Source organism: Centruroides sculpturatus, unplaced genomic scaffold (genome assembly GCF_000671375.1).
Source record: "Centruroides sculpturatus isolate CEXI.00-Female unplaced genomic scaffold, Cexi_2.0 scaffold1374, whole genome shotgun sequence".
NCBI lineage: Eukaryota > Metazoa > Arthropoda > Arachnida > Scorpiones > Buthidae > Centruroides > Centruroides sculpturatus.
Window position 1 is genome coordinate 100435 of NW_019385511.1, and position 72089 is coordinate 172523.

A 72089-nucleotide genomic window follows, 5' to 3' on the forward strand; every position below is an offset into this window, starting at 1 on the left:
ACAGACACTTTCAATTTTTACTTAGAAATAAATTTATTTATTATAAAGGAGACAAACAAAAATATATTGAAAAACAAAATATTTTATTTGGGTCTCTAAATAATGAAAAGTGACAAAACACCATTTTAAAGTGCATTTTTATTCGACTAATATATTTATAAATAATTTGTAGCCCGAAAAGTAGCCAATGCGCCAAATGATATTTTTTACTCCAAATGAAAAAAGGGCAGACAACTTTGGCGCAAAGTAGCCAAATCATACAACGCTGGAAGGAATACTAAAGAAAGCTGGAGTTGGGACTCGGAGGATAATAGACCCAAATTCGGGGGAAAGGAGAGAAACGACAAAAGATAAAAAAGTAAGGAAGGTTGGAAAATTATTGATCCATATTTGCATAACAGAAAGTCACCTTTTCCACTATTTTTTATCTATTGGCCTTCCTCTCCTTTTCCCGAATTTGGGTCTATAATTCTTTGAGTCTCAACTTTAGCTTTATTTAGTATTCTTTCCTCATTTACACATTTCCGAGTATTTGAAAATATTTTCTTTCCACTCAAAAATAAAATATATATAAAGGTTTACGGCTTTGTGAAACTTCTTTTTTTAGTTTATGCCGTTGAAATAAATAAATAAAATTAATTAAAAAGTTTGTCAGTTTTTTTACATTTATTGGGCTGCATGCAGCACGCGGGCCGTGGGTTGGACACTCCTGGTCTACGTGTTCTCTATCTTTGTCGAACATCTTGTACCACTCAAACCCATTTTTGATAATTGTAGTAACCAAAGGCTTTTTGCAACATTTCCAACGTTTTTGTAGCAGTAGTTCCGTTGCGAAAACAAAATTTAATGAACGTTCTTTGCCCACACTGGACATTTAAAAAAAATTTTCACATAAAATAAGCATTTATTTGCAAACAAAAACAGTCAATTACATACAGATTGCTGATGATGTTGAAAATCGTACCAAACGACGAAAGAAAAACGATGACAGCGTCCTCTTGCACGCGAGCAGTTAAAATGAACTATTTCCGATACTTTTTGATCACAGTAGTATTGTTATGAAGTGGAAATAAGGTAGAATTAATTAAAGGTCAACAAAATAGTTTTTATCTATGTATCAATGGCCTGCTACAGAAAAAGAAATACTTAATAAGAGAAAACGTGTGAAAAGTACTGTGTACAGTACCTGAAAAACTTAGTTTATGACTTAGTTTATCATAGGAAATAAAGTTCTTTGATAATAGGAAGTATCAAAAAGAGAAAATTAAAAATAAAAGCGGAGGAGGAAACGTACTTAGTAGTAGATGATATCTACTACTACTCAGTACGTTTCCTCCTTACCTTCATTTTTATATGAAAGTATGAAGGGAAACAGATGAGATGATTTATTGATGTCAAAACTTGAGGAGAATTTCAGGAATAGTTATAGAGAAACCCTGTATGGAAAAAATTCCAAGAGGAAAGAAGAAAAAAGAGGAAATGGAAGTGATTTATGGCAAAAAAAACAAGTGATATCTTCTGATCAACTTTATGAAACCTGTCTATGACATTAAGTTATTTTATGAAAATATTGTAATTTACAAATTATTTACTAAAAGGATAGATAAAGTTATCTGTTTAAAAATGATGATTCTTTTGTTATAAAATTTATAAAAATATTTTCAATATCTTAAATTTATTTTATACAAAAACAAATTTTTTTACAAATAAATTATTTTTCTATATCCAAATTATTTGGTTCAACTATTCTCATACAATGTTCCACAAATTCCACAAAAATAGGAATCTTCATAGCTTCCTCCAAATCTTTACCGGGATGAGAGGATGCTGCCAAATTCCGTATCATATCTCGTAAATGAGGATTGTACAATACATTTTTCAATGTCGAATCTTCAGCTATTTGGAAAAACAAATTTAAATATTATTATTTCACAAATTATTAATTTTAAACAATACATATAGTATCTAATAATAATTTCACATTTAACATAAACTTTGAAATAATAATTAAATTTAAACAAAATGTAAAAAATTATTATAATTCAATTAATCTGTTTTTAGATTAATAGACATACATTACTATATACACCCTCTAAACAGGATCAGTTTTAAACTGGAGATGACCAGTAGATGCCTCTTCCAGTTTAGGACTGATCCTGAAAAATTCAGTTTGGTAAATGCTAGTTTATAAAATTATGTAATTTGTAATAAAATCAGAAAAACAAATGTTTAATTGTTTGGTTCAACCTGTTCAATGTAATATGGATATTCTGAGTTTATTTGTTTGATTTGTTTGAAATAGAGACATGTCTTAGAACTGATAGTGTCTTACATTCCAAGCCTAAAACAATTGACAGTCAAAGAGTAGATTATACTAAATAGGCATACACAAATAATACCAGTCGACCCCCCTATAAGATATAGATATGTTCCAATTTATTAGGAATCCGATTTCTTACAAGTCGTTCCAATCACAGCCGACATGTGTCAAGTTTACGGACTACGGCTGATTGAAAGGTTTTCTTCCATAAAATTAATCGATTCTACACTAACCGACTCAACATTTCCAAAATACGTATATTTTTTCGTAGTTTTATAGGAATCGTAATTATAGGGACTGTAATTATAGGGGAGTCGACTGTAGATGTTTCAACTATATTGCTCAATACTCACATAAATTCAAATGCTTTTTGCTGCATATAAAATAATATTAAGATTCAAAACACTTAAAAAATAACAAAAGTAAAAAAATATGACTCCCAAAATCAGCAAAATCACAATTTTTATCATGAAGATTAAAAAAGTAGATTTTTATATTATATATAAGGGTTGATTGATAAATAAGATTTCCTACTATAAAATTCCACAAAGTGTAAAATACAAACATGTGATCACCACTATTTAGCAGCCACTAGTGTCTAGTTTCTACTGTCTCAGTTTATTATGTTGCATCTTTGTATAGCAGTCAAATTTAAACACAAACTTGTTTTCTTCATTCTAAACAAGGCAGCAGTGATTGGATTTTCAACAATGAAAGATTATATGTGTATGAATATTCACAAACATTCACAAGTCATTTATAGCAATAGGTTTAGGGTTGAAGAATATTTGAAAGTGTGTTAATGTGCAAAAAGCTGCAATAGATATGAGATGTGTGTTTTCAATGAACAAAGATCAAGGTGACTAGCTAACTGACTAATTCCAATAGTGAAGAAGTGGATCTATCTTAAGTTTATACATTAAAAAAATTGTTGAATTAAAAAGAAATTGTTCTCAAACTATAAATCATCCAAAAAGAGTGCTGCATATTATGCAATCTTTAAATTAAAGAAAAACTGCACAAGATGTATATTAAGAGAATTGACAGATATCATAAAACAACAAGTCAAAGTATGCCAAGAACTCCTCAATCATTACTGTTGCAAAGTTGATTTGCATATGAAAATCATCATTGGAGATGGATCCACTGGATCAGCACTGGAGATTGTTATTATGACCCAGAGAATGACAGTCAGTGCAGTATTATCATCCTTGTTCTCTACCTGTTATGAAGTTCTAAACTATTCCTTCTGCTCAGAGGATTATGCTAATAAATTTTTGGGATATAAATTTATCATAGTATCTGGTAAAGAGAGAAACAAGCAATTATGAACTCATAAACACTTGAGATATTTACAAAGTAAAGGCAGAAATAATTATCTTTTTCTTACATCATAATAATGCAAGACTGTACTACAATAAGGAAACAGTAAAGGTGCTTAAGAACTTAAGTTACAGGTTATTCTGCATCCTCATTACAANCACGATTAATCTCATTTTAATTAAATATTATTATTTCACAAATTATTAATTTTAAACAATACATATAGTATCTAATAATAATTTCACATTTAACATAAACTTTGAAATAATAATTAAATTTAAACAAAATGTAAAAAATTATTATAATTCAATTAATCTGTTTTTAGATTAATAGACATACATTACTATATACACCCTCTAAACAGGATCAGTTTTAAACTGGAGATGACCAGTAGATGCCTCTTCCAGTTTAGGACTGATCCTGAAAAATTCAGTTTGGTAAATGCTAGTTTATAAAATTATGTAATTTGTAATAAAATCAGAAAAACAAATGTTTAATTGTTTGGTTCAACCTGTTCAATGTAATATGGATATTCTGAGTTTATTTGTTTGATTTGTTTGAAATAGAGACATGTCTTAGAACTGATAGTGTCTTACATTCCAAGCCTAAAACAATTGACAGTCAAAGAGTAGATTATACTAAATAGGCATACACAAATAATACCAGTCGACCCCCCTATAAGATATAGATACGTTCCAATTTATTAGGAATCCGATTTCTTACAAGTCATTCCAATCACAGCCGACATGTGTCAAGTTTACGGACTACGGCTGATTGAAAGGTTTTCTTCCATAAAATTAATCGATTCTACACTAACCGACTCAACATTTCCAAAATACGTATATTTTTTCGTAGTTTTATAGGAATCGTAATTATAGGGACTGTAATTATAGGGGAGTCGACTGTAGATGTTTCAACTATATTGCTCAATACTCACATAAATTCAAATGCTTTTTGCTGCATATAAAATAATATTAAGATTCAAAACACTTAAAAAATAACAAAAGTAAAAAATATGACTCCCAAAATCAGCAAAATCACAATTTTTATCATGAAGATTAAAAAAGTAGATTTTTATATTATATATAAGGGTTGATTGATAAATAAGATTTCCTACTATAAAATTCCACAAAGTGTAAAATACAAACATGTGATCACCACTATTTAGCAGCCACTAGTGTCTAGTTTCTACTGTCTCAGTTTATTATGTTGCATCTTTGTATAGCAGTCAAATTTAAACACAAACTTGTTTTCTTCATTCTAAACAAGGCAGCAGTGATTGGATTTTCAACAATGAAAGATTATATGTGTATGAATATTCACAAACATTCACAAGTCATTTATAGCAATAGGTTTAGGGTTGAAGAATATTTGAAAGTGTGTTAATGTGCAAAAAGCTGCAATAGATATGAGATGTGTGTTTTCAATGAACAAAGATCAAGGTGACTAGCTAACTGACTAATTCCAATAGTGAAGAAGTGGATCTATCTTAAGTTTATACATTAAAAAAATTGTTGAATTAAAAAGAAATTGTTCTCAAACTATAAATCATCCAAAAAGAGTGCTGCATATTATGCAATCTTTAAATTAAAGAAAAACTGCACAAGATGTATATTAAGAGAATTGACAGATATCATAAAACAACAAGTCAAAGTATGCCAAGAACTCCTCAATCATTACTGTTGCAAAGTTGATTTGCATATGAAAATCATCATTGGAGATGGATCCACTGGATCAGCACTGGAGATTGTTATTATGACCCAGAGAATGACAGTCAGTGCAGTATTATCATCCTTGTTCTCTACCTGTTATGAAGTTCTAAACTATTCCTTCTGCTCAGAGGATTATGCTAATAAATTTTTGGGATATAAATTTATCATAGTATCTGGTAAAGAGAGAAACAAGCAATTATGAACTCATAAACACTTGAGATATTTACAAAGTAAAGGCAGAAATAATTATCTTTTTCTTACATCATAATAATGCAAGACTGTACTACAATAAGGAAACAGTAAAGGTGCTTAAGAACTTAAGTTACAGGTTATTCTGCATCCTCATTACAACCTAGACCTGGCACCATCATATAATTGGTTGTTTCCAAAATTAAAGTGTGATGAATATAAAATTAAATGTTTTTTATCCATGAATAAAAAAAAAAAATAGAATAAATATTTTGAAAAAATATGTTTCTCATTTTTCAGCATAATCCCTATTTAATGTATGTGTAATTAAAATGTAAAATTTTTACTACTTTTCAAACATTGTCTTCTGTCTCTTTCCAAATTAAATTCATAAAACAAAACCTTATTTATCAATCAATGAATCAATGAATTCTCATATATATATATAAGAACAACTGTCACCTCTACCAGTCTTGCAATTTGCATGTGGCTTATGCACATTCCTTTGTGGTGTTGTAATTTCACACTTTGTATATGATAGTCTGATTAGTTTTGTTATCTTAGACTGATTTGTTACTTTTGTCATATATTTCTGCCAACAAGTTTAGTTTGGAACTGAATATATGTAATGCAATATGAAATTTTATATTTTTTAAATTTTTTATTTTCTAGTGCAAGATTTCAAAAAAAAAAAAAAAAAATTCATAATTGTCATTGTATGAATTAGTAATAGAAATGCTCTGAATCATATACATGTAATCTGAAATAAAATTATTTAAAAATTTTATAGATTTTTATATATTAATATATATTTTAATGTATAATATAAAAATTGATAAAACTTTTTAAAATTCAATGAACTGAATTTTATTTCAGACTAGCTTACCCGTCGCGCATTGCTGCGATCTCAGAAGAAACGAAATTCAAGCAAACTCGTTATGATAAAATTAAATTTTCATTTTATCTTTTTTATTGAAACTTATTATTATTATTCATTTTCATTGGGAAAACATTTCAAAGTGTCGTTTCAATTCTATTTATTTATTGAAGTGCTTGTGGATACATGATATTTTTTGTTTTTCCGTCTGGTGCGTACACGAATAAATCAGAAGGTTTTCCGACGCGTGAGCTGGCCACATACAGTTGTCCATGCGAGAAGCACGGATTCTCCAAATTTAGCCCACACACTCGCAGCGATTGTCAGAAGTGCGATATTCCCCATTTTTATATATTTTTTTAAATCCTTTATAATTTTAATTATTTAATTGCTCCTTCCTCTCTTCCTTGGCATGTTGTGAAATTTCTGATAGTTGGATAATAAACCGTTTTATTGTAATTTGTCTTTTTAAATTATTTTGAGTCGATATTAAAATTTGGAAAAGGGGGGATACATAGATCGGTAAAATAGGTGAATTTCCTTCTACAACTTCGGTTGTTGTTCGGGATACAGTTAAGGTTTTAACAAAGTTCGAGCGAATACATAATTAGCAAAAAAAAGTTGAAATAAAGTGATTAAACAAAAATTATTACAAATATCGTAAATAACAGTTCACAAATGCATATATAGAGATATTTTTTGAAGGGGGGAAATGGTCTTCACAATTTGAAATCGATCGAACACACTGTGCGCGAATGCTCGTGTAAACGCGCGCCATCTATCGTAGGATAAATGTACTTCGCGGGAGTGTATTAAAAAATTAAAAAACTTTTCAAAGCTTCATGGCAATCGTACTATGCCACAAACCTTCGCTGGAGTATATTAAACAACTTCCCAAAGTTTCACGGCAATCGGATAAACGGTGTGGTAATGCATGAAGGACACACACACACAGACACACACATACATTCATTTTTATATATATAGATTATATGTGTGATTCAGAACATTTCTATTACTAATGTATATAATAATAATCTTGGAATTTTTTTTGAAATCTCACTAAAAAATAGAAAATTTCAAAACTATAAAATTTTATCATATTATATATATTCAGTTCAAAACTAAACTAGTTGGCAGACATATGATACAAATTTAAATGTAAATGTAACAAATTTTGAGGAAAAAAAAATTTCACTTTTTCCTTCAAAAGCAAAATTGTAACACTATGAAGGAATAAGTGTAGCTACATGCAAATTGCAGGACCAGTAGAGGTGACAGATATATATATACAAATGATTAATTAAGTTATGCATTGGGACATTTGGTACCCACTTTCAGTTTCAGATTATAAAGACCAGCAGCTGGCTCAGGTTATAAATGCTGTCAGAAACTGTTTGTGCAGCTAAACTTTTGATGAGGTGTAGAAAATGCCTGAGACAACAGCAAGTTGAATAACTCACCACCAGGTAACAGCTGGGGATCAAGACCATATCCTCAATTTGTTGATGTGCACAGTTTCCACATGTGTTGGGCATGACATGAGTGTCATCCAGCATTGCGTAACATGATGGACACAGGAACATCCGGTCCTGTGTCCATCATGGTGTGATCCATGCCAAAGATGGAGTGGATCACACCAGTGCACAACAGAGTTGCAGATTTGCTGAACAGCCTATGGGACCCATTTCTCATGGTATATGGAATCCCAAGCTGCCTGTCACCGTAATGGGTGCATCTGTATCCACCTAATCATTTGCAACAGGTTGCATGAAGTTGGCTGCATGCCTGGTGTGGTGTTGTAATTGCAATTGGACCCCTGAATGGCATTGAGTATTGTTTATGGATGAATCCCGATTCTGTTTATGGTGGAATGATAACCATGGACAGGCTTGGCGATGGAACATGAAGTGCCAGTCCTTTTCACACCAGTCCACACCAGACATCATGGTTTGGGGTGTCATCATTTTCAATGAGTGGATGCTTGGTGCATATTTCTGGCACTCTGATAACATAACAGTATGTCATATGAATTGTGAGGACCATGGTTTGGCCACTGGTGCAGGCTGCATCCTGCACCCAACATGGTGTTTTAGCAAAATAATTCCCAACCACATGTTGCATAGTGAACTCTCACCAGTCTGAACAGAATACACATTCTTCTCTGGCTGGCAGCATCATTGAATCTCTCCCCCATTGAGCATTCGTGGGATCTCATCCAATGTGAGGTGCAGCAGGGACCACTGCCACATACTGTATGCATGTGCACCACAGTGGATGAAGCTTGGCAAGATACCTCAGGCAACAATTAATCGTCTCACTATATAGTGGTCTATATAGCTGCCTATGGGAACCCATATTCATTGGGCACAATGTTTATTGAATAAACAAATGGTGTTACAATTTTATTTTTGAGGAGTGTATAATAATTAAATGCTTTGATTTATCATTATGACAAAATTCATAATTTTCAAAAAACCTTTCAGTTGTCAGGGATATAAATATATTTAAGTAAACAATGAAACTTTTATATAAATCATTTGAAAAATTCATTTCATGGATGTTCATATTTTAATCTGAAGCAGACCTTAAGTGAGGTCGAAAACATTTGTTTCACAAATTTTAAACATTACTGAACATAAAGGTTCATCAAGTGTGTTCAAAAATTGTAAAATCCAGAATGCAAACAAATATTAAATATTATATTTGAATTATAAAATATGTATGATTTTATTAATATATTAGATTTAAGTTAAAACTCATACTGATTATGTTAAGCTAACAATGTTTTAGTCAACTGTATTTTTATATATCAGTGTAATATTGTGTAGATGACAGCAGAAATAATTTATATAAAAATAAAAAAAGAACAATTAAATAATTTGAAAAATTGAAAAGTAGAAGTAAGATTAATGTTTAGTGTATTTATTATGCCAATATAATTTTTGTAACTGTTCTTAGCTAATGCTGCAAATCTGTTGCTTATAGAATACATTTATCATAATTTATACTTTATACTTATTCCACCAACAAATACATTTCCACTATTAATATATAATTATTAAATTATTAGACAATTTAAATAACTTACTAGAATTATAAAATATTTTTTCTAACTAATTCTGTCATTTGAAAATTGTAAAGCATAAATGTTATCAACTATTAATTAATTAGCATATTTCTGTTCTTTATTATAATTTGATGAAATCAAAATTTAAGCACACATCTGAAAATCGTATTTGTATAAAGAAAACATTTCTTCCTCTTGCTACATTAATATTGTTTTTAATATATTTTATATAATAATAAAATAAATTTTCTTTTTAACTTACATAATAATTTTAATTTTTCCTTTAGAACTGTATCTTCAGTTATAAATTGATATTCTGCATCATCATCACCTGCTAGTCATAAAATATAAGATTTAATTATTATATTATTCATGAATCTATATTTCAAACTGAGACAGAATAGCATCATATAATTAAAGACTTATCAATTTAAATAAATTTATAATATAATACAAAACAATTTATAACTATAAAAAATATATTGTTCTTTTTTTTATCATAAATATAATTCTCTCTATTAAAATTCTCTCTATTAAATAGTTTTTTATCATAAATATAATTCTCTCTATTAATTCTCTCTATTAAATAGTTTATTAAAATTTTCAAAAATTGATTAAAAACAAAAATATTTAATAACCTTACAAAAATTCCTTAAAAACAAAAGCTGTTTTAAATATATTCTGTTAACAGTTATAACTCATGACTCCATTTGCAGTATACCCTACAATCCATTTATTTAATTTTTCCTTTGTATAGTATTTTTTATTTCCACTGTATTAATCATTTTACATTTTCAATTTTTCCATACCATATAAAAATGCTATCACATTACATCTAAATAAATTTTATTTAATGAAAATGCTGCTTTTGTTCATGATCTCCAAGGCCATCTCACAGCACTCTACAAAGCTTTGCATTAAACCATAAACTCAACTGATTTATAATATTTACAGTGAAAAAATTATCTTAGCATATCAATTTTATTTTTTTATATATTTAATATTGCATTTGAAAAAGGAATAAAATAATTTTAAGTAAAATATATTTTCAAAAAATTAAAAATTAAATAAGTAAGTTGTTTAAATAGTTACAAATAGTTAAAAGTTAGTGTTTGCAAAATACTAAGATAATTTCAAACTTAAAATATTTATAAAGTATTCTTATTTTTATATAAGAACATATTTATTTACTTCATAAAATTTTTCTAACAAGTCTTTCAGTTCAATTAATATTGTAATGTCATTGATAAAGTTTAATGGAAAAGAAACCTTTTACCATAAACTGAATAAAATCAAAATTACCATTTTTATCTAAACACTGGACTTCATCTTGACTACGCAATTTCTGTTCTGTATTCTGTTTTGAACAACCAGTTTCTTTATGTTTTTTATAACAAGTCACCGAGCAACTATAAAAGGTATGAAAATATAAAAAATTATTTACAAAAAGTAATTTATAATGTATTTTATATGTTAATATATAAAATTTTAATAAATTTATTGTTTTCTCTGATATTCAAATACAGTATAATTAATTTTAAAAAATGAGACAATTTATTATTTCTTAAAATAAAACTTCTATATATAAGATTTGGTTATGACTAAACATCTCATATTGATAGGATTTTCATTATATAACTCATTATTATTTCTTTAACAAGTTAAACTGAATCTATAATTTTTGGCATTTAGATCAGAAATGAGCTTAAATACTCTCATTTTCTAAATAAGCTCAGAATCATTGAAACAAAATTTTTCTTTTCATATACACATTTAATCATATTAATTTTAATAACAATACAATGTGAGATAGAGTTAAAACTTCAACTAAAGTAATCTCTCCAGTTAATAAAAGTAAACAATAAGTCCTAATTTTGATAAAGAAAAATATGCTTTTAACAAAATATGAAAAATAGTAAATTTATAATAATAATAATAATAAAAACTTTACAAAATTAAATGTTCTAGCTCTTTCAGCTCTAAAATATATCTAGAAACTCAAGTGAAAAAACTTTTATATCATGAAAGCAAGATAGATCATCATACTGTTACATCATTTTAACATTGAAGTAATACGTAAAAACAATTATTTATTGTGACACTGTCACAATGCTGAGCTGCAATTTTTAATCATATTTTTAATAAAATATATGCTCTCCATCTCAAATTAGTAATGGCTTCTCCCTGTACACCATACTTTTCCTTTAACAATAAAGTTGTGCTGGTCATCTATCTAACACTTTTCATAGAAAAATTTTTGAATTAAAATAATGTGACTTCTGGTTTGCATCAGAAGTTCATATATAGTTAATTGAACCTCCTATCCCTAACATTTCTATAAGTGTTCTCTTCTTTCATCTATCTAACACCATTCTTGAGATTAAGGAAAGATGAACAGACGAATGACAGTGGGAATTTATAGGTCTACAATTTTTTTCAAATTGCAGTCCAACAAGAATGACAAAATACAGTGGAACCCCATTTATCCAAATTATAATCTTTTAATTCTTGTCTAGGAAGTATAAAAGTTAGTCATATGGAATACCTATAAAAATAAAACATAAAAAAAACTAAATAATACTAATAAAAGTTTCTTCAATGGATTTGGTTGTTCATTATAGGCCTATATAATTTTTAAAATTTTTACAAGAAAAATCATTTGAGCTTAACTACTCAATCTACACCAACTTCTGAGAATTAAAATATTATGATGTTAAAATTCTCTGCAAAAAATTTTTATTTGGATTAAAACTTTAAAATACAATTTCCAAATGCATTTTGTCTTAAACACAGGCTCTTCAGTGGAAAATACCACAACTATCTTTGTGGAAAATACCACAACTATCTTCACAGGAAAATACCATACTATCTTATCACAGCATGCATCCTGCATTATTTCTTTATTTGAATTAATGTTATTTACATATTTTATTATATTATAATGTTCTTTGTTTATTTATAATATCACATTAATAATAAATAATATTGTGATATTATATAAAGAAAATAATTTAATTAAACAAAGAATTAAAGAATATTATAATACAGTAGAGTCCCGAAAACTCGGCACTCAATAACCCGGCCAAACCCTGGCAGAGCAAAAAAACATCTAATTTTCATTATAGACAGATTTATGTTTTATTAAATATTTTTCTGAGGTCTGTCTTATCAGGTAAATTACTGTACACTCTGTATTCATTAATTTTCATTTTTGTGTAGTAATGGCTCTATGCCTTCATAAAGTACATACTTTTCCTTTGTTTAAGGATATTTGGGCAGTTTATTCTCTGTTATATTCTCAAGCAAACAATACATACAAGTACAGTACAGTATTTTCTGAGGACTCCACACTCTTACTTATTCTTTTTTAGCCTGATTCCTGATAACCCAGCATTTTCACAAACTCGGCCACCCTTTGGTCCACATTAGGCCAAGTTTTCAGGACTGCTGTATAATAAAATATATTACAACTCATAGCAGTAACACTTGGGCCTTACTTTCTTTGTAAATTGTTCAGTACTTGCAATACCAATATAGTGTTGTTTGTGAGATACCTGTATCTTAACAGAACCATGGTAAATTCCACAATGTTCACATATCAATACAATAGATGGTTTTGTTGATTTTTTAAAGTCATTTAACTACTATGGAAGTAAGTTTTGGGATAATTTATATAAGGTCATTCCCAGATTTACATTTTATTTTGGTATTTTTACTTATGTAGGGATTGCTTATAATTGTGAAAAGGTACTGATTGCATTTGGCAAAAATAAAATATATTTTTATGCTTGTTATAATTTATATAATGTAGATGATGCCAAGTGTATGGATATTGATAAAACAATCTCCAGACAAAACTTTCCCTGGACACACATGCCTCCAATATTCTAACAGTATCATCAATTGAAGAATAACTCAAACTCGTGGAAATAATAGAATTTTTTAAGCATTTATAAAATTTTAACTAATCTATTTATATTTTTATAAATATAATTATTCTTAATACCTAGCTTGTAGCAAAAGTAAAAATTTGTTAATGTAATGCTACTAGGACAGTTCATTTTCTGTCCAAACACAAACTAAGAATCAAGTTGAAGTGGTAGTAAATCATCAAATATTGTTTTGAGGGCATCTATGATGACCACTTGTTACTACTACTGAAGTGACATCACAGCTGGCATAAAAGAAAAATTAAAAAATTGCACAAACTCATGCTAGCAACCTTGTATCTTTAAAGTGAAATCATACAACTCCCTAATTTTTATTAACTTCTTAATTTTCTCATTTCATATTATATAAAAAGACAAAGTTTAATCAAAATTGACCAATCAAATTTTGAGAATCACTCAATTCTATAAGCCACATAGAAGAGGCTTTGCTGATGCTACACCTCAATTAAACAAAACACAAACTCCTTTGCTGGAGTTCACTTTACTTATGAAGTATTTTTTATAAAGGAGTAAACTCCTGCAAATCAGATAGTTTTTGTTACTTTTAAAGCACTTGGAACTGTTTTCACATTAATTGTAATGCTATTGTTACATAGTATTTTATTTTTATAAAAGTGTAAATAAATAATTTTATGTTAATATCTATTATATAATTAATTAATAATGTTTTTATTCAAACTAATGTAATGGCTCTGAGGAGAAGATGACAACCAATGTGAAGATGGTTTGTCTTGATGTGGCAATGAGTGACATGGGAGTTAAATATGAAATTTTGGTGCGCGTCATTTATGAATGGCTCGTAAATATGATTCTTCATAAGATATAGAGGCCAAAATAATCATTTTTTAAAACAAAGAGCGAATTTTCACAACAAAGTAAAAAAGCATCAATTTTCCATTTTAACATTAATTTCAAATTCTTATGAAGACTTAATAATAATGTCCGACTGCGATATTCTGGGTAAACTTATAACTTACTATTTAATTAAGCAACAAGGCACTTTGTACTTCCACGTGACACTTCCACACACTTCACAGACATCCGCCATTTTCTTCAACTTTAAAATTGCCATCTATCGGTGGAAACGCTAACTAAATATTTTTCTTTTAATCTTATTTTGAAGTTCTATATATATTATAATAAAATAATAATTATTATATTTTATTATATAATGTTAGCATTAAATATTTAATTTTGTAATATATTTTCGATTGTTATTTGATTTGCGAATTTATTTAAAAAAATCATTTTTATTTTGTTAAATTACGATTGGACATATTATGATAAAAGGCATCCCCAAAGCAGTGAGGTGCAAGACTCTTTGTAGGAAAGTGCGAAGATATGATCAATATCATTGTTTATTTTCGGGTAGGCTACAACAGCCACACATACTTAATGTTTTATTCATTAGTTTTCGAACAATGTAACACTAAAAACATTCGCAATTTACGTGTTTATGTCATTAACATTATTACATTTTAAAGTTATCTTATCATTTTAGTTACGACTACAATGTAATATCATAAAAATTCTATTTCATTTAGCGATAGATATCTTTGTGTGCTATTTTAATTTTGTGTTGAAATATAATCGGTAGGTATACCTTCAAAGAAAAAAAAAAATGTAAAAAATATATCCTAAGAATACGCCAATATGCTTTTACGTGTACGGAGTGCAGAATTTTTCAGAAAGTAGAAAGTGCATCCCTCGAAAATGTTTGAAAATTATTTTTCTATAGCCGTCTGGAATCCAGGTTCAAATGTATCTTAACTCTCGAGATTTTCCATGGATAGTTCCATGGATAGGCTTTTATTATTTATGTTAACCCGGATGGCCAACACATTTAAGGACACAGCCCACTAGAAGATCCGGGATAAAACCCTCTAAAAATTTCTCAAGGACGGATGCTATTAAATTTTGGTGGTTAAAGGTGAAGAGGATCACTTATCATATCTGGAATGGGACGAACTTAATGAAGATTTTACTTGTTATTAGCATTCGCAATTTTTTATAAAACTCATAAAACTTCTATAAAAATAAGGCTTTTTATCATTTTATAATAATTAATAATATAAAAAGTTTTTAAAATAAAATCTCATAACAGACCACACACAATTTTAAAGTTTGGCCGGGAAAGTTATGCAACTCGTTGCTGAACAGATTTTTAAAATACGTATTATTATGCCTCATAACTACTTTTTCATAGAATATTGGCTGTCCTTTAGTTCGAGTTAATAAATAATTTAGGCAAAACATTTTTTTCGATTTAGGAGCATTAATAGATCTTCATCGGAAAACGATGATGGCTGGATATCGACAATATTTTGGGACGTACTGTACTGTACTAATTTTGATAACGTTAAACGCTTGATAATAATATTTGTGATTACAATAAGCGGAATCTAATAACAAAATTACTTGATAAATTTTATTATAAATACTTTAGCCTATTTATTTCGCATTTATAAAATATTCTGACTTAACAGAACGAAATCTTTTCTTTTTATCTTTTTACTTTTTTAGTAACTTTTACATTTTGTAATTTAATAAATTTTATATTAATCTCCGATAATTATTATAGTCCTATATATATATATACTAAGAGGGCTTTTCAGACTCATAGGCTAGGCCAGGCCCACATTAAGGCGGCCAAGTGTTGAGGGCGAGGGTTGGACATATCCAGAACAAACCGCTATGAAAATTCCTAAGATTGCTCGTCCTCATTCGATCCTGGATTCCCCATAGATTAGTCAAACGCCTTACACTTAATTTTTTAAATATTGCATGTTTATAGTAATTTAAAATTTATACTATTGCTAAATAGTATTCAAGTGATTCGCACAATTAAGAAAAATAATGAATATTTATGTGAAAATAAGTTTGATGTTGGTAAAAGAAATGGGTTTAAGCACCTTTTCTGTTTAACATTTCAATAGCGCGCATCGACTTTATGTCTGCTCCATTCTTTTAATTTGAATACCATCGCGTTTATCGAACGATATATTATGCTTTATAACAGATCTAGTTTTCTTTCATTGGTTAAAATCAAATTGCGTGATCTAAAGGGTGACAGAACTAATCACGGATACTTTCACATGATAATATAATTTACTAGAATAGCAGAACTATGTGTCATATAAAGATTTTGATCTTTTAATTAAAATTTATTATTACTGCATAAAAGAGAAAAAAATTAAAGTATAGAATATAAAAAATCGCTTGTTATTTAATATTTTCGCTTCTAAAAAGCTAATTTTAATAATAATAATAATAATAGAAAATTCTGCTTAATATTTAAATTAATAAGGAAAAAAATTTTTTTAATTTATAAAATAAATCTATTTTTTGCTGCTGCCATCTGTCGAGAATCAATTTAACTAAGAATGTGTGTGTAACTAATATATAGACAATATTTCGTAAAAATAACTTTTGACAAAGTTATCGTAATGAGAAAAGTTTCTTTTCTTAAGCTATTTCCATACGATTTATTTGCATATAAATCAACAAAAATTAAAAGTGTTAGATAATTAAAAGCTTTATCAAAATTTCTCATCGTAAAAGATAAATAGAGGATGGAGGCCATCTATTTTTTAAAAAAAAGTAGAAAGAAAAAAAAACTGGCTGAGTTAAATTCTTTTGTACAGATGACACATCTTAATTCTACAATCACGTGTTTATTACCGCTCTCGTCATAAATAAGTCCATTCGACTGTGCCATCTGCTGTCCGTTAAAAGAATTAAATTAAGCTTACACTTTCTCTTCGGCCGTTTCTCAAGTTAAATATGTCTGACTGCCGTTTTCAAATTCTAAAATGAGAGAAAAAGTCTTGAAAAAATCAACAATTCGTATAACTTTTCAAAGTTTAATTTTGATGAAAATTCTCTAAACAATAGTTCTTAAAAGGAATTATCTGTAGCCTTAGAAATAAATTATTTATGTTATAATAACAATAAAAATTCGTTGTAGAACTAAATTAAAGAGATAAAACATAAAACTAAANTCATATTATATATATTCAGTTCAAAACTAAACTAGTTGGCAGACATATGATACAAATTTAAATGTAAATGTAACAAATTTTGAGGAAAAAAAAATTTCACTTTTTCCTTCAAAAGCAAAATTGTAACACTATGAAGGAATAAGTGTAGCTACATGCAAATTGCAGGACCAGTAGAGGTGACAGATATATATATACAAATGATTAATTAAGTTATGCATTGGGACATTTGGTACCCACTTTCAGTTTCAGATTATAAAGACCAGCAGCTGGCTCAGGTTATAAATGCTGTCAGAAACTGTTTGTGCAGCTAAACTTTTGATGAGGTGTAGAAAATGCCTGAGACAACAGCAAGTTGAATAACTCACCACCAGGTAACAGCTGGGGATCAAGACCATATCCTCAATTTGTTGATGTGCACAGTTTCCACATGTGTTGGGCATGACATGAGTGTCATCCAGCATTGCGTAACATGATGGACACAGGAACATCCGGTCCTGTGTCCATCATGGTGTGATCCATGCCAAAGATGGAGTGGATCACACCAGTGCACAACAGAGTTGCAGATTTGCTGAACAGCCTATGGGACCCATTTCTCATGGTATATGGAATCCCAAGCTGCCTGTCACCGTAATGGGTGCATCTGTATCCACCTAATCATTTGCAACAGGTTGCATGAAGTTGGCTGCATGCCTGGTGTGGTGTTGTAATTGCAATTGGACCCCTGAATGGCATTGAGTATTGTTTATGGATGAATCCCGATTCTGTTTATGGTGGAATGATAACCATGGACAGGCTTGGCGATGGAACATGAAGTGCCAGTCCTTTTCACACCAGTCCACACCAGACATCATGGTTTGGGGTGTCATCATTTTCAATGAGTGGATGCTTGGTGCATATTTCTGGCACTCTGATAACATAACAGTATGTCATATGAATTGTGAGGACCATGGTTTGGCCACTGGTGCAGGCTGCATCCTGCACCCAACATGGTGTTTTAGCAAAATAATTCCCAACCACATGTTGCATAGTGAACTCTCACCAGTCTGAACAGAATACACATTCTTCTCTGGCTGGCAGCATCATTGAATCTCTCCCCCATTGAGCATTCGTGGGATCTCATCCAATGTGAGGTGCAGCAGGGACCACTGCCACATACTATATGCATGTGCACCACAGTGGATGAAGCTTGGCAAGATACCTCAGGCAACAATTAATCGTCTCACTATATAGTGGTCTATATAGCTGCCTATGGGAACCCATATTCATTGGGCACAATGTTTATTGAATAAACAAATGGTGTTACAATTTTATTTTTGAGGAGTGTATAATAATTAAATGCTTTGATTTATCATTATGACAAAATTCATAATTTTCAAAAAACCTTTCAGTTGTCAGGGATATAAATATATTTAAGTAAACAATGAAACTTTTATATAAATCATTTGAAAAATTCATTTCATGGATGTTCATATTTTAATCTGAAGCAGACCTTAAGTGAGGTCGAAAACATTTGTTTCACAAATTTTAAACATTACTGAACATAAAGGTTCATCAAGTGTGTTCAAAAATTGTAAAATCCAGAATGCAAACAAATATTAAATATTATATTTGAATTATAAAATATGTATGATTTTATTAATATATTAGATTTAAGTTAAAACTCATACTGATTATGTTAAGCTAACAATGTTTTAGTCAACTGTATTTTTATATATCAGTGTAATATTGTGTAGATGACAGCAGAAATAATTTATATAAAAATAAAAAAAGAACAATTAAATAATTTGAAAAATTGAAAAGTAGAAGTAAGATTAATGTTTAGTGTATTTATTATGCCAATATAATTTTTGTAACTGTTCTTAGCTAATGCTGCAAATCTGTTGCTTATAGAATACATTTATCATAATTTATACTTTATACTTATTCCACCAACAAATACATTTCCACTATTAATATATAATTATTAAATTATTAGACAATTTAAATAACTTACTAGAATTATAAAATATTTTTTCTAACTAATTCTGTCATTTGAAAATTGTAAAGCATAAATGTTATCAACTATTAATTAATTAGCATATTTCTGTTCTTTATTATAATTTGATGAAATCAAAATTTAAGCACACATCTGAAAATCGTATTTGTATAAAGAAAACATTTCTTCCTCTTGCTACATTAATATTGTTTTTAATATATTTTATATAATAATAAAATAAATTTTCTTTTTAACTTACATAATAATTTTAATTTTTCCTTTAGAACTGTATCTTCAGTTATAAATTGATATTCTGCATCATCATCACCTGCTAGTCATAAAATATAAGATTTAATTATTATATTATTCATGAATCTATATTTCAAACTGAGACAGAATAGCATCATATAATTAAAGACTTATCAATTTAAATAAATTTATAATATAATACAAAACAATTTATAACTATAAAAAATATATTGTTCTTTTTTTTATCATAAATATAATTCTCTCTATTAAAATTCTCTCTATTAAATAGTTTTTTATCATAAATATAATTCTCTCTATTAATTCTCTCTATTAAATAGTTTATTAAAATTTTCAAAAATTGATTAAAAACAAAAATATTTAATAACCTTACAAAAATTCCTTAAAAACAAAAGCTGTTTTAAATATATTCTGTTAACAGTTATAACTCATGACTCCATTTGCAGTATACCCTACAATCCATTTATTTAATTTTTCCTTTGTATAGTATTTTTTATTTCCACTGTATTAATCATTTTACATTTTCAATTTTTCCATACCATATAAAAATGCTATCACATTACATCTAAATAAATTTTATTTAATGAAAATGCTGCTTTTGTTCATGATCTCCAAGGCCATCTCACAGCACTCTACAAAGCTTTGCATTAAACCATAAACTCAACTGATTTATAATATTTACAGTGAAAAAATTATCTTAGCATATCAATTTTATTTTTTTATATATTTAATATTGCATTTGAAAAAGGAATAAAATAATTTTAAGTAAAATATATTTTCAAAAAATTAAAAATTAAATAAGTAAGTTGTTTAAATAGTTACAAATAGTTAAAAGTTAGTGTTTGCAAAATACTAAGATAATTTCAAACTTAAAATATTTATAAAGTATTCTTATTTTTATATAAGAACATATTTATTTACTTCATAAAATTTTTCTAACAAGTCTTTCAGTTCAATTAATATTGTAATGTCATTGATAAAGTTTAATGGAAAAGAAACCTTTTACCATAAACTGAATAAAATCAAAATTACCATTTTTATCTAAACACTGGACTTCATCTTGACTACGCAATTTCTGTTCTGTATTCTGTTTTGAACAACCAGTTTCTTTATGTTTTTTATAACAAGTCACCGAGCAACTATAAAAGGTATGAAAATATAAAAAATTATTTACAAAAAGTAATTTATAATGTATTTTATATGTTAATATATAAAATTTTAATAAATTTATTGTTTTCTCTGATATTCAAATACAGTATAATTAATTTTAAAAAATGAGACAATTTATTATTTCTTAAAATAAAACTTCTATATATAAGATTTGGTTATGACTAAACATCTCATATTGATAGGATTTTCATTATATAACTCATTATTATTTCTTTAACAAGTTAAACTGAATCTATAATTTTTGGCATTTAGATCAGAAATGAGCTTAAATACTCTCATTTTCTAAATAAGCTCAGAATCATTGAAACAAAATTTTTCTTTTCATATACACATTTAATCATATTAATTTTAATAACAATACAATGTGAGATAGAGTTAAAACTTCAACTAAAGTAATCTCTCCAGTTAATAAAAGTAAACAATAAGTCCTAATTTTGATAAAGAAAAATATGCTTTTAACAAAATATGAAAAATAGTAAATTTATAATAATAATAATAATAAAAACTTTACAAAATTAAATGTTCTAGCTCTTTCAGCTCTAAAATATATCTAGAAACTCAAGTGAAAAAACTTTTATATCATGAAAGCAAGATAGATCATCATACTGTTACATCATTTTAACATTGAAGTAATACGTAAAAACAATTATTTATTGTGACACTGTCACAATGCTGAGCTGCAATTTTTAATCATATTTTTAATTTTTTTAATAAAATATATGCTCTCCATCTCAAATTAGTAATGGCTTCTCCCTGTACACCATACTTTTCCTTTAACAATAAAGTTGTGCTGGTCATCTATCTAACACTTTTCATAGAAAAATTTTTGAATTAAAATAATGTGACTTCTGGTTTGCATCAGAAGTTCATATATAGTTAATTGAACCTCCTATCCCTAACATTTCTATAAGTGTTCTCTTCTTTCATCTATCTAACACCATTCTTGAGATTAAGGAAAGATGAACAGACGAATGACAGTGGGAATTTATAGGTCTACAATTTTTTTCAAATTGCAGTCCAACAAGAATGACAAAATACAGTGGAACCCCATTTATCCAAATTATAATCTTTTAATTCTTGTCTAGGAAGTATAAAAGTTAGTCATATGGAATACCTATAAAAATAAAACATAAAAAAAACTAAATAATACTAATAAAAGTTTCTTCAATGGATTTGGTTGTTCATTATAGGCCTATATAATTTTTAAAATTTTTACAAGAAAAATCATTTGAGCTTAACTACTCAATCTACACCAACTTCTGAGAATTAAAATATTATGATGTTAAAATTCTCTGCAAAAAATTTTTATTTGGATTAAAACTTTAAAATACAATTTCCAAATGCATTTTGTCTTAAACACAGGCTCTTCAGTGGAAAATACCACAACTATCTTTGTGGAAAATACCACAACTATCTTCACAGGAAAATACCATACTATCTTATCACAGCATGCATCCTGCATTATTTCTTTATTTGAATTAATGTTATTTACATATTTTATTATATTATAATGTTCTTTGTTTATTTATAATATCACATTAATAATAAATAATATTGTGATATTATATAAAGAAAATAATTTAATTAAACAAAGAATTAAAGAATATTATAATACAGTAGAGTCCCGAAAACTCGGCACTCAATAACCCGGCCAAACCCTGGCAGAGCAAAAAAACATCTAATTTTCATTATAGACAGATTTATGTTTTATTAAATATTTTTCTGAGGTCTGTCTTATCAGGTAAATTACTGTACACTCTGTATTCATTAATTTTCATTTTTGTGTAGTAATGGCTCTATGCCTTCATAAAGTACATACTTTTCCTTTGTTTAAGGATATTTGGGCAGTTTATTCTCTGTTATATTCTCAAGCAAACAATACATACAAGTACAGTACAGTATTTTCTGAGAACTCCACACTCTTACTTATTCTTTTTTAGCCTGATTCCTGATAACCCAGCATTTTCACAAACTCGGCCACCCTTTGGTCCACATTAGGCCAAGTTTTCAGGACTGCTGTATAATAAAATATATTACAACTCATAGCAGTAACACTTGGGCCTTACTTTCTTTGTAAATTGTTCAGTACTTGCAATACCAATATAGTGTTGTTTGTGAGATACCTGTATCTTAACAGAACCATGGTAAATTCCACAATGTTCACATATCAATACAATAGATGGTTTTGTTGATTTTTTAAAGTCATTTAACTACTATGGAAGTAAGTTTTGGGATAATTTATATAAGGTCATTCCCAGATTTACATTTTATTTTGGTATTTTTACTTATGTAGGGATTGCTTATAATTGTGAAAAGGTACTGATTGCATTTGGCAAAAATAAAATATATTTTTATGCTTGTTATAATTTATATAATGTAGATGATGCCAAGTGTATGGATATTGATAAAACAATCTCCAGACAAAACTTTCCCTGGACACACATGCCTCCAATATTCTAACAGTATCATCAATTGAAGAATAACTCAAACTCGTGGAAATAATAGAATTTTTTAAGCATTTATAAAATTTTAACTAATCTATTTATATTTTTATAAATATAATTATTCTTAATACCTAGCTTGTAGCAAAAGTAAAAATTTGTTAATGTAATGCTACTAGGACAGTTCATTTTCTGTCCAAACACAAACTAAGAATCAAGTTGAAGTGCTAGTAAATCATCAAATATTGTTTTGAGGGCATCTATGATGACCACTTGTTACTACTACTGAAGTGACATCACAGCTGGCATAAAAGAAAAATTAAAAAATTGCACAAACTCATGCTAGCAACCTTGTATCTTTAAAGTGAAATCATACAACTCCCTAATTTTTATTAACTTCTTAATTTTCTCATTTCATATTATATAAAAAGACAAAGTTTAATCAAAATTGACCAATCAAATTTTGAGAATCACTCAATTCTATAAGCCACATAGAAGAGGCTTTGCTGATGCTACACCTCAATTAAACAAAACACAAACTCCTTTGCTGGAGTTCACTTTACTTATGAAGTATTTTTTATAAAGGAGTAAACTCCTGCAAATCAGATAGTTTTTGTTACTTTTAAAGCACTTGGAACTGTTTTCACATTAATTGTAATGCTATTGTTACATAGTATTTTATTTTTATAAAAGTGTAAATAAATAATTTTATGTTAATATCTATTATATAATTAATTAATAATGTTTTTATTCAAACTAATGTAATGGCTCTGAGGAGAAGATGACAACCAATGTGAAGATGGTTTGTCTTGATGTGGCAATGAGTGACATGGGAGTTAAATATGAAATTTTGGTGCGCGTCATTTATGAATGGCTCGTAAATATGATTCTTCATAAGATATAGAGGCCAAAATAATCATTTTTTAAAACAAAGAGCGAATTTTCACAACAAAGTAAAAAAGCATCAATTTTCCATTTTAACATTAATTTCAAATTCTTATGAAGACTTAATAATAATGTCCGACTGCGATATTCTGGGTAAACTTATAACTTACTATTTAATTAAGCAACAAGGCACTTTGTACTTCCACGTGACACTTCCACACACTTCACAGACATCCGCCATTTTCTTCAACTTTAAAATTGCCATCTATCGGTGGAAACGCTAACTAAATATTTTTCTTTTAATCTTATTTTGAAGTTCTATATATATTATAATAAAATAATAATTATTATATTTTATTATATAATGTTAGCATTAAATATTTAATTTTGTAATATATTTTCGATTGTTATTTGATTTGCGAATTTATTTAAAAAAATCATTTTTATTTTGTTAAATTACGATTGGACATATTATGATAAAAGGCATCCCCAAAGCAGTGAGGTGCAAGACTCTTTGTAGGAAAGTGCGAAGATATGATCAATATCATTGTTTATTTTCGGGTAGGCTACAACAGCCACACATACTTAATGTTTTATTCATTAGTTTTCGAACAATGTAACACTAAAAACATTCGCAATTTACGTGTTTATGTCATTAACATTATTACATTTTAAAGTTATCTTATCATTTTAGTTACGACTACAATGTAATATCATAAAAATTCTATTTCATTTAGCGATAGATATCTTTGTGTGCTATTTTAATTTTGTGTTGAAATATAATCGGTAGGTATACCTTCAAAGAAAAAAAAAAATGTAAAAAATATATCCTAAGAATACGCCAATATGCTTTTACGTGTACGGAGTGCAGAATTTTTCAGAAAGTAGAAAGTGCATCCCTCGAAAATGTTTGAAAATTATTTTTCTATAGCCGTCTGGAATCCAGGTTCAAATGTATCTTAACTCTCGAGATTTTCCATGGATAGTTCCATGGATAGGCTTTTATTATTTATGTTAACCCGGATGGCCAACACATTTAAGGACACAGCCCACTAGAAGATCCGGGATAAAACCCTCTAAAAATTTCTCAAGGACGGATGCTATTAAATTTTGGTGGTTAAAGGTGAAGAGGATCACTTATCATATCTGGAATGGGACGAACTTAATGAAGATTTTACTTGTTATTAGCATTCGCAATTTTTTATAAAACTCATAAAACTTCTATAAAAATAAGGCTTTTTATCATTTTATAATAATTAATAATATAAAAAGTTTTTAAAATAAAATCTCATAACAGACCACACACAATTTTAAAGTTTGGCCGGGAAAGTTATGCAACTCGTTGCTGAACAGATTTTTAAAATACGTATTATTATGCCTCATAACTACTTTTTCATAGAATATTGGCTGTCCTTTAGTTCGAGTTAATAAATAATTTAGGCAAAACATTTTTTTCGATTTAGGAGCATTGATAGATCTTCATCGGAAAACGATGATGGCTGGATATCGACAATATTTTGGGACGTACTGTACTGTACTAATTTTGATAACGTTAAACGCTTGATAATAATATTTGTGATTACAATAAGCGGAATCTAATAACAAAATTACTTGATAAATTTTATTATAAATACTTTAGCCTATTTATTTCGCATTTATAAAATATTCTGACTTAACAGAACGAAATCTTTTCTTTTCATCTTTTTACTTTTTTAGTAACTTTTACATTTTGTAATTTAATAAATTTTATATTAATCTCCGATAATTATTATAGTCCTATATATATATATATATACTAAGAGGGCTTTTCAGACTCATAGGCTAGGCCAGGCCCACATTAAGGCGGCCAAGTGTTGAGGGCGAGGGTTGGACATATCCAGAACAAACCGCTATGAAAATTCCTAAGATTGCTCGTCCTCATTCGATCCTGGATTCCCCATAGATTAGTCAAACGCCTTACACTTAATTTTTTAAATATTGCATGTTTATAGTAATTTAAAATTTATACTATTGCTAAATAGTATTCAAGTGATTCGCACAATTAAGAAAAATAATGAATATTTATGTGAAAATAAGTTTGATGTTGGTAAAAGAAATGGGTTTAAGCACCTTTTCTGTTTAACATTTCAATAGCGCGCATCGACTTTATGTCTGCTCCATTCTTTTAATTTGAATACCATCGCGTTTATCGAACGATATATTATGCTTTATAACAGATCTAGTTTTCTTTCATTGGTTAAAATCAAATTGCGTGATCTAAAGGGTGACAGAACTAATCACGGATACTTTCACATGATAATATAATTTACTAGAATAGCAGAACTATGTGTCATATAAAGATTTTGATCTTTTAATTAAAATTTATTATTACTGCATAAAAGAGAAAAAAATTAAAGTATAGAATATAAAAAATCGCTTGTTATTTAATATTTTCGCTTCTAAAAAGCTAATTTTAATAATAATAATAATAATAGAAAATTCTGCTTAATATTTAAATTAATAAGGAAAAAAATTTTTTTAATTTATAAAATAAATCTATTTTTTGCTGCTGCCATCTGTCGAGAATCAATTTAACTAAGAATGTGTGTGTAACTAATATATAGACAATATTTCGTAAAAATAACTTTTGACAAAGTTATCGTAATGAGAAAAGTTTCTTTTCTTAAGCTATTTCCATACGATTTATTTGCATATAAATCAACAAAAATTAAAAGTGTTAGATAATTAAAAGCTTTATCAAAATTTCTCATCGTAAAAGATAAATAGAGGATGGAGGCCATCTATTTTTTAAAAAAAAGTAGAAAGAAAAAAAAACTGGCTGAGTTAAATTCTTTTGTACAGATGACACATCTTAATTCTACAATCACGTGTTTATTACCGCTCTCGTCATAAATAAGTCCATTCGACTGTGCCATCTGCTGTCCGTTAAAAGAATTAAATTAAGCTTACACTTTCTCTTCGGCCGTTTCTCAAGTTAAATATGTCTGACTGCCGTTTTCAAATTCTAAAATGAGAGAAAAAGTCTTGAAAAAATCAACAATTCGTATAACTTTTCAAAGTTTAATTTTGATGAAAATTCTCTAAACAATAGTTCTTAAAAGGAATTATCTGTAGCCTTAGAAATAAATTATTTATGTTATAATAACAATAAAAATTCGTTGTAGAACTAAATTAAAGAGATAAAACATAAAACTAAAAAAAATTAAAATATATTATTGCTTCGGTAAATTATATATTAAATTGTAAGAGTATTTCGGAATAATTTCCATAATAGAATGCAAAAATTGAGGAAAATTGTAGCAGTTTAATAAAATTTGCAATATTTAAATTTATTAAAATATATTTTAAAAAATAATATCTCGTTTTACTTCAAATAATTTTTTTTAGGTAGCTTTAGAATAGAATTAAACCATAATCGAACTTAAAATACATGCAGGATAGCCGGTATGAGGTAATGGTTCTTTAATTTACACAATACTTGTGCCAGAAAAGACCCAGAAGGCCCATAAAAATAATAAATTATCACAATCTTTACAAATTTCACCAGATTTTCGTGATTTCGACCAGTTTAAAAATAATAATAAACCTGGTTTTTGTTATTTAAATGTCAGAAAACTATACCAATAGCGTGTAATAGAGAAACGAGCCCGACAAAATAGTGAGCCGTGGCCTGATCTGAATATATAAATACAGTAAAATTTATGTGTATCAGAATCTCACTGTACCGAATTTTGTTCGTTTTAAACTGGTTTTGCTGTAGATAGGTTTACTGTACTTAGTTTATATTGTAATTACATATTTTAATCTAAATTTTAAGTCAAAGAAGATTAATACTTTATCTTTATAGAAACATTCAGTTATTAAATAATTACATTAATCTATCCACTTAAAATAACAGTCAAACTGACAGATGTTTGCTATATAAATATAAAATAAATATTTCATAAGAAGTTGAATATCTTCTAATAATCTATAAAACATTTTTTTTTCGCTACATATTATTTCATTTTATCTACTAGTAAAGTTCGATACCGGACAATCATATTTTTTTCAGACAAATTGTAGATATAATTCAACCGTGAAGCAAAAAGTAACTGAGCAAAATCCAAAAATAAGAAAGACAGAGAACAAAATATTGAACTATATCAAACAAAATAAAGAAACTGGAGAAGCAAACAAAAAATATTAATCTTCATTAATTTCAACACTCGTAATAACTCTTCATGTCTCGAAATCTAGAATATAATTTAATCTTTATATTCAAAAATCAATTATTCGCTGTCTTTAAATTTTATCACTGTTAAATTAGTTTTTTCCCAATTTTCTATGAAGCATTTTTCATAAATTTTTTTTTTTTTTTGTGATTTATAGATATATATTTGTATGAAAAAATACTTCATTTTAGTTCTTCTTCGAGATAGAAACATAAAACTTTTGAAAATACAGCTCTACCGAAGAAACTTCCTTGAAAATCCAAAATAATTTGTGGAAATATGACAAAATATATTTTATTAAATCAAATATTTAAGTAATGTATCTCAGTTTGAAAATTGAAAAGGTGCTATATTTCATTCACATAATTCACTTATGTGAAATNATTTAATTAAGCAACAAGGCACTTTGTACTTCCACGTGACCCATAAACTGAATAAAATCAAAATTACCATTTTTATCTAAACACTGGACTTCATCTTGACTACGCAATTTCTGTTCTGTATTCTGTTTTGAACAACCAGTTTCTTTATGTTTTTTATAACAAGTCACCGAGCAACTATAAAAGGTATGAAAATATAAAAAATTATTTACAAAAAGTAATTTATAATGTATTTTATATGTTAATATATAAAATTTTAATAAATTTATTGTTTTCTCTGATATTCAAATACAGTATAATTAATTTTAAAAAATGAGACAATTTATTATTTCTTAAAATAAAACTTCTATATATAAGATTTGGTTATGACTAAACATCTCATATTGATAGGATTTTCATTATATAACTCATTATTATTTCTTTAACAAGTTAAACTGAATCTATAATTTTTGGCATTTAGATCAGAAATGAGCTTAAATACTCTCATTTTCTAAATAAGCTCAGAATCATTGAAACAAAATTTTTCTTTTCATATACACATTTAATCATATTAATTTTAATAACAATACAATGTGAGATAGAGTTAAAACTTCAACTAAAGTAATCTCTCCAGTTAATAAAAGTAAACAATAAGTCCTAATTTTGATAAAGAAAAATATGCTTTTAACAAAATATGAAAAATAGTAAATTTATAATAATAATAATAATAAAAACTTTACAAAATTAAATGTTCTAGCTCTTTCAGCTCTAAAATATATCTAGAAACTCAAGTGAAAAAACTTTTATATCATGAAAGCAAGATAGATCATCATACTGTTACATCATTTTAACATTGAAGTAATACGTAAAAACAATTATTTATTGTGACACTGTCACAATGCTGAGCTGCAATTTTTAATCATATTTTTAATTTTTTTAATAAAATATATGCTCTCCATCTCAAATTAGTAATGGCTTCTCCCTGTACACCATACTTTTCCTTTAACAATAAAGTTGTGCTGGTCATCTATCTAACACTTTTCATAGAAAAATTTTTGAATTAAAATAATGTGACTTCTGGTTTGCATCAGAAGTTCATATATAGTTAATTGAACCTCCTATCCCTAACATTTCTATAAGTGTTCTCTTCTTTCATCTATCTAACACCATTCTTGAGATTAAGGAAAGATGAACAGACGAATGACAGTGGGAATTTATAGGTCTACAATTTTTTTCAAATTGCAGTCCAACAAGAATGACAAAATACAGTGGAACCCCATTTATCCAAATTATAATCTTTTAATTCTTGTCTAGGAAGTATAAAAGTTAGTCATATGGAATACCTATAAAAATAAAACATAAAAAAAACTAAATAATACTAATAAAAGTTTCTTCAATGGATTTGGTTGTTCATTATAGGCCTATATAATTTTTAAAATTTTTACAAGAAAAATCATTTGAGCTTAACTACTCAATCTACACCAACTTCTGAGAATTAAAATATTATGATGTTAAAATTCTCTGCAAAAAATTTTTATTTGGATTAAAACTTTAAAATACAATTTCCAAATGCATTTTGTCTTAAACACAGGCTCTTCAGTGGAAAATACCACAACTATCTTTGTGGAAAATACCACAACTATCTTCACAGGAAAATACCATACTATCTTATCACAGCATGCATCCTGCATTATTTCTTTATTTGAATTAATGTTATTTACATATTTTATTATATTATAATGTTCTTTGTTTATTTATAATATCACATTAATAATAAATAATATTGTGATATTATATAAAGAAAATAATTTAATTAAACAAAGAATTAAAGAATATTATAATACAGTAGAGTCCCGAAAACTCGGCACTCAATAACCCGGCCAAACCCTGGCAGAGCAAAAAAACATCTAATTTTCATTATAGACAGATTTATGTTTTATTAAATATTTTTCTGAGGTCTGTCTTATCAGGTAAATTACTGTACACTCTGTATTCATTAATTTTCATTTTTGTGTAGTAATGGCTCTATGCCTTCATAAAGTACATACTTTTCCTTTGTTTAAGGATATTTGGGCAGTTTATTCTCTGTTATATTCTCAAGCAAACAATACATACAAGTACAGTACAGTATTTTCTGAGAACTCCACACTCTTACTTATTCTTTTTTAGCCTGATTCCTGATAACCCAGCATTTTCACAAACTCGGCCACCCTTTGGTCCACATTAGGCCAAGTTTTCAGGACTGCTGTATAATAAAATATATTACAACTCATAGCAGTAACACTTGGGCCTTACTTTCTTTGTAAATTGTTCAGTACTTGCAATACCAATATAGTGTTGTTTGTGAGATACCTGTATCTTAACAGAACCATGGTAAATTCCACAATGTTCACATATCAATACAATAGATGGTTTTGTTGATTTTTTAAAGTCATTTAACTACTATGGAAGTAAGTTTTGGGATAATTTATATAAGGTCATTCCCAGATTTACATTTTATTTTGGTATTTTTACTTATGTAGGGATTGCTTATAATTGTGAAAAGGTACTGATTGCATTTGGCAAAAATAAAATATATTTTTATGCTTGTTATAATTTATATAATGTAGATGATGCCAAGTGTATGGATATTGATAAAACAATCTCCAGACAAAACTTTCCCTGGACACACATGCCTCCAATATTCTAACAGTATCATCAATTGAAGAATAACTCAAACTCGTGGAAATAATAGAATTTTTTAAGCATTTATAAAATTTTAACTAATCTATTTATATTTTTATAAATATAATTATTCTTAATACCTAGCTTGTAGCAAAAGTAAAAATTTGTTAATGTAATGCTACTAGGACAGTTCATTTTCTGTCCAAACACAAACTAAGAATCAAGTTGAAGTGCTAGTAAATCATCAAATATTGTTTTGAGGGCATCTATGATGACCACTTGTTACTACTACTGAAGTGACATCACAGCTGGCATAAAAGAAAAATTAAAAAATTGCACAAACTCATGCTAGCAACCTTGTATCTTTAAAGTGAAATCATACAACTCCCTAATTTTTATTAACTTCTTAATTTTCTCATTTCATATTATATAAAAAGACAAAGTTTAATCAAAATTGACCAATCAAATTTTGAGAATCACTCAATTCTATAAGCCACATAGAAGAGGCTTTGCTGATGCTACACCTCAATTAAACAAAACACAAACTCCTTTGCTGGAGTTCACTTTACTTATGAAGTATTTTTTATAAAGGAGTAAACTCCTGCAAATCAGATAGTTTTTGTTACTTTTAAAGCACTTGGAACTGTTTTCACATTAATTGTAATGCTATTGTTACATAGTATTTTATTTTTATAAAAGTGTAAATAAATAATTTTATGTTAATATCTATTATATAATTAATTAATAATGTTTTTATTCAAACTAATGTAATGGCTCTGAGGAGAAGATGACAACCAATGTGAAGATGGTTTGTCTTGATGTGGCAATGAGTGACATGGGAGTTAAATATGAAATTTTGGTGCGCGTCATTTATGAATGGCTCGTAAATATGATTCTTCATAAGATATAGAGGCCAAAATAATCATTTTTTAAAACAAAGAGCGAATTTTCACAACAAAGTAAAAAAGCATCAATTTTCCATTTTAACATTAATTTCAAATTCTTATGAAGACTTAATAATAATGTCCGACTGCGATATTCTGGGTAAACTTATAACTTACTATTTAATTAAGCAACAAGGCACTTTGTACTTCCACGTGACACTTCCACACACTTCACAGACATCCGCCATTTTCTTCAACTTTAAAATTGCCATCTATCGGTGGAAACGCTAACTAAATATTTTTCTTTTAATCTTATTTTGAAGTTCTATATATATTATAATAAAATAATAATTATTATATTTTATTATATAATGTTAGCATTAAATATTTAATTTTGTAATATATTTTCGATTGTTATTTGATTTGCGAATTTATTTAAAAAAATCATTTTTATTTTGTTAAATTACGATTGGACATATTATGATAAAAGGCATCCCCAAAGCAGTGAGGTGCAAGACTCTTTGTAGGAAAGTGCGAAGATATGATCAATATCATTGTTTATTTTCGGGTAGGCTACAACAGCCACACATACTTAATGTTTTATTCATTAGTTTTCGAACAATGTAACACTAAAAACATTCGCAATTTACGTGTTTATGTCATTAACATTATTACATTTTAAAGTTATCTTATCATTTTAGTTACGACTACAATGTAATATCATAAAAATTCTATTTCATTTAGCGATAGATATCTTTGTGTGCTATTTTAATTTTGTGTTGAAATATAATCGGTAGGTATACCTTCAAAGAAAAAAAAAAATGTAAAAAATATATCCTAAGAATACGCCAATATGCTTTTACGTGTACGGAGTGCAGAATTTTTCAGAAAGTAGAAAGTGCATCCCTCGAAAATGTTTGAAAATTATTTTTCTATAGCCGTCTGGAATCCAGGTTCAAATGTATCTTAACTCTCGAGATTTTCCATGGATAGTTCCATGGATAGGCTTTTATTATTTATGTTAACCCGGATGGCCAACACATTTAAGGACACAGCCCACTAGAAGATCCGGGATAAAACCCTCTAAAAATTTCTCAAGGACGGATGCTATTAAATTTTGGTGGTTAAAGGTGAAGAGGATCACTTATCATATCTGGAATGGGACGAACTTAATGAAGATTTTACTTGTTATTAGCATTCGCAATTTTTTATAAAACTCATAAAACTTCTATAAAAATAAGGCTTTTTATCATTTTATAATAATTAATAATATAAAAAGTTTTTAAAATAAAATCTCATAACAGACCACACACAATTTTAAAGTTTGGCCGGGAAAGTTATGCAACTCGTTGCTGAACAGATTTTTAAAATACGTATTATTATGCCTCATAACTACTTTTTCATAGAATATTGGCTGTCCTTTAGTTCGAGTTAATAAATAATTTAGGCAAAACATTTTTTTCGATTTAGGAGCATTGATAGATCTTCATCGGAAAACGATGATGGCTGGATATCGACAATATTTTGGGACGTACTGTACTGTACTAATTTTGATAACGTTAAACGCTTGATAATAATATTTGTGATTACAATAAGCGGAATCTAATAACAAAATTACTTGATAAATTTTATTATAAATACTTTAGCCTATTTATTTCGCATTTATAAAATATTCTGACTTAACAGAACGAAATCTTTTCTTTTCATCTTTTTACTTTTTTAGTAACTTTTACATTTTGTAATTTAATAAATTTTATATTAATCTCCGATAATTATTATAGTCCTATATATATATATATATACTAAGAGGGCTTTTCAGACTCATAGGCTAGGCCAGGCCCACATTAAGGCGGCCAAGTGTTGAGGGCGAGGGTTGGACATATCCAGAACAAACCGCTATGAAAATTCCTAAGATTGCTCGTCCTCATTCGATCCTGGATTCCCCATAGATTAGTCAAACGCCTTACACTTAATTTTTTAAATATTGCATGTTTATAGTAATTTAAAATTTATACTATTGCTAAATAGTATTCAAGTGATTCGCACAATTAAGAAAAATAATGAATATTTATGTGAAAATAAGTTTGATGTTGGTAAAAGAAATGGGTTTAAGCACCTTTTCTGTTTAACATTTCAATAGCGCGCATCGACTTTATGTCTGCTCCATTCTTTTAATTTGAATACCATCGCGTTTATCGAACGATATATTATGCTTTATAACAGATCTAGTTTTCTTTCATTGGTTAAAATCAAATTGCGTGATCTAAAGGGTGACAGAACTAATCACGGATACTTTCACATGATAATATAATTTACTAGAATAGCAGAACTATGTGTCATATAAAGATTTTGATCTTTTAATTAAAATTTATTATTACTGCATAAAAGAGAAAAAAATTAAAGTATAGAATATAAAAAATCGCTTGTTATTTAATATTTTCGCTTCTAAAAAGCTAATTTTAATAATAATAATAATAATAGAAAATTCTGCTTAATATTTAAATTAATAAGGAAAAAAATTTTTTTAATTTATAAAATAAATCTATTTTTTGCTGCTGCCATCTGTCGAGAATCAATTTAACTAAGAATGTGTGTGTAACTAATATATAGACAATATTTCGTAAAAATAACTTTTGACAAAGTTATCGTAATGAGAAAAGTTTCTTTTCTTAAGCTATTTCCATACGATTTATTTGCATATAAATCAACAAAAATTAAAAGTGTTAGATAATTAAAAGCTTTATCAAAATTTCTCATCGTAAAAGATAAATAGAGGATGGAGGCCATCTATTTTTTAAAAAAAAGTAGAAAGAAAAAAAAACTGGCTGAGTTAAATTCTTTTGTACAGATGACACATCTTAATTCTACAATCACGTGTTTATTACCGCTCTCGTCATAAATAAGTCCATTCGACTGTGCCATCTGCTGTCCGTTAAAAGAATTAAATTAAGCTTACACTTTCTCTTCGGCCGTTTCTCAAGTTAAATATGTCTGACTGCCGTTTTCAAATTCTAAAATGAGAGAAAAAGTCTTGAAAAAATCAACAATTCGTATAACTTTTCAAAGTTTAATTTTGATGAAAATTCTCTAAACAATAGTTCTTAAAAGGAATTATCTGTAGCCTTAGAAATAAATTATTTATGTTATAATAACAATAAAAATTCGTTGTAGAACTAAATTAAAGAGATAAAACATAAAACTAAAAAAAATTAAAATATATTATTGCTTCGGTAAATTATATATTAAATTGTAAGAGTATTTCGGAATAATTTCCATAATAGAATGCAAAAATTGAGGAAAATTGTAGCAGTTTAATAAAATTTGCAATATTTAAATTTATTAAAATATATTTTAAAAAATAATATCTCGTTTTACTTCAAATAATTTTTTTTAGGTAGCTTTAGAATAGAATTAAACCATAATCGAACTTAAAATACATGCAGGATAGCCGGTAGGAGGTAATGGTTCTTTAATTTACACAATACTTGTGCCAGAAAAGACCCAGAAGGCCCATAAAAATAATAAATTATCACAATCTTTACAAATTTCACCAGATTTTCGTGATTTCGACCAGTTTAAAAATAATAATAAACCTGGTTTTTGTTATTTAAATGTCAGAAAACTATACCAATAGCGTGTAATAGAGAAACGAGCCCGACAAAATAGTGAGCCGTGGCCTGATCTGAATATATAAATACAGTAAAATTTATGTGTATCAGAATCTCACTATACCGAATTTTGTTCGTTTTAAACTGGTTTTGCTGTAGATAGGTTTACTGTACTTAGTTTATATTGTAATTACATATTTTAATCTAAATTTTAAGTCAAAGAAGATTAATACTTTATCTTTATAGAAACATTCAGTTATTAAATAATTACATTAATCTATCCACTTAAAATAACAGTCAAACTGACAGATGTTTGCTATATAAATATAAAATAAATATTTCATAAGAAGTTGAATATCTTCTAATAATCTATAAAACATTTTTTTTTCGCTACATATTATTTCATTTTGTCTACTAGTAAAGTTCGATACCGGACAATCATATTTTTTTCAGACAAATTGTAGATATAATTCAACCGTGAAGCAAGAAGTAACTGAGCAAAATCCAAAAATAAGAAAGACAGAGAACAAAATATTGAACTATATCAAACAAAATAAAGAAACTGGAGAAGCAAACAAAAAATATTAATCTTCATTAATTTCAACACTCGTAATAACTCTTCATGTCTCGAAATCTAGAATATAATTTAATCTTTATATTCAAAAATCAATTATTCGCTGTCTTTAAATTTTATCACTGTTAAATTAGTTTTTTCCCAATTTTCTATGAAGCATTTTTCATAAATTTTTTTTTTTTTGTGATTTATAGATATATATTTGTATGAAAAAATACTTCATTTTAGTTCTTCTTCGAGATAGAAACATAAAACTTTTGAAAATACAGCTCTACCGAAGAAACTTCCTTGAAAATCCAAAATAATTTGTGGAAATATGACAAAATATATTTTATTAAATCAAATATTTAAGTAATGTATCTCAGTTTGAAAATTGAAAAGGTGCTATATTTCATTCACATAATTCACTTATGTGAAATATGACTGATGGAACATGAAATTCTCTAGAAATAGGATGCGTTACGATTTGTCATGTGAAATGCTACTTATAAAAAGTTATGCAAAAAAAAACATATCTATGAAAAGATTTTTTTTTTTTGCATATCTAGACTTGCATATAAACCTACTAATTATTTTATAATTTAACTTAGCTTAATTTTTAATCTTTTAGTATTATTTATTTAAAATAAAATATGGCTATTAGGATAAATAATCTACTGTCACGTAGTAGATTATTTTCCCAATAGTTACAAACTCTTTAATGAATTTTAAAAGTGGTTAAATATTATACAGTATAATAGAATAAATCTATATACAGTAATACCCCGAACTTACGCGATAGGTGGGACCGAGCGATAACCGCGTAAGTCGAATTCGCGTAACTCGGGGTATAATTTCGAAATTTGTGTAAAATCCAAGTCGGTTGTATATAAGCTAATAAATGTTCTCATTAATCTTATCTCGTCTTTTGATTCATTCACGGTTATAAGAAGTCTCTCAAGTCTCGATATACACATACATAGAGTACACATAGAGTCTCTCAAGTCTCCGTAGATACAGTATAACAAACACAGAAATAAATGACACAAAATAAATTGTAGCTATGTGTCGATTCCGCGCGTCTGAACATCTAAGCTGAACAATAGAGTGGGGGGAGCGAGTAATCGAGAGTTGCGTCGCGCTGAAGCAAAAGACGAAACGACAGATTTGAAAATCGCGTAACTCCGGGTTCGCGTAAGTCGGGGTAGCGTAAATCGAGGTATTACTGTACTGTGTATACAATTGAATTTACGTCTTTCTGACCGTCTGCCTGTCTGTTCTAGTATTACGCGACAACGGCTGAATCTTTCTCAGACTATAGAATGTATCAATATTTAGAGTAGATTTTGTTGTAAAATTATTTTTGGTCGGATCAATTATATTATAAGTTTATTATAATTACATATTTTTTCCCGTATATACATTTTTATATGTGTGTATTTTTATATCAGTATATTACTTGACATATCATTTTCCCGATCGAAGCTGGATACCTCAGCTAGTGATTAAATAAATTTATAAATATAATATTTATATACATATATACTTATTTGTATAATGGTTATAATCTTAATTATTTTTACTTCTATGTTCTTATTGTTTTTCATTTCTGTATATATAACAAGCTTCAAGCATAAGTTTAACTCATAAAATTAATTTCTTTTTCTAAGTTATTTAGAATATTCAAAATATAGAATAATATTTCAAATATAATTATATATATATATATATATTCGAGTGCTATATTTGCAATGTAGCATAAGAAAATTTTAGCTAAACACATCACAATAATACATTTGATTAAATTAGTAATCGAATGAAAATGAATAAAGCCAGTATTTATTAAAATTATAACGTTTTAGCTTATTAAACATAAAACCGAAAAATTAATTATTTATTATGATAAATGAAAACATCGAAGACGTTTTCATTAACCAAGAATAATTTAAGAATCTCAAATAAATCAAAAATTAAGTTTTCGAGTTAATGACCTTAATTCGTTTAGATTTTAAATAATTAATTAATTATCATTACTTTTATCCTATTCTCTGTAAAGTTATAAAAAATTTATGTTTAAAGATACAGGATTGAATAAAGTTACGAACATCCATCCATAAGAAAAAAATTAGTGTAGACCTAATATTAATAACAAGTTGCAAATAAGAATAAAATAAATTGTTTTATAAATTTAAACATTTTAAAAAATTTATTTTATCCAAATTAATATATCACATTTTTTATTTTTTAGTGGAATACTCGTGGGAAACTAACTGCTTACAAATTTGTTGATGCAATCATTTATTATATAGGCGTATGACAATATATACAAATAGAAATGATTAAAATTAATTAATTTTATTAAAGACTGTACTTTAACAACCTTTAATAAAAATGTTAATTTATTAATTATTAGTAGAAATAAGTAAAAAATTCAAATAAATATATTTATATTACCAAAATATAATTATTAAAGCTTTTAAGTATGGAATATAATATTCATATGCAAACTGTAGCCTGCAGCAAATTCAATTTGTATGAAATGAATTGAATTCACTATCATAACACCATAACACTAAATTCAGAATTTATAAGTATATTACCTTTAATTTATACTGTGTAATGTTGTATACTTTTATATATACTTTTAAACTATAAAACAAGTTGATTTGCGATTGCTACTATAAACATAAATATTAAAAGCATTATTATGAAATTTTCACAATACCATACAAAATCTCATAATTGCATCCATCACATTAATACAATATACAACGTAATTAATATATGTTTATTAATACATAAATTATTTAAATGTTTTAGTAATCTTAAAATTTATTAATTAATAATATTTAAAATAAATTAAATTTATTTATATATTTAATAGTAAATTTATTAATACATAAATTATTTAAATATTTTAATATACTGTTTTGATAATTAAGATTTTTTTATTGTATACATTTTAAATAATTATTTACAAATAAATAAAATATAAATTATTATTGATCTGTTATATTTTTTAAAATTGCATGATTTTTATATTAAAACTTTTTATTATATAAAAGTCATAAAAATTATATTTACGACAAGTCGTGACTTCATTTTGAATTTTAATATAGCCTCCAGGTTTAAAAGTTTGCTCAGGATCGACACATAAATAATCAATGAATAGTCATTTTATTTTTATAAATAAAAGTTAGTATAGGCCTATTCATCTATTGGATTTTTTGCATAAAACATAGTAAATAACAACGCACTCGTTACAGAACTGACCCTTTATCTATTCATTTTTCACATTTTAATATATTTTGTAAAGAAAAAGTTATAAATAATAATTAATTTTATTGATTTAATAGTTGTTCGTGGCTAAATGTTTGGGTATTATGTATATGTTATATATAATTTTTATCTGTACTGTACCATATATTGAGATGCAAGATATTACGTTTGTAATATAATTATTTAATCAGGTTTAAGTTTTAATAGCTGCATACATCAGCGTTGTCAAGAAGAGATAAGGGGCCATAGCTCTTAAAGAGAATAATTTTAATTGAATTTTTTTATCAGTTTTAATTTAGAAAAACTGTACAAATATTTGTTGTATTGATATCTGTGTTAATAAAATATATGTACACAAGTTTATTTTATACCTCTACCAAATGTAATTCCACTTAAGTCACCGGTTGTACAGGTACGTTTCGTAGTATTTTTGTTTCCGTATTGATTAAATTGTATTTTTATTAATCAGTATTATATTAAATGTATAATTAAATAAACAAATTGTATTAATAATAAATTTTTAAATAAATAACAGTATTATATTAAATAAATGTCTGTTACTAATTCAATAGTATTTAAATATTTTTTAAATCTATAATTATATTTCACTTATTAAATAACTTTAAAAATATCTTAAATAAAAATCTATATTATTAAAATTTTAATTAATTAATTAAATTTTTTAAAGTGTATTATTATATTTATTTCACATAAAAGTATTCAAAATCGTTACATATGATCCCAAAAAACTTCCTTCAAGCCATTCAAGTAGAATTAAATCTCATTTTTTTATTATAAAAATAAAATATTTTTATTGCTCCTAATGTTTTATATTTAAAAATATATCGATTAAAAATTTAATTTGGATTTAATTATATAATTAGCCTACATATCATTAAATTTTTCTTCTGCATATCATTATGATTTCCTGCCTTTTGCACAATTATAATTATTGTTATTACAGTATCACGATTACACCGTTTACGATGCAATGTGATCTAATTATGTTATAATTTCGTCCCAAATTATAACTACAGTATATGATATTATTTGAGCTATAGTTTATCCTAAAATAATGCAGGCGATATTTATTAATCTACGCGTGCGAAGGAAAATAGTTCAGTGTTCATTACGAACAGAACATTAGACCTATATGATACTGTATAGAACATACAGTATCATCAGTATCATATTTTAATTTGCATCGTAATAATTCTTTACTTTGCTAATTATTTAGTTCATATTATTGCATACTTTTCACAGATTTTAATAATTATAAAAAAACACATATAAACTGTATGTATATTTATTTAGATGAGCTGAATATTAACATCAATAATAAATATTTAGTTTAGCAAGTGAGGAAATATCAATTTAATAGCTTCTCAGTTGTTAATATTATAATGGATTTCGTTGAAATATGAAACAATAATGTATTTTGTCAATATTTCTCATCAAGATTGATTCAAATTCACGGATCGATTATAATTTGTATTATGATTTTACAAAGTACTAAGTCATTAATGGGTTTTAGTGACTGAAATACTGTACACTTATTGATATTTCGACTTATTAATCTTAAAATTCATATCATGTAATGCCTAGTACTTAAAATGAAATGATCTATTATAATAAGTAAATTATTTATTTGTAATTATAAGAAATAAATTATAATTACTAATTATAATTTTTATTATAATTATAAATGTAACTTAAATGTCAGAAATTAAATGATTTGCAATTTTGGAATTAAATTTTCTTCTTTTCTTCTTTTCTTAGTTCTAATGTTTAGGCAAATAAGTGTCAATCAAATGGCATTTATAAAATTTATAAGTGAATTTTCTGACTTCATTTTTAATTCTAATTACAGAATATTTTTCCAGCTTTATAGCATTTATTAACTGAAGTAGATTATTATGTAAATAAAATTAAACATATTACAACTTAAAATGTCTTAAATTAAATAAGGAATACGAACAAATATATTTTGATTTTAAAATAATTGTAGGAGTAGGCCTGTAGGTAATATAAATGAAAAAATTACGTGCTTTTTACACATTTCCTCAATGAAAAACCTAAAAATACAAGAAAAATACATAAAAGAGTAAATCTTTAAATTAGTTTGTAAAAATTAAGAAAAATTACAATCAATTCTAATTTTTACAGCGTATGTCAATATACAGAAACTCGAATTTGCAATGAAAATTTTCAATTTTGTTGAATTCGATTGGTTTTAATAATTCAATTACTAAAATAAAATGAATTATAATTATATCAATATTTAATTTAAAATTGTTGATAAGTAAATTATATACTACTTATGAAGAAATAACAGTATAAATGATACTGAATCGTTTTGGAACGTAAAATGTATTAATAATACGGCTTATTAGAATTAAAGAATTCATAATATATAAATAATTCATAAGAATTTATAGCCTATATATTTGTACCATTAAGATTTTTCTTAAAATTTATATTAAAGAAAACATATTCTATCAAATGGAAATTACATTTATAGCACTTTGAAAAGAAATTGAAGTAATTTTAACAGAAATTCTAAATAATTTTTTAAATTTTATTTCATAAAACTTCAATTAAAATATTTAAAAAATTTTTGAAGTTACATTTTATTGCAACTAAGAACTAATGTTGTATTTTTGGGGGATTTAAATTTTGTTGAATAATTTTTCTATTCGTGACAAAGATTATTATCTATAGTTGAAACAGTAAAAATGTGAAGTATCCATTCTTCTTAAATCTATCGTCATATGTTTTTGGCACGTTATGTCCTTATGACAACGATTTTATGAATGAGAAAGATGTAAAATAAAATGGCAAATATCTAAGTCTGTATTATTCATTTTTCAATTCCCTCTTTTATATAATATGGCGAAATATTGAATAAGAAGAAAGATAAAATGCTGTAATAAAAACATAAATTATATTTTTGAAATTATTAATACTTTACAATTTGAAAAATACAAAAAACAAATAAAATGTCAATAATAAAAAATTACAACAGGAATATAATTTATTTTAAAATTTTAAAACTAGAAACAATCCATTTAAAAATCGTTGTAAAATAGGAAAACTAAAATATTAATAGCATCTCGAATTTTTACACTATTCTGTCAATTTTTTCCATGTTCTTATGCTTATATAAAGCTTTTATATAATAAATAAAGTGTCTTTTATAATCCTTTTTTCTATTGATATTTCATTTCTTATTATAGTAGTTGAAGATATAATTTAAAAGTAAACATGTTAATATTACAATCATCTCCATCCTAATTTTTTTCTCTCTATTCAGTCTGGATTTCGCATCCTCTCTTTTCATTCCTCTCTGTCTTAGTTTATTTCTATTATTATTGTATTCTTCTTCGTATCTTGTTTTACTGCTTCATATCAATGCCTTTTTTAGTGATTTTCTTTTTTGCGAAATTCTCCAACTTTTAGCTGTTTTATCTCTTCGCTGGAGTCCTATCTGGCTGTCGTTCTATATTCAAGCTATCTAAGCCTACACTCTTACATTTTCTTTCCAATCACGACCACTTTCAAACTCTGGATGTACTCATTTCTTACTTTCTCTTTTCTTGTTAGACTATACATGCACCTAAGTATTCGCACCTTTGCTACTTTCAACCTCACTTCTGATCCTTTTTCACTGCCCAATACTCTACATCATACATTGCATTGTCGGCCTCACACTGATCTATAGAATCTTTCCTTTAGTCTTATCGGTACTCTTTGTTACATAACATTCCATTTTCCTGTCTCCATTTCGCTTAAAAGCAAATTTATTTAAGGTACTCTTATATATAGGCTATATATAGTCAACTGAATTAAGTAAATCTTATAGAAAATATATCGTATATATAAATAGTAAAACCCATGAAATTATAAATGAAATAGGTTTGTTTAGTATTTTTGTGCATACTGATAAAAGTATTAACAGCGTTATATCAAGTATTTATTAGTTAATTATTTAATAACTTAATTATTTCAGACTCATTTTTAAACTGTTTTAAAAATATTAATAACTTTTCTCATATTATAAAAGCAAAAAGTATATCAAATTTTTTTGAATTATATTATTCAAATTGCGATTTATTATCTCTCTTAATTACATATCAACGTGTCCTAAATGAATTAGACTTGTTATAAAATGAGAATTGTATAATTCGTTCGTTGTATTCTCCAATTTCTCATGCGTAAACGCAATAAGCTATATTGCATTGCATTAACACATCTTTGGATGATGTGTAACTCTTCATCTTACATAAATTTCAATATTACAGAACTTTATATTATTATAATAACGCAAATAATTTATACTACGAAAGTCCTAAAGATCATTAGAGCTTACAAAATTACGAATTTCATAAACTCTCTCTCTATAACATTAAGTTATCAAGAATATTGGATAAACATTTATGACTTTCAGACATCAATGTCGATATTTTAAGACTTGAAAATAGAAAATAAAGACCGAATTTTCTTTAACGTTTAACTAGTCTGAACAGATAAAATTAATAAATCAAGGATTAATTATGTAATTTCCTATATATATGTGTGTGTGTGTGTGTGTGCGCGCGCGCGCGCGCGTGTGCATAGATATAGCCTATGTGTGTTATAGCACGTTTTCTTGAGTTTACGCAAAACTGATGTTTCTATAGAGTTCCGCCCAAACAAAAAACAAAACATCTATAGAGATTTCTATTCGAATACCCAGTCACCTAAATTTATGAGTTTTTGTCTCTGTATCGTTTCATCCTGCCTCCAAGGGATAGACCGATTCAGCAAATAATCCATCTGAAAAATGGAATAACAAACAATACACAAAACGTCCAATAAATAAATACTGTAATACTGTATAAGATATTTGGAAATATACAAGTTATAAGTTACGTTTTGAAATACATTTGTATATGCAAATTTCGTAATTGCTTGCAAAGTTAATGTAATATTTTTACAAAAGTCTTTTATATCCTAACTCATGTTATTATGACGTTAATATGCAATCTGAATTTTGATTTAGATCTGTAACAATTATAGTAAAACGTCAAAAGAGAATAAAAAAGCTGAGTCCTGAAAGTTTAAAGATGTTGGGAATGATTTATTCTTTTATTTTCGTTTTCATATGATAAATTAAATATAAATAGCCTAACAGTATAAATTTTTGTTTTGTCTTTATCATTTTTTTGTATTTAAGAAGACAGAAATTTAACTTATTGTTTAATTAATAAGTAATTAATCTCAAGTTCGAATACACGAAAAATATGTTTTTAATATTTTAATTTCAAAAATATATAAGATACATGATAAAATTTCTATCTTCTCTCTCTTATTTAATTAATTTTGTGATAATTTAATTCAAAATTGACTTATTAAACTTAAAACTCTTAAATATAATTTTCAAAATTTGTTTATTTAAATCTAAGAAAGACATTTTTGTATTATAAACTACAGTAAATCTTCGGTAATTCGACCCATCAACTTGAATGTCTCATAACTGAACATTTTTAGAAAAATTATACAGTAATTCGTAATTTCTTGGAATAGAAAAATTATAGTTAGCGAGTAATTATAATGAACGAGTGTTTTCGATATCCGTAAGTCTTTGCTATAACGTCCATTATAGTAGCCGGGGTTATTATAGTAAGTTAGTAAAGACTATACATTGCTGTATAGTCTTTACTATGCCATATTGTCCATATGACTAAGCCATACTGTCCTAAAAATTTTTTGAGCTCATATACTGTAAAAATTCTGTATAGAGTTGATCGTATAAATTACTGTAAGCTACTACAGATCCAACTTCTCGTGTTTTCATAGGAAAAGACACCCACATCTTTACCTCTTTTTAATCCGAATAAGAGGTTTCCTGTATTTGTTATTGCTAACAGTTAACCAGGTTTTTTTCATAGCTATGAATAAATGTATTGTCTTTATAGAATAATAGATACATATAGTAGGCTCTTGCTAATCCGGCGATTCCTCGCGCAGAGAGGATGCCATTTAGCGTAAATGGCGGATTACTGAGAGTGCATAGACCTAAAGGCAATGAATGACGTGACCTATCGCCTTTCGGTACTGATTCTTTTTGGAGGCAGGTGGGCAACTAATACGACACGCTAAAGTGTAATGCTGTGCACAGAAATGAAACCCGAGTAAACAGGAATATAGGATGTGTGACATGACTAACATTTTCATGATAACGGAAGTGCATAGGCGATCACACCGGAGGGCATGCTGGATTATTGAGGATCCGATTAGCGAGATTTTTTTGGTTTAGATTTAGAGAACAGATAGGCTATGTCTAATCTGTTCAAGCAAAATATAATGATATACTTCTTGCAAATTAAAATAAAGAATTATTAAATGTTTTAAAATAGCAAAAAGTAAACAAATAAATAATAATAATATTTGTATTTTTCTTTTTCTAAGATGAATAATTTGCCGAATTTCTAGCAGAATATGTACAGTACTAGGAAATCGGTGAATAAAATAAATATGCTATACTATTATAACAAATTCGTGTTGAAGATAATTTTTAAAATTTCAGCTAATTCCTATTTTTATATTTGTTTTTCTCGTTCATATATATATCTTATGATTTAAATTAATTAATCTATTTAATCTATGCCTTATTCTAAATAATAGGTTTGTTTACCTTTATTTATATTAAATAATAATAGTTACTTTGACTCGCAACAGTGTTTTGCTGAAGAGAAGAAATTATAAACTTATTATTTTGGTCACTTTCCTTGAGCAATACAATCGAAATATCAAATATTTAAGAAAAGCAAACAAAACAAAATGCTGTATTTCTAAGTTTACTTTAAAAAGATGTTTTTAAAAAGTAATTTAATGAAAGGAATACTATGACTATGCCATTTAGCAGATATGAATCATCCCATCAATCATATTATCTTTCGAATATTGGTTTTGTATCAAAAAGAAAAACGAGTCCAGTTTGTTAATTCTTTCTTTAAAATGTTTTCCTAGAGTAGAACTCAATCACCTGTAGGTAAAAGACATCTAAACATAAGTCATATATACGTGCCTTATCTGTAGAAGGAAGCAGATCGATGTTGAAGCCAATTAAAAGTATTTTCTGAGAAACCCCATCCGTTTAATGAGTATTTACTCCCGGCCACTCTCGATTTCTTTCCTTGGAAGATATTTCTCCTTTCAAACAGATCACGTTCTCCTCGGAATCACTCTAATCGCCGCGGGTCCTTATCCATCGCCCATTTGGATGCCGTCTACACCACAGACAGATAACAACAGGTTGGAGTCATCGGAGAATGACCAAGTTGAGTCCACCACACCAAACACGTCCTCTAAGTAAAACACAATCAATCAACGTAGGAAAATAGGAATTTCTTTCGAAAAAAAATCAAACTACTTAAGAAAAAATAATCTGTAAATTTAAACAAAATTTCTTTAATATGATAAAAAGATAATGGATCGAAAATAAATTTTGCAAGAATTATACAATTTTAAATTTTAGTAAATAAGTTATTTAACAAAGGAAACATAAAATACTCTTCTCATTTAATGGTAGTTGATTAGATTATGTCATACATAAAATCTGAAATAAAGTTTGCATCGTCAAATAGTTATTGACTAAGCAATAAAAACAATGAAAATTCCGTCCCAGGTCAAAAAGCTTCTTATTCGAAAGATGTTTATACAAATAAACGTGCTTTTTATTATTCATTAATTCATTTATTATAAATTTCCTGGATAAAGTTGAGCTATCTTTTATTAAAAAATTTTATTATTTTGTGGAAAATCTGAGAGAGAGAGCTAAGCTTATCTGATCTCTTTCCAAAGAATAGAAGATAACTTGGAACGCAATTTAAATATAGAACTTTTAATATTATGTTTCAAATAAAAGGCGAAGTCAAGTAAAGAACGAAACTTATAGTTTTATGTAAATTGTTTTCTTATATTTTAAATTTATAAATGTGAAGTTAATTTTTAATTCGGGTTATAATTTCATTATTAGTAATCAAATAAAACATATAACATTGCATTTAAATTTCTTTAAAGATTCAGTTTCTTCTCGATGCAAATAAAATAATTAATAGTCTATTTATTTTTAATTTAATTACTCAAAACATTATTAATAATTCAGTTCAGTTAATATTAGCCAATATTACAGGTTGAAAATCTATAAATTGATACCGTAAAAATAGAAATACACACGTCTGATGTATTTGCATAATTGAATAAAATTCTCCATAATCCGAATTCTGACTAGTTTTTGGATAATGATGTTTTTACGATGAGTATTAAATCAGAGATATGACATTCTTGGAGTTCTTGGAATTCCATCAGGTGTTATATATACTATAAGAAATTTTAGACCAATTTTCTCAGAATCACCCATATGATACATAGGCTAATATCCATCAGACCGGAACCATCAAATAGATAACTCGTTAGCCGAGTCAAATTTCCGGCATAACGGTGAATCCTTCTTTTAGATAAAAGAAAAACGAGGTGAATAGTGCGCAGATGTTAAGGCGAATACATAAAAGCAAGCGTTAACCTAATGTCCTCCTTTGTCGCTAATGTCCACAACTGCAACAAAACCACATGTTATCATTATAAATTCCCGACTACAGATTCTCTTCGTCGTAAACTTTTACTGGTTTTTGAAACCTCCTTAAAGAATAACAGCGATGGCACAACCGTTGTGGCATTTCGCGTCTTCTCCCAGATGTCCGTCTTTATATTCCTATATAAAGAGAAGAAAAATGTAACGACTTCCGTTTTTGGAAACTTTGAAAATTTCGAAAATTTACTCTTTCTGTATTTGGCACTTAAACGCTAAAACAGATCGTTTCCTGTTTTCTTAAGAAATTATAAAAAATCGAGATTTAAATCGAATACATCATTTTTCAATTTTGTTGTATAGAAGCTTTGATAAAATTGTTCTAAAAAAACTCCTCTTATCAATATTTTCATAGTATATATTTTATGATTTGTTTTCACAATAAAGATGCCTTATATAAATGTTACGCTATCTTAATTCACATAAAACTTACTTTTAGATTGAATGTTTCTGTGAGATTCTAGTGTATAATTGGTTTGAAACCCGATTCAATTTTATCCTAATGGGCAAAACAAAATGAAAATTGCCGATGTAACCTCTTGTACTTGCCAATTCAGTCGAGCCAGTTTCACTTAAATTAGTCAACCAGCGTAAACGAAGCCCTCACGATAGGAAATTTTATCTACTGGAATCACTCACACCAGATAGCAAGTGCAAAAATTAGTACAAGTGGCGAGATAAGGAGGAAAAAAAACTAATATTATCAGAAATTAATATGCGTAAATCAAGTAAAAAAAAAGACATTTATTCACAAAACAATTGTACGTGGATAACAATTTAATATTTAGACACGACATAAAATTTAAAATAAATAAATAAAAAGTTCAAGTAATAAATAATATGACTTTGTACATTTTCATAATCAAAGCTAAAATATTATAATTTAATTGTTGTTCTTCAGATAAAAATTAAGTACCGATTGGTAAAAAATAGTTTTCACTTTTTATTCGAGATTAAATTATTATTATTTATTTATTTTATTTTTTGTTGTAGTCGACATTTGAAGATAGAAAGCCAATACACGGCAACCGTCTAGTTGCCAAATAATTCTTCTTAATATCTTTATTGCGCACCACGCCCAGAAGCGGACGGGTGCAGGACGGGTGCAACACTTACGCGTCGGTGCTCCCGTCAAGTGCAAACAATAGAAGAATCACGCCCTGGGAAATGGGACAATTACCAAAATGAAAGTATCGAAAGAATTCGACAGAGGGCGTTTCTGATGGATATGCTAATGAAATACATTCCTCTTCATTATTAAAACATACTCTTCTGTGACAAGCAAATTCCGATCTAGAGTTATCCCCAAAGTCAAAAAGTGTTTCTTATTTCTCTACCGAAAGAAAGAAAAAATTAAAAAGTGAGAACATCCGATAAAAACCTATAAATAATTCTTTGCTTTTCATCTTACTAACTTTTCGAAGAAAAGATGTTGAGTTATAGAATAATGTCATTTTTTTTTCTCCCGTAACGAAACGATTTTCAAACTTTTTTTTACGGGAAAGATTTATAATATCGATTTTTACGAGCATTAATGCCAGTGTGGATTTTTCGATGGCCTACATCCTTCGGTGTTTATATCTCTGGAACGAATTAATTCCGCGTGTGAAACTGTTCGGAGAGATTTTAGGATTATGAAAATATTTTCGCTCGTAAGTTAATTGAGAGGCATGCTTCATAACTAATTTTTATAGTTTATTAGATTTAAACATAATCGTATTCATCCTTCAATAAATAAAAAAAACGTAAAATATTTTTATAAATAATTTTTAATGACTGTTGTTATTTTTTTATCGATATACTGTAATTATAAATAATTAAAGATCAGTATATAGTGAAGATAAAAATCACTTTAGAATGGTAATGTTGACGTGTTATTTTGATTGGACTGATGATATGTGTTTTTTTTTTTTATAAAGTTTCCAATCATTGAAATATCATATATACACCTTTCTTAATATTTGTTGTGTGTCATGTTCAGTTTCTGCTCCAACTGAAGAGGGATTTAGAGTCTGAAATGTACATTTTGGAGAAATTAGAAGAATAAAGTAAGATATGGTCTGTGTCAACTGGCGACTGTGGTGTGATTGTTCTTTGAATATAACCGCGTTGTTACTGTAAATAAAGAAATTAGAGATCAGTGTCAATTAGACATTTGAAATTTCAAAAATGCAAATTCTATTGAAGTTTTAGAATGTGTTTATGATATTTCGAACTAACAAAGGTCATTTAACATGCTTTACAATTAACAATTCGTGCAAACAGAAAGAAATCGAATTCCAATAGTTGTAGTGCGTAACTATAGGCTCTCCATCATCTCTGAGGTGCGAACCGATAGAGACTTAATGGGGCGATGCGCTTTTCCTTCCCCGAATTCCTCCTGAGTCACGGTGAATCATCGCCCCATAACACGTCTGACGGAACGCGTGGTAACTCGGGTCAAAGAGGCCGAGTAAATTATACCTCACCATCGGAAAACTCACTAACCTGCCAGTCAGTGAGTCACGTGCATCGTCCATTGCTTCTCAAAAAAATTCTACCGTCATGACACTCTTCCACTTAATGACTGATTAATGACTGCACAATAGCTTCCTAGAGAGGTTTCCTGTCTTTCCAATGTAGCAAATAACACTTTAGCTTATAATCAAGACGGGTCAAAAGTTGTTTTACTTTCTCTACATGCTAGACATTTACAGCTTGGTGAAACGTCGAGTACCGTAATAGATGAAAGAAAAACTTCGTTTCTTTGGAATCCAATTCGTTTTTCTTTCACCTATTTCCTACTTCCTGTAATTTACTTAGGAAATATTTGAGGAATTCAATTTAAAATTAATTTAAAAACGAATTAAATATATGCGATAAAAATGTACTCTAATTATAAATAATTAAGAAAAAATAACTATAAATTATTAAATTTAATACACAATTTTAAAATTATTTTAAAAAGTTTCTATATAAAAATGAAGTTTTCAGCTTTTAAAAATGTTGTGAACCTTATTAATAATTACTTATTTCGAATTAGAATTTAAAATTAAAATATTATATTTATAAAAGTTTTTTAAAAATAAATTTCCAGTTCAAATGATATAAACAATTCGTCAAAATCGAAATAATAACCTTCATTATAACACACAATACTTTGGAGAGTCGATACTTAAATAAGTTAAGAGATCGGATTTGTGCTACTACAGATATGAAATGGTTAATGATAAATGATACACAAAGGTGAAAAGATAATTAATGTCATTATACCACGAAATGGAAGATAAATGGTTGTAATGTAAACACAAGGGAAAACAGAGGGAAATCATCTGTACAATGATTCCTCGCTGACTATTCCGAGAAGAATAAGAAAATTCAAAAATCAGCTTTCGAATAGTCGAACGGCTGATTGTTGTTTATGGAATGAAATAAGCTACCAACTACTATTCGACTTTCGGTAAATGCAGACAATCGATGTTTCCGACCAACCGTACAGTTAGTTTAACGGGTAAATTTTATATAGATCGATCTTCGAAACCGACTTGTACACTTCCTAAATTTGTAAATAGTTTTTCCTCTATTCTTTTTAATATACTTAAATTTGTTTTTATTTTATTAGTTTGAGTTTATTTAAATTTACTAATTTGATATGTAGTTGCAATATTTCCAATCCTTTGAATTTCACCCTATTTGATATTAATGAAGTCTTAAAGATGAAAGCAATGCAACATAATTGTTTCATTAACTTTTCGAGTAAATTTTAATGTCGATCCTTATCTATTGATAGGATGTAGTAAAATCATTTGGTAACAAATTTTCTTACACGTCATATAGATATTAATTAATTAAGTTTATAAAGTGTGTAGATATAACAGAAATTGTCATTTAATAGTTATCCCTATTATTGTTTTTAACTAATTCGGTGATTAAAACTTTCATCTATAAGTTAATTATTTACCGCTATTATTTAATTTAAAACGTGTTAGCCGTGTAAATTGTAATAAATAAAAATAAGCAAAATTTATCACGAATTTTCTAAATAATAAAAGCGATTGATTAGAATAATCGTCATCACACATTGTAGCTTATGTATATCTGTTTTAATTTACTTACTGTATAACTTTTATCACCTTTTTTTTATTTTTGGTTATTTAGATATCAAAAACTAGTTTGAAATTCGAGGAGCTCCTCTGCAACAAATAGAAAATCGAGATTTATAGAGCCTCCCAATAGAAGTCGAGTGTTCTCATAAATCTCGAAACCCTGCACCCAGAGAGTTTTGAGCGTTATTAATAACCATTGACAGAATTTTTAAATATCAATAAGTTTAAATTTAAATTTTTATCCCCACACAATATAGCCTACATACTATAATTTATGGATTATAAAGCATTAAATCTTATTTATTATTAGATCTATTAATTTTTCTTCTATTGATATAAATAAATCGATCTTATCTTAACAGAAAACATCTTTATTATTTATTATTCTAGAACTATGCTGAAACAATTAAAAGATAGGAAGAAAATCACTTCTAAACAGAACATTTCTTGTAATTTATAAATTTTTATGAAGCTAACAGCCGCAAAGAATCGGAAAAATAACCTTTTCTATACGAGAAATAATGTCCGCACTGAATCCGTTTGTATTGTTTTTGTGATACACTTAGTTGAACAAATTTTTATTCTAACGCCTTCAATTAGCTATTTGATAAGAAAATACAATATAAACTCTTTCATCCGGACTTGAGAGTGCTAGATTCAATTTGGATAAACAAAAATTCAGAAGATCCAAAATTTTAGAAAATTTCAATTGTTAAAGATAAAGAAATACATACAATACTAAAGATGACGTTTATTGAGTAAATATGTATTCATTCAGAAATACTATATAGTATTTTACGTAGAATACGATCATAATTTTGTATTATTAACTAAAATATTAAAAACAACGACTCGCGAGTGCTGTTATCATGTCACCAGTGTTATTATATGAAATGGTTCAGCCAGAGAATATGGGCCAAATCATTTATAAAAAAGAAAACTTTCCAGTGTTGAAGCTTTCTTTCTTTTTTTTTAAATTAAATTTTATTTATTTAAATGTTATTATATATTATCTAGATCTGAATAAATCAGAATTTCAATTAATTACGTTCGGATAAACGGAATTTCTAGTGTATAAATCTTGATATCTGATAGGTTATAGACGGTTAATTTTTATTAAGTAAAAATTAATTACAGGTATTCAAAATTAAAGAATATAAAAACTAAAATACAGTAGAGTGTCAATTAACCGATAGGATACTTTCGGATAACCGAGAACACTTGGTACGGAAAGAATAAGAGATAAATACACTAAATAAAGTAAAAATATTAATTTTAATTTTAGTAAAATAATAAAAAGATATTAAAACATAAAAATTGAATACATTCGAATGATTAAAAATAACAAAATATTGTCTAATTTATTAAAAACAAGCACTACGCTTTCCTTGTATCTGCAAAGTATTCAAAAAACTGAGTATAATAGTAAAATAAATAATAACCAGATAGCTCAATAGTGGACCTACAAAAGATTATTGACAAATCGTTATTACGTAGAAACTTCGTAATTTCTGGAATTACGAAGATAGAACTCTTTTAAGTCGATTTTTCGAGGTTCTATTGTAATCTGAATTTAACCATAAAACAAACCTTGCTTAAAAAAAAGGGCAAGCGTAAAATAAAATAGATGAATTATAAAAGCGTAAACCTTACAACCATATGTTATTATTATCTTAATGATAACGCGAAAATTAGAAATTTTTTTTAATGAAGTTTATGCTTAATTTGGTATAGAAATTTATTGTAGGATTAAGATAATATTATTTCAGTAAAGTCGAAGATTAAGAAAGAATACGGCAATAGACTAAAACTCAAAGATAAAATTCTCGATTTTTCTTTCCTAAAAAAATAAAAACATAATATAATTTAATACACGATAATAATATAAAACATGATTTTATGAGATTTCTTCTGATGCTTTTATGAGTTGCAGGTTTTTTTTTAATGTTCTATATTCGAATAGTTCTAAATAATAAAGTATAACATTAGGCTTTTTATATGTTATATTAATAATAATATATTTTAATTTTATTAAAAGTTTTTATAAATTAATCAAAGTAATATAAATATTTATGTAGTTAGATGCATTGTATTGTATTTAAAACATAAAGGCTTAATTGAGGAATTAAGTTACTTAAATTACAGTAATTCAAGCTTATATTGTGGTGGCACTTTATTTTATTATTGCTATTTTTTTAATATATATAAACAAAATTTATTTTATGTAAATCATGTAATATAATGTCTATTTTTATTATAATAATTTTTAATTACAAATAATGTTTATGAAAAATGAATTAATATAAGAATTTTCATAAAATAAATCAGAATATATAATTTTGTTTTTTGTTTAGTTGTATTAAATGTTAGTCTTTTTTAAAAATCCATTTGAGTAGATTAAAGAAAGACAAATATTTCTGTCACATAATATTTTGCTATTTATTTTTATTTATTTTCCAATTTATCTTTTTCTTATTACTTTATTTTTTTCAATTTTCCATTTAAATAATTACAAAAATCATTATTATAATTTAAGTCTAACATTTTGGCACAGGCCCTTGCTCAGGAATTTTAAAATGGTTGAGTTATTTTAAAGAAAAACAAATATATATTTTTTTTATAATGTACTTTATTAACTTTTATAATATAAGTACTGTACTGTACATTACATAGAGTAACACAATACAGTCGATCCGTTATTAAAAGATTTCTCAATTTGATGAAATATTTCAAACTACAGTAATTGTTTTCCGGAGAAATAATCTTCGAATTGGATTTTTCTTGTCTACAAAAAAATAAACTCTAAATTAAAAATATAATAATTAATTAGCGATTTCAGAAGTAATGAAATTTCTTCTTCTCTCAATCTCTAAATGTAATTATTTTTTGTGTTTACAGGTAAGAAAATGGCAAATCTTCAAGATTTTCCTTTTAAATTAAAACAAGTTTTGGTAATCCTTTGTTTAAGTGAAATAATTATAAAGATTATCTTTCTAAATAGACTTTATAATTATCTGTTTCAAACTTAATAGAAAAAGATTAAAGAGCAAAGAGATTCTTCTTAAATGATAATGCATCGGAAATATAATAGGCATTTTTTGACGATTGAAGCTTAATGCATTTTTAAAGACTCTAAGACAATCTACGAAAAAATTAAATTCAGAAAATTTATTATTAAAATTTGGTTACTCTTTTACTCAATACTTTATTGTTTCAAACTTTAACTGGCAACGATTAATTAATACATTATAAATCAGTTAAATTATATACGGAGGATTTTTCAAATTTTCATAATTATGAAACCGTAAATCATTCATTAGAATTAATTACTTGTTAGTTTTAGATTTTATTTTTCTATTTTAGAAAATATTCGCATTAGATCTATACAAACGTATCGATGGAGAAGAATGTTCTACTCTATCATAGTCCGTCCCCCAGGTAAAGCGGTAGGAGAACAACCCTTCATCTCTTCGAATAGATTCGTAAACAAAACCGCATTGGGTCGTAAAAATGCCAAACCGAATTAGTGGAGGGGTAGGAGTGAGTCACAACTCTTACGTTCACGCTTTTACGGCTGTCAAGCTCGAGTAGGAACCTCGCACTCACCCAACGAAAGGTGTCCTCGGGCCAAATTTTAGAACCAATAGAAAGATAACAAAACTCTATCATTAGGAAAGAAAAACATGAATCGGGAATCATATTTGATTTGTCTCTTTTTTTATTACCACAAACGTTTTCTATTTTATTCGTTTCGGATTATTTCTACTTATAAAATCGATAATAATTATTCTAATTAATAAAAATAAATAAATAAACAAATAAAACATCTTATTTAAGATAAAAGTATCTTTCTTCCAGTTGATCTTTTACAAGAACAAGTATAAATTTAATATTAACGTGACTCAACCGTCTCACCCGCTACTCTCCTAGGATCGCTTTTAGAGTAACTCGATTGCGTCACCCATTAAATTGGTTAATTTTTTTCCCCCGAATCCAATCCAAACCTTGTGTCTAGTCTGTAAAGAAGAAATTCCTATTTTCATTGTCGAGTATCTAATTATCGAAGACCGAAACGTCAACCGAGTAGCGTGACGGTGTGTAACGCGTGACGTCTCCATTTGATCGCTTCCCGTTTGCCATCGTGTAGAAGCGACGCGTTAGTATGCGGGCGACGTATTCTTTGTTCGATAAACAGACGTCACATAAAAATTTAATCCCCTAATAACTATTACCGTTTCTGCGGCAGGAATAATTCATAGCTAGGTGCAAAGCGACGCGTTTCTAACTCTTTTTCATAGTTATGGCGACGGAAAGTGTCGCCTCGACAACTCGTAAATATTTTTGGCGCGGTTTTCGTTCGTGATTTGCCTTTCTCTTTTATTCTGTTTCTATACTTTTGTCTTTACGTAATCTGCGTTACGCGGGTATGGAAACGAACCACCTAGTTTCGTACGGGTTTCTCCTCCGTGAAGTCATACCTTCACTTAATCACTTAGGTGAGTGACGTGGCTTTCCCCATCTACGCGTTCCTTCGCAGCTGCATCACTTTTCATAATCCCCGAATGCGTAATAAGCCGTCGGTTCTATAGGACGGAAACGTCTGAATCATCGCGATCAGATTTCGATACAGCATCAGTTCCGACTACACCAAAGGTACGAAAGCTATCCGCGCGACACAAACGGTGAATCAGATCCAATGTACTGTACTGTACGTCGCGCTCGGCGAAACATCGAATCGAATTAGGAGAAGCTCTAGTAATTATCCGGCTTCTCTTCCGCCTACACTTGTTGCTGAAAGGCGACGCCAGCAAAAAAAACAGTTTAGACGAGTAATCCCCATCCCCGTAATTAGCTTGTTCGACATTAGCTTCTTCTCTCTCGGACGCTAGAAGCGTTGTCGCCTCACGCTTTTTTCCGGATAAGAAATTCAATTAAAGCCGGATAATGTTCGATCCACCTTCCTTGATAAATCGGGATTTCGCCCAGGGAATTCTTGCCTCTCGACCAGACACGAATCGCGCCCCATTGAATATTAACCAGAGACTGTCTCGCATAATTACGCCACTTACAATTATGCTTCCGCGCGCTCATTTATTTTTCTGCGAGTGTAAAAAAAGAAATAATTTTGAATTTAAATCTTATCGAGTATTTTAACTGTAAAGGTTAATCAAATACGCAGCTTCAATTAACTAAAAGCTAACCGATAAAGAAACAAATTTCTTATAAAGTTTTAGCGAAGTATAAAAAATAAAATAAGTATTTGATTATTATGAATTTCATTTATTTTTCGAATGTAAAAATATACAGTGTGGAATATTCGTAGATAATCGGTTGAAAAACAATTACACAGACCCTCGCACGAATGTAAAACGGCAGTAAAACTTCTTTTTAATTCCATGTAGCCGGAAGATGATTCCTCTGTTCTCTCGACCGGTGCTGCTTCTGACAATAAATAAGTCGATAAATTCAAAATTTTACACCTTCCAGTTCGATTCGGCGCCGACTAATTAATTCTTCTAAGCAAATAAGGTCACTTGTCAAGCTGAACTCAAACGCCTTAAAATGATCATCTACGCTTTTCCATTTTCTTTCGATGGATGAATCTCGGATGCGCGAAATCCGAACCGCGTGTTCTCATACCTGGGCCCAATAGCAGCGGCTATAAACGTTGTAACTAGAAAATCGGGCCAGAAAGGGGCAATAATATGCCAGAACGGTCCCGGTAATGGCCAGCATATAGGCCCACCCCAATCTACAAGAGTCGGGAAAATATAAGTCCGATCTGTGGCCGCAATGCATACGACCGAAGTGAGAAGTCAGTACTAAAGGATATAACAGAAGAGCCGCCGTCTGAAGACACACTGAAAAAGAAAAAAAAAACAAAGTAAATTTCACCAAAACAAAATTATCATAAATGACAATAAGAAGAAACAAAGTAGCGTGAGATGTCAGAAAAAAAATGGGACAGTTTTGTCACGTGCCCGAAATACAAAACAATTTACGTGACGAAGTAGCGGCCGGCCACGTGACATTTATAACAAATACGAAGGTCGGCAATCTCGATCCGTCAATCCGAAGTTAAAGCGGAGTTCGTGCAGCTCTCCTCACGAACACCGCTCTCTACTTCTCGTATGCTAATTACTTCCCGGCCTCCCAGTCAACAAGTCAGAAAAAATATCTCTACATTAATTTTAATAACGAGGCAGAAACGCATAACGGGGGAAATATATCCAGCTTCGGCATTTTTTTTTCTATTCGAAATCAAGTAATTTAGTATTAAAAAAGGAATTTATGTTATTTTTAAGTATGGAGGAAAAGGAAATTTCTCGATTTATAATCGAAGAAACACTAAAACGAGATGCGGGTTGCCACCTATCGAACTATCGGAACAAACAATAAAAAAAAAAAAGATAGTCTTTTGGAAAGAGGCGTCATTCCTCTGGTCACCTGACGCGTCCAACCGTTACTCCAGCGAAGAGGTGAAAAGAGTGGTCATAAAGCGGAGAGTTTTCTTGGCGCCATTAAAGGATGCGGTCGGTTCGTTCTTCACTTTTGTGCCTCGTAAATGAATCTTGTCGGCCTATTGTCCACCGTAGTTGCGTAATTTTTTTTCTCTATCTCTTTGTGCGTCATTTATGATCTCAAATTGCGTTCCGAGAGCGTTATAGCAGGGATAACGACCGGACGCTATACAAAGCCTCTTCCATTTGCCAAACATTTTTATCGGAAACATCAAAGGCCGCTTGCAGACGTTTGAATTTCGTCGAAGGCCGATCTGTCGTATGGCACGAAAGCGTCCATTTTCTCATCGTCTATCGCCCCGAAAGCGAGCGGGCGGCCATAAAGTGGCCGGAGGGCGGGCCGCGTTTAATGGGTTTGTTGCCCAGGCGTTTAAGCCCGGTTGACGTGTCAAAACACACCTCGGATGAAGTGCCGCGACACCGACAAGATTTACAGCTGGCAACACTTCGACGCCCGCTGTGTTTTTGTCGTTACCTTGGTTTCCACGTGAAACCCATGCTTTTTTTCATCCTGCAGAAAGCGAAGAGGTTACTTGAATTCCAAATCGCTTTTGGAGTGAGGCCAAGACATAGGTTAAAGTTGTACGATTTTGTTCCACGCAAAGTAGAATGGCAATGCTCATTCTTTTGTTCATTAATAATTATTTTCTGTAGTAACAGCTATTAATTATTTCTATTTGCATAAAAAATGTGGAGAATTATATAAATTTAAAATATACTAAACAACAAATGAATGACAGTCAATTTCTTCTGTTTACTTTCGAGCTCGATTAACTACGAGAATTTTACAAAATTTCACTTTTATATTAGAAACCCGATTACGTAAAGGCGATTTAAGATAAAATTCGACGAGAGAACCGCAGTATTTTCACTACTTTACTTCCTCCGTCTTTTGAATAATAGATGCTCTTAGTCCTTTCCCGACATTAATACCGAATAATTAAATGCCATGTTTTGCATTAACTTAGCAACATGCAGTCGCATAATTGCATTAAACGTCGTTATCAGCTGTACTTTTTCCATAGTTTGCTTCTCTCCTCTTTCGATGATTGATGCTCTTCTCTACTCGGTGAATGTTTAAAATTTGCAGAAGTCTCTCACTTGTTGAATAAACAACTCTTTGAAATTGAATTTCCTTTTGGCGAAGGTTAAAATTGTTGTATTTTGTTGGATCCGTTTAGGAGAAAAACTTGCGCTCGATAATCGGATTGATGGAAGAAGAAAAAATTGCAAATGGTTAAGAGAAATCTTTTTGTTCTTATTTCTTAAGTGGAAGCATTTAGGAAAATAGGATAGGATCGCGTGACCGAACTCAGATTTTATTTATTTCTTCTTCAATTAAAACTCGATTGCCCCTCTAACGTTGTAAATAAAATTGCAGCTGGTCCAACAATAGGATTAAGGTAAATTCGAGGCGTTTACAATAACTCGATTTTCTCATTAGTTTACAATAATATAAAAATATCAGAAAATAAAACAATTATATTTCGTTTATGTTAAATTAATTTAGGGCGAGGCGCAAATTTTATGATTCACGTGGGACATCAAAATCATTCCAAATGTAAAAGTTTAAAAGCTTTGCTGGTTGGTGTTAAGTTATGACCGGAAGTATCATGTTTGTCTTTGATCGAATCAGAATTTATGGGCATTTATGGGCACGAATTTTCGAGTTATTTTCTAGTATTTTTCTATCAGATTAATTAAGTAATTTAATTTTTAAATAATAGATAATTTGTTTGATAAGTTAATTGAAAAATAACTAAGTTAATCCAACAATCGAAAGTTAAGCAATAAGTAATAAAATACGCCGTTAAAACTTTATGATTAGTTTTGGATGCTTTTCTTGTTGACAACCTACTTTGCTAGTTCACCCGTTCCTCGGGGAACTAAAGTCTAAATTCGTTCTCTTGACGAGATCGATTTTGTTCGGCACTCGGAGTTACGCTCCTCTCTATATCGAAAATGCTGTGTTTACCTCTCTCCCTTATCATCTATTATACGATATTATTTATGATATAACCGTTTGACTATAAATGTTAATCAAATTTGCTATAACTTGTATGAAAATGTATAATTATCTATAACAATATGCCATTAAATAATTATTCGAAAAGTCTAGTTTAAGTGAATAACGAACAGAAAAAAATCTATTGTAAGTGTAAGCTTACGTAGTATATATTAAACGTGTTATAGGGTTCTGTCTGTTTTAATTATATTTGTAATATTTTTTCGCGTGTGACATATCGTAAGTTCAGATATTCAGACCTACTGTTTCTTAGTGAAAGTCATAGCCTCGATAAAAATTGTGGATCGTTATATGGCCGCGTCTACACGAATAAAGTATGCTGTTGAAATTTTCATGAAACTTCCGTATCTAGATTTAATTGCATCATAAATCATGGAGCCAGGCGTAAATGTAGTTTTCTGTTGGCCGAATTTCTGTTTCACTTTATCTTAAAATCTCAATTTCGAGGTTTTTGCATAGAATGGTGTAAAATTAAAAACATGGAAGAAAGAAGAGAATTTCAAGAAGTAGTTCGAAACTTTTCTAATTTATAAATAATTGTTTTTTTACTTTGCTAAGTCAAGTAGCTTCAGCCACAAAATATCCACAATAATAGCATAAAATAGTGTTAAATAATATTTTATTTTATACACATATTTCTGATTTAAAAAAAAAAATTGACTTTATAGGGCAACGTGTGAATGACGTATGTTTTCATTGTCATTTGTCAAACTGAAAACTAGGAAGTAATATAAACACGTAATAAGAAAGAAAGTCTTCGTGACTGGAACCGCCCCTCTTCTGCATCGAACAACCAAGCGAAAGAACTAATGGCAACGAAAATAATCCGGTAAAAAAGAAGTCTGCAACCAACTTATTTTATGCCAGGAAATCTGAAAATTTAAAGATAAGAAAATTCTATGCCAATTAGAGGAGAGGGAAGATCTCGCAACATTCTAGTACAAAGACTCCGAAGAATAAAAGAGAAAAAGAAAGCAGTTCGCGTGGAATGATTTATAAGTTCCGCAATTAATAAGTTTTTTCTTTGAATGTAGAAATGATGAAAAAGAAATTTAATAGCATCTGATTCGATTCAAAATTTAAAATTTTATTTAATTCGAAATTCGATTTTCGTATGTAAATATAATGAATATTTCTTCTTTTATCGTTTATATTTTGTGCTTATCTTTCGTTTTAATTAAAAACGTCAATTGCTTGAAGTACAGATCAATAAATTAAAAATGTGTATACTAAAATATTTGTAATACGAAGGACGAGAGAATTCCACGCAAAAATAAGACTGTAATTTTGGAATTACATTTTCTGTATTTATGTTCGAATGAAAATACCTTAAAATCTTTAAAAATATCGCTAGAAATTTAGCTTTTGTGATTTTCGAAAATAAAGGCCAAATTTTTATTTCTGTGGAATCTAAAATATTTCCTTTTCCTTAGATTTTCCGAAATTCGATAGAGCAAATTTCCCGCCGAAAGAGAATAAGGAACAGAAACCGCCTCTCCAGAAACGGTCGATCGGACTGCGACAAAAAAAAGTAAGAAATAAAAGTGAATGCGCCAGACGTTTTTGTTTACCTACGTACCTGCCGCTATCTGCACGTGTCCCATTAATACGATCAGCATTCTTCTCTTCCTTTGCTCCTTGGACCACAAAGAAGGGAAAGCCAGAAGTCCGCAACAGGTCAACATGATGCATCCGCAACCGTACAGTACGCAAGAAGCCTGCCAGGCAGTAGAAGGAAAGTAAGCAAAATCTCGGCTGGCTCCAAAGTTGTGGCAGGAAAATTGGCGAATTCTGGGATAAGGATCGCGATAGCACACTCCGAAAACGCCCAATACGTACACCACCGTGTCTCGGTCGTAACGCAATATCTGCCTGGTTTCTGCGTCCTGTTCTTGTCGGACGAACCACTCCGGTTGTAGAAAGGCTAAGACGCAGGTGACGGCCACTAAGGCCGACAGACAGGCCCAGACGACGGCCACGGGCCACGAGGTGCGATAGGCCACGACGTGGACGCGCACTTCGCCTCCCTTCATGACTCGGCACCCATGACGACTGCCGCAACAGTTTCGCGATCCTCCTCCTCCGCCCGCGCCTTCGTTCTGCGCAGATGGTTCTACTTTCCGCGGGGAAGAAGTCACCGGGATGGTTGGACTCCGTTCTTCAAAAGAAACGGGTCGTACGATTTCGATCGAACCAAGCAGTCTACGATTAATCTAGAGAGATGAACACTCGAGGCTAGTCTCGTCTCTAACCCAAGCGGGGTGAACGATCGGCAATCGTTTCGACCGGAATTAACACCGCTCTAGACAACCGGAACGAAATCGCGATAAACACATTGATCCGGAAGGGGCGGCAGCAAAGTTACGTTTCCTGGAGAAAACGAGGTCTCCTTCAACCACTCCACAACCTCTTATTGAAACTTACTTTTTCTGCTTCATCTGTGATTTAAGACTTTGACTGATTGAGTTGAATCTCTATTTTTAAAAAATAGAGATTCAACTCAATCAGTCAAAATCTTAAAAAAATTTTTTTAAATGCCTACGCATTCTCTTATTTAGTTTTAATTAATTTATTTTTAGAAAACACTAATTTAAACCGTTAATTAATACTCTCGTAGACCTCTAGTCAATAACTGGACCAGTAGGGTTACGAGAACCACTTAAGTTCTTCCTTAAGTTCTTCAGTTCCTTTTACTATTTTCTTTTTCATCTATTTTATTTTATGTTATTTCCAATATCATAAACTTGTCGAGATTCTTTCTTGTCACATAAATCTCTGTCGAAAATTTTAAAGAACCGATTTCAGCCTTTTATAATACTATAATCTCTGTAAATATCAGTTTTCTGTTAACTCTTGTCGAACCTTTAAATATAGGCTATAATATCGGAGCTTCTCCGCTCGTTTTCCTTGGAACCGGAAATCACCGAATTCCGGACTGAATGTCGAGTTCGGTGGTACTTCCGACCGGAACGCGTCGACAAATTCCGGCCGTGACGGATTCTTTGGTCGAGGAAGTGGACACACCTGCCGGCCATCGGACAGAAAAAAACATTCCGAATGGTTTCGTGACCGTTTAGCGTGACTGTTTGCCTTTCTTTTGTTAGCTGCGACGTGACAATCGTTAAAAAGGGCGTAGCTGTCACATGTCTAACGAGGATGTTTGCGTTTTAAGAATTTCATCCTAATTGTTTTACCTTCATCTTTTGGATAAATGCAAAAAACTTTAAAAACAGATAAATACACAATTAGAAACAAATTTTTGGAAGAAACCGAATAAGCATAATTATTTTAGGCCGGAATAAAGAAAAGACTGTAAATATCTCGTGGGACAGAATTAAAATTCTGAACATTACGACTCATAAATTGCGATAAATTATCCGAAACCGTTGGAACAGATGCCAACTCGACCGTGCGTTTGTAAACACCATTGAAAATCGAGACAATGAACTGAAATATGATATCAGCAATATCCGTTATTTCCATATCGAATATAATATAAACTTATATTCCGTTTCCCGTGTTTAGTACTTGATTTTTGTACTGTCCTATTAAATCGCGTGTCGAAGGCATGCCATAGAATAGTTTCACCAATCCGAAGTTGAAAAGCTGGAATCGGAAACGTTCATTTTTATCATTCCATTGAACACACTGAAAAGGAAAGAAAGATAGGAAAAGGGACAAGAGCCTCTATTTTTGTCCGAATCTGTTTATAATTAAATTAGTCAATTTAAACGGCGACGAAGAAAGAGAACGTCGGACGGTTAATGCGACCGCGGACAACAGGTCGAACGGTGAATCAGACAGAGGTATCCATCTCCATGTTAATGGAATGAACAGGGAGCTTAGGGGCATCCGGGGTGTACCGCAACGCGCGGGGATTATTAACAGTGACGTAGCTGCACGGGCACGTGCAGAAAAGGCGCCCGCCACGTCACTCACCTCGGAGGGTGACTAAGTAGGCCCACTAGGTATCGTAGTGTCGGAATGATTTAACCGAGAAGAAAAACCGTTATTGGTAATCGAAATGATGCAGCTTCGCTGGAATGTCACGTGGTGTTGACTCATTCTGTGCAGCTATTTACTGGGAATTAATGCCCTACGACAATCTTTTTCTTTCATACCATTGCCTGCTTCTTCTGTCCGGACGTTAAATGATACAAATCTTCGTAATCTCCTCCTATGATATACGCTCTCTTGATCTTCGCAGTTTATTAGGACGAGCTCATAAAACAAGGCTTTGACTAGAGTGATTCTTCTCCCTTAATACTCGAAGAAACAGTAACCTTATTAAGTTCAAGGAAGAGTTTGGAAGAACCGACAGGTGTTGGCATCATTTCCGGTCCGAACTTGAAAAGTTTTTGATGGTGGGACCATTATCTGGCCAGAAAAGATGGTAAACGCTTTTTCACCTGTGGATATTCTCAGATGGGAAATCCTAAACAATCTTTCTCCACCAAATTAAACCAACTTCAGTCAGTCCAGTGACAGCATTCCGAATTTTGCTTTTCACAATTTTCAATTTTTAAAATTCAGCAGAAAAGCCCGGGCTTATTCTTGATCCGAACGAAGATAATCTTCTCGATTGTTTTTGTGTAATTTGTTAAGCCATCCTGTCGTCCTTTATTTCAGATATAAGTGCGAATTTATTCAGAAAATGCCAACCTTCAATCAGATATTTTGTTACTGATTGTTGGATGTGATGGAAAGAGAAATTCGATCACATTCCTTTCCTAAACGACGAAAGATGATGGAAAACGTATCCTTTAATTAGAGAGACTTAGATAACAACCCGCTCGACCCTGCGATTGACTCAGCGTGAATCATTCTCGCGTCGTGATAACGTCGCGGGTCGCGCTTCATCTCGCCGGAATTGAATTTCCGGAGAAGATCGACCTCGAGAATTTCCGGATAGTTTTGTCCAGTATCCGAATTGCAGATGACCTTGCAAACTTGGAAACGCCAACGTTTTGTTTAGAGATTCCCTCTTTAATTGCGTTGGCGATCGATATCGGTTGGGTGTTGACTTAAGTTAATGGGAAGTCTCCTCATTTCAGTTCAAATAAATTTAGCGCCTCTCGGAATCGCGAACGGCAAACAAGTGTCTTTACCAGTTGCAAGATCGGCTCGATTTTACATTCCCTCTGCTCTTTACGATAATTAACGTAGCGAAGAAATTTCCATCTCGGCAAACTTTTAAATTAATCAAAATCGCGACACGTCACTGAAATTTTTGTCGTCTACCAGAAACGGAATTGAAATTTTTCTGATTCTCCTCGGGCTTTTAAACTTATCTTCGTTCTTTACTGCTGCCAACGAAAAACTAAAGCTGTAAAATTTATCAAACCCACTCCTATCTTTCCCAACCCTTTATCGCGAAGAAAAAGAGAAGAGGCGCGCCCGCTCCAGCCATTGTCAACCATTCTGCCTTCGGAGGCATCTATAATAAGGTTTGAGAGGGTATCTGTCACCTCGGGCTGTGCGGCCCGACCCGCACGATAAGAGGTATAAAAGACGGGCTGAATGAGAGCGAAAAGGCGGAAACAGGGTTCCGGTATAGCGATCTCGCGTTCTACTTCCCGATATGTTACCAAACCGAAGACGTTTGTTATCTAAAAGTTCGTCCAGCCGAAAACGCTTTGTTCTTTCGACTTTCTCTAAAACCCGACTTGCAATTTCTCTCCACTCCAGGATCGGTTTCAATCGTGATTTATCCACCGTTTTAATTGTTTCCGTCGAATGTGCCTGACTCACGTCTCATCCATATTAATGAGCACGCTTATCCTCGTCCGAGGGGACGTTCTTTCCGAAGCGACACCTGAATCACGCGTGACGTGGCAGAGGTGTAGAGGAACGCGGCGGGTCTGGCATCATCCGCGCGACTCGAATCCTCTGACTTTATTGGCTAATAAGATAGTTTCGTTAGAGAGACGGAGCAGAAAGGCCGAGTTATTCGACCGAAGAGAAGCGATAAAGCCGAAGGGACGTCTTAAATCCCTGTAAAATTTTACGAGGAACATCGATAGGAGTTTTATCAATTCCTGGAGGAGCGACGCCTTTATGTTCCCTTCTCCCGTGGCTCCTTAGATGTCGGGAAAAGCCACATGTACAGGTTTCTTCCCTTTGGACTTTCAAATGACTTTTGCTTCCGTCCTTTAATAGCTGCGTCAGCTGTTCTTCACACACGTAAAGATCGAGGTCGAAAACATGCTTTTTACTAAAGACCCCACCCAAATTTTCCAATTTACATTTCAAATTATATTTTACCAATACGATTTCGAATGGAAACGGACTTCGGGATACAATTTTTTCTGAGATAATTTTACACGTGACTACGAAAACCCGTAACCAAAAAAAGTGTAAGTTCGACAAAAGAAACCTCGGATCGATGAAGAAGTGAAATTGACCCATTTATCCACTTCTAATTGTCTACATAATGGATTTTATAACCAAAAAGTACTCCACTTTTCCGCCATAAAAGAAGCATTAACACCGAGCTGAGCCGACGACAGACAAATGCTCTTAATTAATTTACAACTCTATCCTCTCCTTTCATTAACCGATTCTCTAATCGCCAAATAATGCTCGGCCAACTTTCCTCCTAGTCTGAGAAGAGAAAAGTTTCTTCTACCTTCGGAAGAAGGCAATAGTCGAATAGAGAACCGCGGGATTTTGCTCACGTACACGATTTTAATCGTATCTCTACGAAAATTAATTTTGTCACAGGGCGCGACGAAGGCGTCGTCCGTCACCTTTCTGCACCCAGCTCCGGCGACGCGCGCGCCCTAATTTGACACGTGTCACGAAATCCGTTACTTTATAACCCGACACTTCAGATAAGCCTAATGACCGTCCGTCACGTGACCGACCGTCTCCATAGAAACCCAACGAAAAGGTTCCCGAAGCATTCAGACCGTAAAACACACGGTCATCTCCAATGAAATTTTTTAAACCACTTTTTTTGGGGAGAAATTTTAAGTATTCCGACGACGAAGATAAAGAAAAGCCACGGATTAACGAGAGGTAAAGCCGGCGCCCCCTTTTTTTTTATAATCGACGGCGGAAAACTTAAATGAAAGGAAGGGCGCATCTTCAATGAACCCGATCTGACCACGTGACTCAGAATAAGGCAGCAGGTGCGAAGCCCGCTATGAATCAGCTCATCTCTTTATCCGAGGCGACAAAAGTCATTGCAATTCGTCCATTTAATCGACTCCGTTAATGACTCAACCTCCTCCTAATTAATAATGGAGAGTGCCAAGGAGTTGATGCGCCGGTTGCTAAGAGAGATAAAAAGATTTTTCCGGAATATTTCCTATTGAAAATCATGATGTAAAAGGAGGGGAAAAATAATAATTTCTTTGCCACCTCTCACTCGTGCCGCCATCTGTTGATTAAACTCTCATCTACATCCCTCATTTGAATTGAATTATTATTTTGTAATTGTTCAAATAAGTTTAATGTAACCGTTGTATATTTATTGTAGAAATTAAAACATTACTTAAGCAAAATTAATACGCAGATAGTTTTAACTTGATTTCTTCGTTTAAACTTATATATTGATAATAATGCCAGGGTCTAACGAATTCTTAAAATATAAACGTGATTTCCATTATCATCTTCATTAATTAATTTCTTTATTTTTTTTTAATTTAAGAGTTTCATAAAAATAAATACTAATTTTACATATTTAAATCTATTTACGTCACACGAAATATCTTAAAATTCGATAAGTTTATGCATGATACGTGAACGACAAATAGACAATTATACTTCTAGGTCTACATATATGACCGAATTCTTGATTTATGAACTCGGTTACACTTGGAATGTTATAATATTCACATAACTCTTTCATCCATCCATATAATTCCTCCATCCATGCTGCATTTCTATAACTGAATAGCCCGTTATATCTGATACATTGACAATATAAATTCTGTACATCGTTCGAAGTAGGCACAATTCAGAAGAAAAAAAGGAAAATAGCAAACATTTTACTGAAAAAATTAATTCTAAAACTATAAATTATATTTATGTTTTTCCTTCTAAATAATAAAAAAAATAATTTATATTCATATTTTTAAGTACAGATCTAAATAGAAAATTATTTTGTATCAATAAAAGATTTGCATGTCTGATACTGGGATTCGAAATTAGAGATTTAAAAAATAACATACAAAACACAAATTCCTAAATAAATATCGATTAAAATGTTTTCGAATGAGTTAAATATCAATCTATAAATCCTGAAAAATTCAGAAATATTAAATCAAAATGTCACTACAAAATCCTTAACTATTAATTAAATAAACTGTAATGTCTCAATGGCAAAAAAATTTATGTCACCTTTATATTTATTCTTTAAGCGGAATTTAATCTCGAGTATCAGTAGCAGTTAATAGGAAAATGAAATGGTAAATCCATTGCTACTGCTGATTAAAGCGAACTTTCGATCGATATTCCCTATTGGGTTCTTTTCTATAATAAATGAGCCAAAAGCTATTTTTACTTTCCCGCCTTATTAAGCAGTTGATACAGATTGCATCTGCTAGACCATTCTCTTCATCGTTTTCTTTTTTTATCTATATGTAGCGTAGTTAATTAATCTGTAATTTGTTTCGGATTGAAACTACAAACTACTTTTCGAATGATTCTCTACAAACTGTTTGGATAGTAACTTTTTCATAAAACTACTGCATTAGTAGTAAATAATCTCTGAGTTTGTTCTACTCCTTCTTCTGTATGGATTTTAGAATGTTTTTTTGGATTTATCTGTATTTTATAAACTAAGGATGTTATAAATTTCGGATGTTACATATTTATTAAATAAACATTAAAATTTTTCTATAAATTTAAAGTGAAATTTATTTGAGAAAATGAATTGGAAATATGGGATTTTTTAAATANTTTAAGAGTTTCATAAAAATAAATACTAATTTTACATATTTAAATCTATTTATGTCACACGAAATATCTTAAAATTCGATAAGTTTATGCATGATACGTGAACGACAAATAGACAATTATACTTCTAGGTCTACATATATGACCGAATTCTTGATTTATGAACTCGGTTACACTTGGAATGTTATAATATTCACATAACTCTTTCATCCATCCATATAATTCCTCCATCCATGCTGCATTTCTATAACTGAATAGCCCGTTATATCTGATACATTGACAATATAAATTCTGTACATCGTTCGAAGTAGGCACAATTCAGAAGAAAAAAAGGAAAATAGCAAACATTTTACTGAAAAAATTAATTCTAAAACTATAAATTATATTTATGTTTTTCCTTCTAAATAATAAAAAAAATAATTTATATTCATATTTTTAAGTACAGATCTAAATAGAAAATTATTTTGTATCAATAAAAGATTTGCATGTCTGATACTGGGATTCGAAATTAGAGATTTAAAAAATAACATACAAAACACAAATTCCTAAATAAATATCGATTAAAATGTTTTCGAATGAGTTAAATATCAATCTATAAATCCTGAAAAATTCAGAAATATTAAATCAAAATGTCACTACAAAATCCTTAACTATTAATTAAATAAACTGTAATGTCTCAATGGCAAAAAAATTTATGTCACCTTTATATTTATTCTTTAAGCGGAATTTAATCTCGAGTATCAGTAGCAGTTAATAGGAAAATGAAATGGTAAATCCATTGCTACTGCTGATTAAAGCGAACTTTCGATCGATATTCCCTATTGGGTTCTTTTCTATAATAAATGAGCCAAAAGCTATTTTTACTTTCCCGCCTTATTAAGCAGTTGATACAGATTGCATCTGCTAGACCATTCTCTTCATCGTTTTCTTTTTTTATCTATATGTAGCGTAGTTAATTAATCTGTAATTTGTTTCGGATTGAAACTACAAACTACTTTTCGAATGATTCTCTACAAACTGTTTGGATAGTAACTTTTTCATAAAACTACTGCATTAGTAGTAAATAATCTCTGAGTTTGTTCTACTCCTTCTTCTGTATGGATTTTAGAATGTTTTTTTGGATTTATCTGTATTTTATAAACTAAGGATGTTATAAATTTCGGATGTTACATATTTATTAAATAAACATTAAAATTTTTCTATAAATTTAAAGTGAAATTTATTTGAGAAAATGAATTGGAAATATGGGATTTTTTAAATATATATAGCCTATATTAGAAATGATAATGTGTAGATCTATTTTTAGTTATTTTACCCTATTGTAGCGGCATTCCTCTTTCTCATGCAAATGATCTCTCCCGCTTTTCGCAAATTATTCGGAAGTTTCATCTCTCAACTTTCGCTCTCACTAGCTAATCGTCTCATTTTCCGGAATAGATCCAGCAATAAGATTTATTCACTAGTTCCTCGTTTGTATTGATAATTAATGAGAATATTAATTAGGGAAGAAGCAGATCAAAGGAAATGAGCTATGTCGATTTTCAATACTAGTCGCTTCCTCCTGTTCGCTATTAAATATAACAGATGTAAAAGCAACTTTCTAATTATATTCATCGTCCTTTAAAGCTAAAGTCTATTCCATTTAAATTTTTCATAATTAACTGAAAGATATTTTTATGAACTAAAACTAAAGTATATAATCTTAGCTAATAAGTTAATTTACTTTTTAGCTATTTCCAAATAATTTATAAAATTAATAATTATGATAACTAAATGAATCAAGAATTAAGAACAAAATTCCTTGAAGAGTTAATTTAAGAAAAACACAATGTTTAAAGTATGATTTGAAATGTAGATTCATTAATAAAATAATTTTAAAGAAAAGAAAAAAAAAAAAACAAATAAAATACTTGTCGCCATTTTAATATCATTTTGATTATTATAATACAATAATTAATTTCATTTATTTCGATTTAAAATATTAAAATAGATACTTGCTAATCCGGTTATTCCTTGAACAGAGGGCCGGATTACCTAGTGTGTAGAGGCATAAAGCTAGCCTGAAGGTGATGGATGATGTGACCTATTACCTCTCCCTTCGGTACTGATTTTTTTAAAGCTGTACTGTTTTCGTTCTTGTGAAATTGTGTACAATGATGTAGTAATTATGAATTTAATTT

General features: G+C 29.2%; 2 protein-coding genes and 1 long non-coding RNA gene across 5 annotated transcripts; all 3 read right to left on the bottom strand.

The window, feature by feature from the left end:
• Positions 1–1617: 1617 nt before the first annotated feature.
• LOC111639674 (zinc finger HIT domain-containing protein 3-like) lies at positions 1618–17216 on the bottom strand. Of its 3 annotated transcripts, none has more exons than XM_023385594.1 (5): positions 17123–17216; positions 14419–14566; positions 10794–10900; positions 9754–9822; positions 1618–1896 (listed from the first exon to the last, which is right to left on the bottom strand). In XM_023385594.1, the coding sequence occupies exons 2-5, from the start codon at positions 14511–14513 to the stop codon at positions 1712–1714; spliced, it is 456 nt and encodes a 151-aa protein (XP_023241362.1). In that variant the 5' UTR covers positions 14514–14566; positions 17123–17216; the 3' UTR covers positions 1618–1711. The 3 variants fall into 3 exon arrangements, with proteins under 3 accessions (XP_023241362.1, XP_023241361.1, XP_023241360.1); XM_023385593.1 differs by lacking the exon at positions 17123–17216 and adding an exon at positions 16354–16411 and having other exon boundaries at positions 1624–1896; positions 9754–9825; positions 14419–14513; XM_023385592.1 differs by having other exon boundaries at positions 1625–1896; positions 9754–9825; positions 17123–17207.
• Positions 17217–28934: 11718 nt separating this feature from the next.
• Positions 28935–34475, bottom strand: LOC111639672. Its single transcript, XR_002759114.1, has 3 exons — positions 34418–34475; positions 32479–32573; positions 28935–28951 (listed from the first exon to the last, which is right to left on the bottom strand). It is a non-coding gene; the product is annotated as an uncharacterized LOC111639672 (long non-coding RNA).
• A 23332-nt stretch (positions 34476–57807) lies between these two features.
• Positions 57808–63321, bottom strand: LOC111639680 (LHFPL tetraspan subfamily member 6 protein-like). The gene is made up of 2 exons (XM_023385601.1): positions 62585–63321; positions 57808–58319 (listed from the first exon to the last, which is right to left on the bottom strand). Exons 1-2 carry the CDS (start codon positions 63036–63038, stop codon positions 58093–58095), a joined length of 681 nt encoding a protein of 226 aa, XP_023241369.1. The 5' UTR covers positions 63039–63321; the 3' UTR covers positions 57808–58092.
• Between the last annotated feature and the right edge of the window lie 8768 nt (positions 63322–72089).

Excerpts from the sequence above, each read along its gene's own strand:
- LOC111639680 (XM_023385601.1), bottom strand. The coding sequence starts at position 63,038 with ATGAAGGGAGGCGAAGTGCGCGTCCACGTCGTGGCCTATCGCACCTCG. Across the intron at positions 58,320-62,584 it reads ACACGTGCAGATAGCGGCAG|TGTGTCTTCAGACGGCGGCT; the intron begins GTACGTAGGTAA and ends TTTCTTTTTCAG.
- LOC111639674 (XM_023385593.1), bottom strand. The coding sequence starts at position 14,513 with ATGGCAATTTTAAAGTTGAAGAAAATGGCGGATGTCTGTGAAGTGTGT. Across the intron at positions 10,901-14,418 it reads CCTTGTTGCTTAATTAAATA|TTGCTCGGTGACTTGTTATA; the intron begins GTAAGTTATAAG and ends TACCTTTTATAG. Across the intron at positions 9,826-10,793 it reads CCAGTGTTTAGATAAAAATG|CAGGTGATGATGATGCAGAA; the intron begins GTAATTTTGATT and ends TTTTATGACTAG.